General features: G+C 42.7%; 3 protein-coding genes and 2 long non-coding RNA genes across 20 annotated transcripts in view; 2 read left to right on the top strand and 3 right to left on the bottom strand.

The window, feature by feature from the left end:
* The window catches only part of LOC149919990 (uncharacterized), an 8,970-nt gene extending 2,608 nt beyond the window's left edge, over positions 1-6,362 (bottom strand). For both annotated transcript variants that reach the window (XR_016460310.1, XR_016460243.1), the window contains exons 1-3: positions 5,953-6,362; positions 699-875; positions 54-149 (exon numbers count right to left, since the gene is read on the bottom strand). This is a non-coding gene — a long non-coding RNA (uncharacterized LOC149919990). The remainder of the gene's footprint in view (positions 1-53; positions 150-698; positions 876-5,952) is intronic.
* Positions 6,363-18,050: 11,688 nt separating this feature from the next.
* Positions 18,051-27,387, top strand: PRDX4 (peroxiredoxin 4). Of its 3 annotated transcripts, XM_031599316.2 has the most exons (8): positions 18,052-18,323; positions 20,326-20,443; positions 21,191-21,307; positions 21,867-21,989; positions 22,973-23,103; positions 24,538-24,572; positions 25,619-25,665; positions 27,263-27,387. In XM_031599316.2, exons 1-8 carry the CDS (start codon positions 18,101-18,103, stop codon positions 27,264-27,266), a joined length of 798 nt encoding a protein of 265 aa, XP_031455176.1. In that variant the 5' UTR covers positions 18,052-18,100; the 3' UTR covers positions 27,267-27,387. The 3 variants fall into 3 exon arrangements, with proteins under 3 accessions (XP_089980669.1, XP_031455176.1, XP_031455175.1); XM_031599315.2 differs by lacking the exon at positions 25,619-25,665 and having other exon boundaries at positions 18,053-18,323; XM_090124543.1 differs by lacking the exons at positions 25,619-25,665; positions 27,263-27,387 and having other exon boundaries at positions 18,051-18,323; positions 24,538-24,650.
* Positions 27,388-31,160: 3,773 nt separating this feature from the next.
* On the bottom strand, positions 31,161-52,056 carry ACOT9 (acyl-CoA thioesterase 9). 11 transcript variants are annotated; one of them, XM_090124493.1, is made up of 17 exons: positions 51,334-52,053; positions 49,905-49,996; positions 47,134-47,198; positions 45,683-45,728; positions 43,061-43,204; positions 42,198-42,368; positions 42,066-42,103; positions 40,797-40,880; positions 40,116-40,219; positions 39,431-39,504; positions 37,515-37,582; positions 36,615-36,726; positions 35,441-35,531; positions 34,840-34,925; positions 33,921-34,008; positions 33,590-33,740; positions 31,161-33,350 (listed from the first exon to the last, which is right to left on the bottom strand). In XM_090124493.1, exons 5-17 carry the CDS (start codon positions 43,192-43,194, stop codon positions 33,292-33,294), a joined length of 1,260 nt encoding a protein of 419 aa, XP_089980619.1. In that variant the 5' UTR covers positions 43,195-43,204; positions 45,683-45,728; positions 47,134-47,198; positions 49,905-49,996; positions 51,334-52,053; the 3' UTR covers positions 31,161-33,291. The 11 variants fall into 11 exon arrangements, with proteins under 11 accessions (XP_089980619.1, XP_089980618.1, XP_089980602.1 ...); XM_090124492.1 differs by lacking the exon at positions 51,334-52,053 and adding an exon at positions 48,665-48,691; XM_090124476.1 differs by lacking the exons at positions 43,061-43,204; positions 47,134-47,198 and adding an exon at positions 48,665-48,691 and having other exon boundaries at positions 49,905-50,031.
* A 3,414-nt stretch (positions 52,057-55,470) lies between these two features.
* On the top strand, positions 55,471-58,347 carry SAT1 (spermidine/spermine N1-acetyltransferase 1). Of its 2 annotated transcripts, XM_031599308.2 has the most exons (6): positions 55,474-55,750; positions 55,921-55,972; positions 56,060-56,143; positions 57,292-57,393; positions 57,498-57,538; positions 57,854-58,347. In XM_031599308.2, the coding sequence occupies exons 1-6, from the start codon at positions 55,685-55,687 to the stop codon at positions 58,022-58,024; spliced, it is 516 nt and encodes a 171-aa protein (XP_031455168.1). In that variant the 5' UTR covers positions 55,474-55,684; the 3' UTR covers positions 58,025-58,347. The 2 variants fall into 2 exon arrangements, with proteins under 2 accessions (XP_089980574.1, XP_031455168.1); XM_090124448.1 differs by having other exon boundaries at positions 55,471-55,750; positions 55,921-56,143.
* A 126-nt stretch (positions 58,348-58,473) lies between these two features.
* On the bottom strand, positions 58,474-65,245 carry LOC116232743 (uncharacterized). 2 transcript variants are annotated; one of them, XR_016459843.1, is made up of 4 exons: positions 64,898-65,245; positions 62,449-62,526; positions 61,203-61,820; positions 58,474-60,895 (listed from the first exon to the last, which is right to left on the bottom strand). It is a non-coding gene; the product is annotated as an uncharacterized LOC116232743 (long non-coding RNA). The 2 variants fall into 2 exon arrangements; XR_004167750.2 differs by lacking the exon at positions 58,474-60,895 and having other exon boundaries at positions 60,920-61,820.
* Positions 65,246-65,448: the final 203 nt, after the last annotated feature.

Raw genomic sequence — 65,448 nt, 5'->3', positions numbered from 1 at the left:
AACCTGAATAGAAGTAAAGAAAAAGCAGATACTTTCAGAGAAATTATACTTACCTAGCAACAGCATTCCTGCTTCCCCAGCACTGAGGACGTTTTTAAAGCATCTAACTAGAAGTGTCACTCAGGTATTCCTTCCCACGGAATTGAGTCCTTAATTGAAGAGTACATCGAGCATAAAATACAGCAGTGAATCACAACAGTCCTACACCCCATCCCCTCCTTCTTATCTCCCTAGACACCTCCACTTTTGCTTTCAGTAACTAGTTTCCAAACTTTTCTGACAAATGAGTTATCATCTATCCACCCATGGCAGAAAAGAAGCCTCATGCAATTTTTAGGTGCTGAGAAAGGCTCACCCATTGCTACTGAGTGACTGGGAGCAGCCACAACATACAGCCCAAGGTGTGGGAGAGCTGGCCTCAGCAACGTGACCAAATCATAGAAGCATAGAATGGGTTGGATTAGAAGGGACTTTAAAGATCATCAAGCTCCAACCCTCTGTTGTGGGCAGGGCTGCCACTTACTAGATCAGCTGCTTAGGGCCCCATCCAACCTGGCCTCATGTCCCCCATTACAGTGCAGATCCTCTCCAAAAATGGCTGAGGGCTCCAGTTAATGTATTATTACCATTAACAATTTGGATATTCCTCAGAAATGGTGATTTTTATTTAACTATTTGAAAGACCACCTCCTACTTACCACTTTCCCTCTGAATCTCCAAGTTTACCCAAACGTTTCACTCCGTGCCTATCTCACCCTGTATGGCTGCTTTTTCCACCTTCATTTCCTTCTCCACTTGTTCTCTCTATTACCAGTAAGCTTCTGTTTAATATTGTTTCAAAATTACAGTTTTAGATTAGTCCATCTAAACTTATTCTGTCAAAAAAAGAAAGTAAATGGCATTAAGCATATTTGAAATTTGTGCTAAGCATAATCTGAAATGAAATACATATCTAAAGGCTTCTGCAGCTCTTTGCCATGTTATACTGATATTAGCACTATTAGCTAGCTAATTTCTTAAAGTATGAGCCCTTTTTTTGCTTTGTATTTTCTCAGACACAAAATTCTTATTGTTTTATTAGCCATCTGTTTTTTTTTTTTTTTCTGGAGGATGTCTCTTTCCAATAGAATCACATAATCATAGAATGGTTTGGGTTGGAAAGGACCTGTAAGATCATTAGTTCCAATCCTCCTGCTACAGGCAGGGACACCTCCCTCTAGACCAGGTTGCTCAAAGCCCCATCCAGCCTGGCCTTGAATGCTTCCAGGGAAGGGGCATTCACAACCTCACTGGGCAACCTGTTCCAGTGTCTCACCACCCTCACAGTAAAGAATTTCTTCCTAATATCTAGTCTAAATATACCCTCTTCCAGTTTAAAACCATTTCCCCTTGTCCTGTTGCACTTACAGATATTCTGAAAACACCAGCAATAATTTCTGATCTATTATAGGCAAATCAGCAGTATTAAATTATCTCCAAAGCACTTCTGTGGATGGTACAAAATGTATATAAACTATTACAGACAGTTACTGACAGAATTATCTACCTTCTGGTGCCATTACACTGAGCAGACTAATATACATAATTACAGTGATTATGCGGAGTACAGTAAAAACAAAACCGAAATGATACGCTGCTTCACGCTGGCACTCTTTCAATCAAATTCATTTTCACATTTACAGTATTTCAAACACGGACAACATTATTAAAACATTATTATGAGTGCAACTGCACACTAAATTTGTTTTTTCCATCTTCATTAAGTTGTAGGTTGCTGCTTTGATGTCTTCTCGACGGGACATTAAACCAGTGTATATCCAAAAACCTGCAAGTCTCTCTCTGCTTTTCTATTAACCTATCACTGAAAGTTAAGCATTCCGGTATAGGTAATCATCTCCTGTGTTCCCTGCTTTACACGGCACAAAGAGCTGGTTGCAATTATCAGATAAAAAGTCTTAGCATCGTGCCCAAAACACTGGTCCAAAAATCACATCTACAGGTACGTGGTTATTTAAAAGAAGATGGGAAGCATGGGGAAGACTTTGACAACAGCAGCCTGGCTCCTTCAGCCACTGCCATGGAGTTCCCCAGTCTGAAAGGACTACTTGAACAGAAAACCATAGATTGTTTCCAGACATTCCTTTAACCAGCTTCAGTTCTTACTTTAAGAGTGAAAGCTAAAACGCAAACATTTAAGGAAACAAGGCTATGCAACAATGCTCTCTTTTTGCCTTCTTGTCATTTGGTTCAGCCTGTTGGCCAGTTTTCTTCTAATACAACAGGCAGGAAGTCTCAAAGACTACAATCTTCCAGAAAATATGGTGTGGGTAGAAGACCTCCTTGATGCTGTCTGTGAGGGAAAGAATAGCGGGCAAATTCCCACCTCTTTAGGAACCAGACTGCAACCAAGAGAGAAAGCAAGAAGTAATGAGTATCTCAAGTATGTGAAAAGCTTCACACAGCTGCAAATGATACAGACAAAAAACTCAAGTTATAGAAATCCAAACTCCCTTTTTAATCTGTTTTTGACATTTGGTCTCATCATTTGGGATAATTCTACATTTTTAGTGTCATTACCTAAAATTAGAAAGGGACTGGGTATGTCTGTGTGTGGGGCCAACTGTGCACATCTCTGAGCTCACAGAAGTTTGATATAGGAAAGAAACAAACCTCAGATAAAAAAAAAAAAAAAATTACTCATCAACTGCCCCGAGCCTGGGAAACTGCTGTCTGTAACTGCTGATAATTGATGGCCATTGATGCTCTGGCTGCTGGGTGAGTCACATTAAAGATGGCATTATATGGGCAGGGCAACTGCTTACAGGAAAGGAAAAAAAAATGTTTGATTTCCACAAAACAGCTTAAAACTAAGATGAAAGCTTAATAATCAGAATTGAGGCTGTGGTTCACATGTTAGATAAATATTCTGCTTCTCTGTGGAGATGTTATCCAGCTGACCAGAGCAGCTTTGACTCTTTGATAATATTCTCTATTTATGGTTTAGAGTCAAATAGCAGCCAGTTCCTCACAGTTCCTCCCCTAACTTGCTAGCCTCAGTTCTTGCACTCCTACCACGTTCTGGCAACAAAATGGCCTTCAGCAGTCTTCATCTCGAAGCTACAGCAACTGCTTACAGACAACAGACTATAAGAGTTTTTCAAACATCTTTTTTTAATCTTAAATTGATTTTAATCTCAATTTCTAGAGGGAAAAAAAAAAAAAAAAAAAGATTAAAAGGTCTTAAGTAGGGAGTGTGATGTTTTTATTTAACTTTTTTTTTAACCATAGCATTTTCAAATATTTGTCCTTTTCAAAAGAAAAACTTCCACTATAGGTACTTGGTAAAGAAAATTTATTACATAGAACATTTTCAGCTTCTGCCTTAGCATCATGATTTTTAATTTCTGCATCCAATTTATTTTATGGGAGCGTTATGTCCATTTTACTTCATTCCATGATGTTGCTAGTATGAATTAATGTTATGCTTCGATCAAACCACCTCCCTGATACGCTTACTTATTCTTTTGGCCATGCTGCCAGAGTTCAATGAAGCGCAACGCTGAAACTGCTGAGACAGCACATCCAAACCTGCACAATACCAATGAGAGATCAGTTCTACTTCAAAAAAAAATCATACAACCACAACAGTATTACAGCTAAAAGCCTGGCTTCTAAGCAGGTATATTCAGGTTAGGTGAAATATGGTGCTCACACTACTGTGACTGCTCCCTGTCTGCAGCAAATGTGATGGATGATCACTACTAGCTCAGGTATTTCTGCACATTGAACAGGGCAGATATTACCCATTAGAGGGAAAAAAAAAAAAAAAGGCAATGGGATTGGACGGAAATTAGCTATCTACTGACCCTTGTAGGTACCCCTGTAGTAGGTACCCTTGTAGTCCAGTACAGAAACCCTCAAAATAGGGAATGAAGGTCTCTCTCATAACCTATGTAGGCACCTGCATTTTTAGCCATAGTGTTCCTCTGGTGCCCAAAGTTCAGCCCTTGAGCACATCCAGGCATTGGTGGGCAGATCAGGATGTGCCTCAAGCACAGGATTCCCCCAGGATATACAAACCCCAGCATTCATCCACTCATGCACCTCACTGCTTCTGCCAGCTGCAGTCCCAGAACCACTTGAGCATACAACAGACCACACAGGATAGGGACATAGGCAAAGAAGATTACGCCCAGGGAAAAGGATGGCTGCAGGCATTTGGGATGAGTGGTCCCAACTGTGTTTGGGGAACAGCCCTCTCATTCATTTGTGCCCCACGAGCACCAGCACTCCATAAAGGAAGCAGCCATTCTCCTCTAGGTCTAGCATATGTCTGCTTGAGCTTCCCCCCCAGTGCCAAGGAAGCAGTGACAGCAGGTGACAGAGGCACTACCAATGGACTATCACTGAATTTCACATTATCCAAGAAGGAATTTTCTTAATGAGTGCTAATTATGAGAGGCTCTTTTCTTGCCTTTCTTGGAACATCTTAAAAGATACAAAAAGCTAGCGTCAGTATTTACAAATTCTGTCACGAATTAAGATTACACTGAGTACAGCCACTAATGGCCAATGGGCAATCTTTCATAGTTTTCATGGGCAGCAGGAGGATAAATCTAGAATTAGAGCCAGTCCCCAGGAAGATGGCTGTCTGCAAGCTTTTAGTTTTCAGAAAAAGAGGCAAAAAGCTAAGGATTTCAAGGAGCCCAGGGTGACTCAGTAGAAATCCTTTTTGGAGTTATCTTAAACTATCTTTACTGGACATAAGGGCTCTGTTCTTTGCTCCTTTCCTCATTAGAAGGTCCTAACCAAAACGTAAAAATGTATTCATGATTCACAAAATTGCAGATTGGTTGAGGCTGGAAGTCATCTGGTCCAACCCCCTACTCAAAGCAGGGTCAACAAGAAGGGCTGCTACATCCAGTTGCATTTTGAAAATCTCAAGCTCTCCAAGGAGGGAGATTCCACAGTCTCTCTGGGAACCTGTGCCAGTGCTTGGTCATTCTCACAAAGAAAGGGAAAAAAAGTTTTCCAGACAGTGTACTGGTACATGCGCCTGCTCCTCCTCAGAGGCAGAGATCAGCATTTTCCTTTGGTGAATTTCTTGAGGCACCCATCAGAATACTTCCCCAACTGGTTGAGGTCCCTCTGAGCAGCAGCACAACTAGCCAGTACATCAACCACTCTTCCCAGTTTTGTACTATCAACAAATTTGCTACGCTCAGATGTGGCTACCCCCTTCCTGAAGTAACTCCAGTTTTATTAGTCAATCCCCTGAAAGCAGCAAGAACATCTCTCTCTGCATAGACTTTATTCATGTATTTAGCTATCTTCTGGCAGGAAGGTATGAGTTTTTTTTCCTATAGAGCTCAACATTAAATGAAGCAATGTTTCTATAAAAACCTTTATCTATAGTTTAATAAAAGATCTTTCTCCCTAAAACTTCACATCTCTTACAGACCAAAATGGTTCCTGCCAGTACTGCTGCTATTGCTACTATAAAATTTCAATTTTCTTATATGGCTTTAAGAGCAGGTTTTATGGATTCTTCACCAGTAGACTATTACTGACTCACTTCCGACTGTATCATAGGCTTTTTTGTTAAATTGTTATTAATCACACTTATTACTTGAAGATTTAGGCCTTCACTTAAGAGGTCCATACAGAGAGTAAGGAAGCACACGGTACTGGAGGGGTACATTGCAGAGCTGCCTACTTCTTCCAAGACACCAAAAGCAGCATCTCCACCACTACAGCCACCCTACTTTACATCAAGTACTGCTTTCCCTTTAATATCTGAAAACTATTCCTTATTTAACAATGGCAGACAATTAAATAATCAGAGATGCATCTGCCTGTGGAGACCACTCAGTCCCAGACACAAGTGCGAGAATGTTTTTTTCCTCTCTAATTAGCACGGAGGCCGATTTCCTCTTTAACTCTTTATCTTACCACACATTTGAATTTCTCAGAGCATTCACTTTGACTCGAAGAAAAGCAGTGTTTAAAATGCTTCCACCTCTGCTGATGTCCGGATTAGCACTCCTCCTTTAGCAAAGCATTCCACAGAATGGCTCTGATTAGCAGGACTTGGCACCCTGTGTGCAAATCAATCCAGGCAATTTCAGGGTCACTTTTAGCAAAGGAAAGCCTGCCTGTTAAGACCAGATAAGAATGAGGTCATTGATTTATTTTTTCCTCATTATCTGGCAAGGTTTCAGTTGAAGCCTAAACCCATTATCTTGGAAATACAAACATGAGTTGGTCCCTTGAAGCAAGTTAATTTAGTTTGAAAACAGGGAGTTACCGTCTGAATTCAATTAGCTAATAACTCCTGGTGGGTATGGGTCATAGCAGATCAAGGCATCGTGCTGGTTCAAGCTGAATGCAATTGCAGGTGATATCAAAAAGGTGTGTTTCCCTTTCATACGGAACCACAGCTGCAGCTTTCAGCCACTGTCTCCAAAATCTCCATCAATAAGAGAGAGAAATTCAAGTTGGGGGGGAATGCCTTGGGGATGAGGACAGCGGCAGCACCTTAGAGCCACAGAAACTTCCCTTTTGCAGGAAGGAAACTAGTGGGGGAAGGCTCGTTCCTTGCAGCCAGGCTAAACACGGCCCCTCTACTCCCCCTTGGTGATCAGTGTCAATACCCAAGGCCCTCCATGCAACAAGGCCGCAGCACAGCGTGGGATCCATTTTCTATTCCCAGGCAGTGAGCAGTGCCTGTTTTCCTACGTTTCTAAAGAAGTGACACTTCTGCATCATTCATGGGCCAGCATCCCAGGGGCTGATTCAGGTTGGGCTGGGAAAATATCTCCAGCTTAACAGCCAGATTAGAAAACAACAGCCCAAGAGAAGCACTGGCAGGTCAGACTGGAGCACACTTGCTGCTATTGCTGTAATGAAGGGGAAGCCAGCAGCACATGGTGATGTCTCCCTCAAGGGTATGTGGGACTACAGCAAGCTATGTGCAGCTGCCTCCTACAGACACTACAGACACTATTCCTCATGTTGCATGAAAGCCCTTTTCTTTCCAGTATTACCTCAGGACGTTAGTGGGATTATAATTCTTGTGTTTTTCCAAACTGCTTTCTACCTTAATTTGATTTTGAGCACCTGATTAAATTTAGCCTCCCTAAAGAAACAGACATTCAATTTAATTCCAGCTCGACATTATACTTGCACCGAAAATGCAGTGCTCACGGTTGCACTTTTAGTTAAAGAGCAATTTTGTCACTGTTTGGAAGTGGCACTCCCTAACCAGGGACAATATATTTGCTCCCTTCTGCATGCCTGCTGCTCTACACAAGCTCAGAAAGCAACCAGTGCAATGCAATGTGCAGTGCAGAAAGAGGAGCCGGGCCTCCAGAGAACTACCACATGCCAGGTTACAGGACAAGGCCATGCATCACACCTGCTCAGTATACTGTGTGTGCCCTTCCCAAGTGATTCCTTCCATCCCACAAGATGCACTATGGGACCATGCACAAGGTGCAGTATCAGTGTTCATCCTATGTATCATCCTGCAGGGAAGTGAGTCCAGCACCCAAAAGCACAGCGCTCTTTGGTTCGTTACAACAGCCCTCGGGGCCCTCCCATTTTCACGTGGCTGGAATAGGACCTTCTCCTTTGAGATTCTGAGAGGATATCCGAACTACATCTAAATTATGTCAGTGAAGAGAAAGCCTCAGGAGCTTGTGAGTCTCTGGTGTATTTCACATGCCTTTCTCCCGGGCTGACTCCTCATAAAAACATTACACAAAATAATTAGATCAGATCAGATCAAAAGTCCATTTGGTCCAGTATTCTGCTGCTGACAAGAGCCAGTAGCAGATGCTAATGGAAATAATTTTTAAAAGGAGTCATCATGCAGGCTTTTTCTCCTCCTTTACACCCAACATCCAGCAGCTTGTCACCCTGGAGACTCCTGCAGCAGGGTCATCAACTCTGTGATTATTTTTCCCACTACTTTGTATGACTGGTTTTGAGCCCATTCAAGCCCTTGACACCCACAAGATGCTCTGGGGCTGATTCCAGTGTAATCATAGAATCATCAAGGTTGGAAAAGATCTCCAAGGTCATCCAGTCCAACCATCCGCCAACCATCAATACTGAGCACTAACCACATCCTTCAGTGCCACATCTCCACATTTCTTGAATACCTCTAGGTAACTCCACCACCTCCCTGGGCAGCCCGTTCCAATCTCTCACCTCTCTTTCTGAGAAGAAGTATTTCCTAATATCCAACCTGAACCTCCCTGGCACAACTTGAGGCCATTCCCTCTCATCTTATTGCCGTTATGTGGGAGAAGAGGCCAACACCCATCTCACCACAACCTCCTTTCAGGCAGTTTTAGAGAGCAGTAAGTTCTCTCCTGAGCTTCCTCTTCTCAGACTGTACAATCCCAGCTCCTTCAGCCACTTATAAGACTTGAGCTCCAGACCCTTCACTGTGAGGAAAAAGCTGTTCACTGTTTTTTACTTAAACTGCATCCTGTCAGTTCCACATGAGATCCTACATTCTTGTTTTGTGAGAAACACTGTCATCTGCTACATATGTCCTCCATGCCTCTCATGCTTTTCTACCTCCTCTTTTCCCCTCTGAGGAGTCCATTTAATCAGTCTAAATCCAGAAGCCATTCCATTCCAAGCAAACCTTGTTAGGTTCCTCTGCTCCTTTCCAGCTCAACTCTACTTTTTCTCAGACAGGAAGATCAGAAGTGCTCATAGTAATCAAGAGGTAACTGCACAACAAGATAATTATTTCGTTTACTGTGTCTTCCCTAGTAATTTCTGACAATCCGTTTGCTGTTTTGAACATTGCTCTGTCAGAGCCAACATTTCTTAGAACTACTCACAGCCACTCGGAGCTCCATTTCTGGAGAAGAAATGGGTAACTTAAAGCTCATCTTCAGCAATGTTGGGTTGATTTCATCCCATGTGCATTATTTTGCACGTGTTAGCTCTGAATGGAGGTTGCCATTTTACTGCAGTGCCACTTGGTGTGAGATTCTTCCACATTTTGAAAGGCAGATTTTTATTTTTTCTACCTTGAATAATTTAGTTTAACAACCATCTAGCTCTTTGATGTTCAGCACACTTTCCAAGCCAGACGTCACAGAAGCTAGCACAGACCCTTAAGGGATTCAGGATGTTACCTCGTCCTCCCATAGTACTCCATTCACAGCACCATAGGGCTCTTGGATTTGGAGAGGACTTTAAAGACCATCAAGCTCCAACCCCATGCCATGGGCAGGGCTGCCCCCCACCAGTTCAGGTTGTCCAGAGCCCCATCCAACCTGGCCTTGAGCACCTCCAGGGGTGGGGCACCACAGCACCTCTGAGTAAACAGCAATCACCCACACTGTTTAGAATTGCAGCTTCTTTCTCACTACCCATGACAACATTCTTCCAACCTCTCCAGAGAAGTGGCCTACAGATGCTGCTGGATGTTTCCCACAGCTGCTGGGTTCTGGGCATTTCTTCCACCCTGCTCATGCCCTCCACACCACCTGCAGAACAGCAGATATTAAATAAGTGAATGCCCATGACAGAATTCTTCTAATAGCATCCAGCTATTTGGCTGTAGATATGGTAGTTATTCCAATTTAGTCTGGTTACTCAAAATATGATTTAACTACATGAACATATTTAGGTTCTTTCTAACATTGCTTATTTTTGTGTTAACAGACTTATTTTTGTCATTGTGTTTTTTAGACTTTTCCCTCAATGCCTTGAAATACAAAAATGTACAAGACAACTCACCTTCTCAGATTATGACACAACTCCTTAGAGCTTTATAAATGCAATACATAAAAAAGATCTTAGGCACTGTTTTGCATGTATGAAGTGCTATCTGTAAAAGAAATCAATCAGAAAATTCATTACCAAATGTGAGAAATGGCCCAGAACCTGCAGTCCTAGCTGCAGCTGCAGCGTTCTGTACACAGAATTTTATAAGTGGTATGAAGAGAAAATTGTTTCCAGAAGGTACCAGACAGATAAGACAGTAAAGATAAAGACTTCCAGACAAGAAAACAGACCATGCAGTGATGCCCAAAAAGGCATCAGTATAATTCAGATTACAAACATTCCAGTTAACTCTGAGCAAGTAAATATGTATCCACTCACATGAAGTAAGGATTAAAAGTGTTCCTGTCCCTGAAAGCAGATATTATGAAGTACGTTAATATTAATGGGGCATCCTCTACTGAAGAGGCAAAAGAAAAAAAACAAGTTCATTTGAGTTTTCTCACCAACACGTGTCTGAGTGTGTAATGCACATAAGGAGCTCACAGAACACTGTGGAAGTACATGCAGCAATCTTTGCACTGCCCAGCACACACATCCTTTCAAAACTTCAATAGGAAACAGGTGAGGTGGTGCTACTTTCCCCTTGAAAAACATTCAGACATTTCATTTCAGAAGGAATGCTCTTTGGATGGCCAGATGGGGCCATTTGTGTCGCTGTGCTACGGTAAGTACCACTAGTCAATAACCAATATTATTTACTGCAAAGTGTAGTGTACAAAAAGCCTCCTTCTGCAGCACTCGAGCAGGCAGGACAACACATATAAGGGATGTTTCAGTGCTTAGCACTCATAAAGAAAGGAAAATCCAGCAGCATTAGATATCAGACCCAACCATATTAGGACAATCACTGCACAGAAGCACAGTGTGAATGACGGCTTTTGGCTAATTAAAACCCAACAGCCACAGCAATGTTTCCAGCTCAGCACGTCTCACTATTTTTTTTTCATTAATGTTCATTTCAAGTAATATTTTAGCAGTGTTTGTGCCTCCTGAGTCTCCTGATTGTAAGTCCTGATACACAGTGCTGGTCCAGCTTCTTTGCATCTTTCTTCTAAGCTAAGCGCTGCACCCATCTTCTTGCACAGCACCACAGACCAAGCCTGACTTGTGGCAGAAAGGACTCTTCAGTCCATCACTGTCACTATCTCAAACCTCCTGACTTTTTAGCATTTGGATTTGGCAATGCTGCATCGAAGCTGAAGGGATGTGACTCATCATGGCTTCTTCTAGGTAGCTTTTGCAGCTGAGGAGGGTTTTTTATATAGGAAATTTGTCGTTGTGACAGGACAGAGATATACCCGCAAAATTCTAGGAAACTGGTTGCCTGACAGGTCTGGGGCTTTTCTGTGACATTTCAGTCCAGCTATTTCTTCTGCTTCTGTGCTGAGAAGTGCATTGCTGCTTCTCAGCAGCGAGCAAACCTCATACTGCTTTACTTGTGAGAGTAACACCGACAGCAGGCTTCAAACCAGAGACTTTTGGGCTAAAAGCAGACATCTTCATAGCTTTTGAAAAGCAGACATCCTCCATGGCTGCAGACAGAGCAGATCTGCATTTTTTTGAGAGGTGCAGATGGATTTAGCACACTTACTGTGCGGACTATGCATCCCATCTCCCAGAGCCTTCTGTTGGCTTCTTATTCACGATTTTTTCAAAAATCACAGCATTAAAACAGGGCTGGCAACCCTGTTAGGTAAGGTGTGGAGAAGGCCGTGCACTGTGCTGCTGGGGACAGTCCTTTGCCATCACCTCCTCCCTGTTCACTGCCTTGCAGCTCTCCCAGTGTTATCAAAGTGCCAGGAGATGAGAAACGTGGATGCACTGAAGCACAAAGCAAAGTGGGACTGCAATGAGCTACTGATCCTTAACAAATAATTTGGTAAGTGCAAACAGCTGTCACCTATGGTGACCTATTCCAATACACCCAGCTGATCTGCATGCCAGCAGGTAACTTGCATGGCACGCTGCTGCTGCCTGCAGAGGAAGGGAGAATGAAACCCATGGCATGGCGAAACTGCTCACCGCAGTTGATTCCGAGAGCATCCAGAGTGCTCCCGTAAATAAACTGGCCTTGCAGGGAACTAAAGTGAAATCACCAAAGAGACGACCTGGGGCATTTTTCATGGAGCAATTCTGAGTTATGCCTTGCTAACCAGCTATGTGTTCCATTCTGCTCATAACGCTGCTACAGACTCACCAGGACTAAAAGTGTTGAATCAGCCCTCTGTCAAATGGCAGCAAATGCTGCAAATGACCTTGAAGACTGCTTCCTTACAGGAAGATCAAGAGATATGGAACTTGACTTTTCAGAGGTCTGTTTTCTTTTTGTAAGTGTTGCTTGCTTCACTTCCATTAAAAATACCATCTGGCAGAAATCTTATCTCAGAAATCAACACTCAGGTCTAAGAGAGGAACTCTGCCCCAAAAACCATTCTGTGTTATCAACGTTTTTAACTGGGAACTTCAGCTCACTCAGCCAACTTTTAAGGAGTATTTCAAAGCATACGCCTGCAAAGTACTTCCATTTAACAGGGAGCTGTGTAGTATAGATCAAAACATTATCTTATTTATCCCATCAATACCTACCACCTCAACCACATGATCCACTTTTTTACTGCATTAACACTCTAGATTCCACAATGAAGAAAGTTGTGGTAGTATTTTGGGTTTTACTCTTCTAATTTCAGTACTTAAATTGCATACTGTGCTTTACCACTGGCTTTGAAAAAGAGAGCAGCAGATACAACAAAATTAGCTGCATACAACGTAGCAAAGATTAGTCTTTTCTAAATATTTTCCTCTATTTTTTGATTCTGTAATGGTGAGATCATAGAACATAGGCACACAAGTAGTATACTTTAAGTGTAGCATCCTGAACACACTTAGTATCTTGAAATCTCTATACTTTCACTTAAGAGATCATCAATAAAGTGTGAATAATCCTCTTCTGAAGAAGAAGTAAGAAAGAAATAATAAATAAAACTCTTAGATGGTAAGTCTTTTTTTTTTTTTTTTTTTTTTTTTTTCCATTAAACTATGGGAAAACAACAGCACTTTTCAAGGTTTAGTTGTGGTAGGTCAAATATTGGCTCTCGCACAGAGGCATGGCTTCTCAAGGTCCCATGGAAGCTGACAGTCCAAAGCAGAGAAGGAGCTTTGACCCAACAAGGTATTATGTTAGGATGTGATGAAATTACTGTACAGCTTGCAGCTTATACTGTACTGATGCAGCTTATATACTAAATCAAACTGTGCACAACACACAAGGAGATACAAGATCTTGAGATACCTACAGTATATTATATCATCTCCAATAATAAAGACATTTTCTTTAGCAAGACAACTTCTCACATTTAACAGGACAAGAGGTAATGGCCTTAAATTGCACCAGGGGAGGTTCAGGTTGGATATGAGGAAATAATTCTCAGAGAGTGGTGAGGCAGTGGCACAGGCTGCCCCGGGAGGTGGTGGAGTCACTGGCCCTGGAGTGCTCAAGTAATAGGCAGATGTGGCACTGAGGGACATGGTTAGTGGGCATGGTGGGGATGGACTGACGGTGGGGCTAGATGGTCTTAGTGGTCTTCCAACCTCAGCAATTCTATGATTCTGTGATTACACTAAGAATTTTTAGGCAGCTGAATTTCTGAAATGTATGCAAGACTGAATTGGAACAGATGAGAATATTACCATTAGAATGGTAATAGAATACCATAAGAATTTATAGTAATTGTAAATGGAGCAAAGACACTTTAGACCCCTAGTATTTTCCTCTCAAAGATGTTAGAAACACCTATAGATTTCATAGTCTAGAAAAGATAAAAAAAGATTTGAGGACTACATAGGCAATTGCAGAATGCCCAACACTTCCTCTGTTTCAATTGGAAGTACAATATTTTACTGCCACCTAGTGAGCAATGTAAAACAGACCAACACATTAAGCTGTGGGTTTCTGGTCAGTTTTTCACTTTCATGTGTCCAAATAAACCAGAAAGGCAAAACTAGATATTGAACAAGTAGGAAGCTAATAATACAAAAAGGCTTTTTTTTTCAACCAGGAGAGAGGAGGAGCAGGTAGGCAGGATTTAGGAGAGGAGCTGGGAATTATTTAAGACCATATAATCACAGAATCACAGAATTGTAGGGGTTGGAAGGGACCTCCAGAGATCATCAAGAGCAACCCCCCTGCCCAAGCACTATCCCTGTCTCAAGGAAACGTCACATCCTCTTCTCTGCATGCCTTGAAGGGCTTCATGTTGTGGGCTTGACTACAGGCCCGAGGAGGCAGAACCAAGATCAGGACCCCAAAAGGGCAGATGAGCCACTGCAAAGGACACCGACAGGGATCACTGAACTTGACACAGCTGTGCTTATCACTCTGTGGTGACGTGATAACCTCCCTTCTGCGGGCTCAGCACAGGTAGTTGGGCCTTGCTCACAGGCTCCCAGCTGTGCTGGTCTTGGGTTAGGTCTTGATGTCTGCATTGCTATTGAGGTGAGGTGCAAATATAGTTCATGATGATGATAGTAGATGATGAACATTTAACAGCTACTGTTCAGTGCTGATATTCTCTGTTCTCACTGTCCGAACATTGCACTAATTCTCAGAGAAACGGGGGGCACTTTAATACTTGCTTTTTAACACAACGAGAATTGAAATACAGAGTGAACACATCAGTGCTCACCTGCAAGGTGACAGCCAAAGCAGAACTGACAGGGCCCTGCAAGGACAACATTATTTGTTAGGTCAAGGAGACAGTTTTGCAGGACTTGTTTGTATCCACCACTTTGTAGATCCTGTCAGCCCTTACACAGGTAAAAGAAAGCTTTGACCGGATGGTGCTTTAGCAACTGTATTCCCATGACTAGAAATATCGAGTGCTCTTTTTTGTCATGCTCAGTCAAACACATTAATAACACACTCAGTGCTGTCTCTATCACACAAGCCCCTCAGGGTTCCTGACACTGATGCCGCAAGGAAACAGAGCTGCCTGCAGTACACTCACAAGGAGGAGAAAGGGAAATAAATTAAGCACAGCTTTCCTTGGCAGCTGTGTTTGCAGAGGAAAAACACCACTTCATCCCCAAACATCAGTGCGTTCCCCAAAGGTAGGCTACAGGAATAAGTACAGCTTTTATGCCACTCCACCACCTAGCGACGGACTTTACAAAGTTGCTGTTTGCATTTAACCAACCCTGTTGCTTCAGCAGTGCCACTTAGAGCTGCAGTTAGGAGCCAGAATGACCTTCTTGTCAGCAGACAAACGCCTGGTCCCACCAGCCTTTCCTTATCAGGAGCCAACAAAGAAAACATTTCTCTAATTGATGATTTTAACAGTGATCACTTACAAAACAGTTATTTTCCACCATCCTTTCTCCAGCAAAGTTTTCTACACTATAAATTTTTGGCAAGCAAGACAATGTATTTATTAAAATGTCCATGTAAGCTATGACAAGGGCAAAACCAACTCCTAGTTTCACCAGCACGATGTTGAACATCTGGTGCATCTGTTCCAGGAAGTGCTGATTGGCATCTCACTGCAGTATACTCTGCTATATTTTCCATTATATATTTCCTTTCTTTTCTTTTCTTGCAAGGTGGGTTTTTTTGTTTTGCTTTGTTTTGTTTTAACAACAAATGAGCAGACAGAACATATGCAACCATTTTTAGGCTACTTGTAGCAGTGACACCCTGACACAACAAGCACTTGCCCAAAGAGGGCAGGGGAATGGGCAGCCCAGAGAAGCTGTGGATGCCCCATCCCTGGAAGCATTCAAAGCCAGGTCGGATGGGGCCCTGCCTGGGCAGCCTGATCTAGGCTAGGGGGTTGGAATTAGATGGGCTTTAAGGTCCCTTCCATCCCCAGCCATTTCTTGATTCTATAACTCAAACTGAATCATAACTGAGGGCCCAGTTGTGGCATGGCTTGCAGTAACGTAGCCTTTCATGCATCTGATAAAAGGAAGGATTTATAAGCAAGCTTTCACTTCACACATGATAAACCCTACCTACTTCAGAAGAGCTGTACAAATGGATGATATTCAGCACAGTGATCAATGTAGCACAGTATTTCCACTGTTTTAAATTAACAATATAACTAATTTCAGCAATTCAAACACAAAAATCAATCTTTGGGCCCATCATTGGACAAAGAGAGAAGGGTGCCTGTGTTATCATAGTATCACAGAATGGTCTGGGTTGAAAAGGACCACAATGATCATCTAGTTTCAACCTCCCTGCTACGTGCAGGGTTGCCAACCACTAGACCAGGCTGCCCAGAGCCACAAGCAGCCTGCCTTGAATGCCTCCTTGGGCAACCTGTTCCACCCTCAATTCAGTGTTCTCCATTTGAACACTGGATGATGTATATTTGGATTTCATCACGGATTTAATCTACAAATTTTTTCCTGTTTTAATGACATCCAGAAATCATCATAGTACAACAAGAGCCAGTCAGTCTTTCCTTCTGATATTTTGAACTCTGAAAATGTCTACAAATACATAATTACGCATGACTCTCAAATTAGTGTTAATATTATAACCTGCAGATAAAACCTGCTGTCTTCCATCATTTTCTCCATTCATAAGCGGTTCAATTCCTTTTTAATTTAGAGCATTATTTTTACTGATTTTCTCTCTCATTTATTGGTGTTTGGGAAGTTCTATTGACTGCGGGATGACAACACTAAGCAAAGCATATACCCCTCAACCTCTCTGTTCTTTTCAACCTTACTTTATGACTGTTCTTCCAATGACCATTCTTTCTTATTGTTCAAAATCACCAGCAAAACGAGAAGAGTAGCACAACTAAAATAACTTTCTGTGCATGCATGGAGGCCATAGCTGTCACCTTCCTTACAAGCAGGGAGATTTAGGAAGACTTGGTGTTAAATCCAGTACTACTAGAACTGGATCATGTAAGACAGTACTCTATCAATCATCATATTTTAGCAACATTAACCATAAGGTACAACTGAACTCAAGATAGATGGGAGTACAAAGACTCTTTAAGTGCTTTTTTCCACTGGGGCCAGAGTGCCTAACACTTTGCATGAGCAAATGGGTTTTGTCCATCTTCCCTTTAATGACTTATTCTTCATAGAGGAGGAAAGTGAAACTTAAATAGCAGCATTAAGCTGAAGATCAGATTTTATCCTACTTCCAACATTTTAGGAGATATCATCAGATGCTGGACACCACCAACTCACTGTGAAAAAACAGGATGAGAGAACATCAAACCTATCCACTCTGTTGTGGGTGTTGCAGCATCCTGGAGGTGCATCTATCACAGATCATAGGTAGAGACAGGATGTGATGCAGATGCTCCCCTGCAAAAGCCTGAACTGCCAGTTTCTCCAGAGGATGGCATCCGTGGTGCTTCAAGAGCAAAAGGTTACTGATGTGCCCACTTTGGAGGAGGCATAGCTTCAGCTCCTTTACATCTTCATTTCCAAGGGCCCCAGTTACAAGCTAACTGACCCACTTGAACCATGGCACATTGATAGGCCCAGCATAGCCCAGAGCAGCCAGACACTGTGCTGCCGTGACCTACTGCTTGTCATGGAGCCATAGCACACCCCAAGTTGGAAGAGACCCACGAGGATCACTGAGTCCAGCTCCTGGTTCCACACAGCACCACCCAAAATCCAAACCCTATGCCTGAGAGTGCTGTCCAAATGCTTCCTGGACTCCAGCAGCTTGGTGCCATGCCCACTGCACTGGGCAGCCTGGAGTTATAGACCTATAGGATCATAGGGGTTGGAAGGAACCTCTGAGGATCACCAAGCCCATCCCCAGCTAAAGCAGGCTCGCTGATCACAGCGCTCATTCACGAATCCACCATGGATTGCTGCACACGCGGCACCTACTCCAGAATCTGAACCAAGAGCATGCTGTTCTAAACTACAGTACATCTATTAGGGCAGAACACAAAAGCTCCAAGCCAATACAGATTGCTAAAACTGCACACGACGAAATGCCCACGCAGATGAGAGCTATCGGATGGGAAATCCGACACAGCGGTACAGTTCCCTTCCGCAATCACGCACCGCACGCACGCTCTCCCTCCGCAAATACCGCTCGATTCTTTCTCTCCACAGAAGCCCACAGCGTCCCACCCCCTGCGTGGGTCAAACAGCCGCCACTTCGGGGCGGAGCCGCTCCCCCTGGCGGCGCAGCGCCGCGAGGCGATGCCGGAGCCCTGCCCGCGCCGGAGGGCGGCCAAGCTCCTCCCAGCCACCGCCCCTCCGCGCGGCGCGGCGGGGACGTGCACTCGCTCTGCGGGCCATGGAGGCGGCTCGGCGGGGGCCGCGGGCGGGGGTCGGGAGCCGCGCGCTGCTGCTGGCCTTGCTGCTGCACGGGGCGGTGGGGGCGGAGGCGGAGGAGCCGCGGCCGCCGCGACAGCGCGGGGACGAGCAGTGCCACTACTACGCGGGGGGACAGGTCTACCCCGGGGAGGCGGCCAGAGTGCCCGTCACCGACCACTCGCTGCACCTCAGCCAGGCCAAGAGTAGGTGCGGGGCGGACGGGCGGGGAGGAGATGCTCCGGGTGCGGGGCTGGGGGCGGTGGGGACGGGGGGTTGGGGCGGCGGCGGCGCGGCCACGTCAGGACGAGCGCTCGGCGCGGGGCGGGACGGGACGGGACGGGTGGGGGAATCTTTTGTGCTCTCGTTTGGATTAGAAATACCGAAAGGCCGCCTCGCTCGCTCGCTCTGCCCGTGTCGCTCCACGTCAACCCTGCCGCAGCGAAGCGGGCGGTGATTGGAGTGCCCGCGCTCGCTGCGGGGTTTGGTTGGCCGCCTGCCTCTGCGCTTCTGCCCGTCGTTCCGCGGCCGCGAGCTCTCGGAGCGGCACGTGGGCTGGGAGAGCCTCCTTCGGTGGAGCAGAGAGCGCGGAGACATCCGTTGGAACGATCTTTGCCGTGAGAGCTCACGCTGTTCAGTCGTTCCCCTGCAGCGAGGCAGGACGCGGCTTCCATTTTAAACGTCCCTCAGCAGATGGAACGGGAATGGACAACCGGTCGAGATGCGCGAGGATTGTTTGTGTTTTTCTCCCTTTGTAATGCTACTCTGCAGCGTCTAAAGACGAGTATTTCGAAAGGAAAAACAAAAACGCCTGAATTTAAAAGCAGGTCAAAATACAGCCTGTTTAATTTCTCTTCCATCTCCTCCCTAATGGGAAGGCTGGCTGGAGGCAGTGCTTTCCTACAGAGAGGTGATTAGGATTGGTTTTGTGAAGAGTGGCATTTGGAAGGCTTTGGGACAGCTCTGAGGCATTAATCTCAGCTTTCACTTGAGAACAGTCCCTTGCCTACAGTAAAAAAGCATTAGAAGTTCTGAGCTTGAGATCCGATCAGAAATAATTCTATAGAAGATGTAGGAGGAAGAGCATTTCTTAAAAGTAGGCTGAAATCAGTTGTGGCTGCTGGTTCTCTCTGCTTGCATTGCTGCATCCCTGTATCTCACACAAGGTGAAACAGGCAGAGGCCATTCCCACTTACAGGCCCTATGTCTGGGACAATCCCTGTTACATCTCCTCACCAGCTGAATTCTGTAGCTGTGGGTCATTCTATGAAAACAAGCTTAACAGCACAGTCATCATCTGGATAATAATTAAGATTCTATATATTTTTCTCAACAGCATAATAATCTCCTGGGGCAGTGTGTCAACATCCTGGACATCACAGGTGTATTCACATCAGCTGGATTCTACCTTTTCTATCTGACATACTCTACCCTTTGTCTCAGAATTCACATTGTTACAAAAATGGTATCCGTCAGAATAATTCCTAATATTTTTAAATTCCAGGCTCATCCTTTTCAATAGGAATAGTCAATACATTTCATGTGTTCAAAAAAGCGCAACTGTCTTCAAGTTACAGTTTGCTTAGGAGCTGTAATTTGGCTAATATATACTCCGTTTTTAGGCATTTGCTTCTGAACATGCTGTAGTATGCATTTTCACATGAATTTGAATTGCAAATAGTTTTTCATGCCTACAGGATGAATTTGAACCATCTTACACTTCTTTTTCCTAACAGTTATTCAAAACAAATAGTGTGATTCCCTGAAATCTAAAACAGTTTCTCCTTCAGTCTAACAGATGTTCTCTTATGAGCTGATAGTAGGCTTGTAGTTTGTTAACTATGAAGAGATAATGCTTGTGCAGCCTTGATTACCAGTGATTTGAGAAGCTCATGCATAAGCACAAATTGGTTGCGTTAGGGGAGGTTGGACTCGATGACCTCTTGACATCCCTTGCAAAGCCCTGCAGTTCTGTGATTCTATCATTAGCTGCTTTCCATGCATACTAAAATACACTTTCCTTCACTGTTATGTTACCTCTGCCAGCTTTGACCTCTGCAAAGTAGTAAGAAAGGTTGATTTTGTGTGCAGTAGGTTGTTTTTCAAGCAAAAGGACAACAGTTGTCCTTGTACATGAGCTAATGAGCAGCTTGCTTTGAACATGTGCTTCATACTCTGACTTTAATTTGAATGTCCTTCATATTTCAGTCTCGAAGCCAGCGCCTTACTGGGAAGGAACAGCAGTCATTAATGGAGAGTTTAAAGAGCTGAAATTAACAGATTATGAAGGAAAATATCTTGTCTTCTTCTTCTATCCTCTTGACTTGTAAGTATGACATGAGTAGACAAAGCAACACTGAGATCACCTACATAGAACACCTAATCCCTTCATTTTTCTCTTTTATTTCTGTTTTGTTTTATTTGGAAAGGGTTTGAGGTAGAAAAAGAGAGCAGCAGGAGAAAATGCTCTTTTTGCCATTGTGTTATCATTGTGCACTGGTAAAATTAAAAGATGATACTTGTTGTACTAGGTGTGTCTGCTGATTTGTGTTTCAATTTAAAAGATTAATCTTCAGTGTCTTATACCCAGTTGGGCAACCTCAGCATTCCATATTATGCTGTACATCACTGCTGCAGCATCCCATTTGTATTTTCCAGAGTATATGTAGGACACTGAGGGATGGTGTTTTCCATTGAACAAGAAATTACCAGTATGATCTTGTGAAAAACTTGGCATATTGTGCTTAAATGCAACCAGTTAATATTCAGAAAGTCTGTAAAAACCTTTGTATCCAGACTGCAAACTAACTGTAGGTTTATAACTTTCAGTAATAAATGCATTTGGAATCAAGCTAGGATCAGACTGCGAGACTTGCAGGCAGCATTTTGCTAAATACTTGAAGAAGCAGGAAAAATATGTGGAAGCTGAACTAATTTCTGATAAACCCACTACTTTCCATTATTTTATGCAGAAATGTAAGTGCTTTGATGAGGCTGCTTATTGGTATGTTAAACAGAGAACTTACTGAACGTATCATGAAAATGTGACTTTATTTTGTTTAAAATTACTTAGCACATTTGTATGTCCAACCGAGATAATCGCCTTCAGTGACAGAATTGAGGAATTCAGAGCAATAAATACCGAAGTGGTAGCATGTTCCGTGGACTCCAAGTTCACACACTTAGCATGGTATGTATCTTATCCTTGTCTTTTGCTAAAAGTTATTCATGGTCCATCTGAGCTGAGGAACCATGTCCCCAGATTTATAGATTGTATATATGTGTAACAGCATGATGTTATTGATACAAATGTTAGAATTGTTTTTCAGTGATAAAAAAGTGTTCGCTCTCTTGTGTGAAGATATCTTTATCTTTGAAGCTTGCTAATGTACATTGTTTGAAATGTATCCTGTCCCAGTCCAAAACTCTTCAAATACTAAAAATGAGATACAGATGCTAAAATCTATAAAAATGAGGTATGCTCTTCCAGTTGTGGGTATATTAGTATAAAGCAAATATGAGTGACAAGAAAGAGGTCACTGTTAATCGATATGGCCAAACACTGCAGAAGAGCTACTGTACACGTTGCTGAAACCAGAGATAGCATTCACTTTCCTGGTGTGCAGAACAAAAAAATGTCACTTGCACTGAATTCTTCTGTCAGTACTATAATGGCTTTTGGCTTCTAATTTTGTGTACAGAACATAAATCATTATGAATAATACATTTGTATCTCATTACTTTCAAAGGATTAATACTCCTCGAAAACAAGGAGGTCTCGGACCAATGAAGATTCCACTTCTTTCAGATTTAACACACCAGATTTCCAAGGACTATGGTGTATATCTGGAAGATCAAGGACACACACTTAGGTATTCCACTTGGTTACTGTTCATTTTGTCTTGATCAACCATGCTTGCTACTTCATATCTAAAGATACACTGACATCTCTCTTTTATGCTATCCATTGAGCTGTATACATTAATATTGAAGTGGCTCATATTTTTTTTGTAGCATGTCTCATCTAACACTGCTAGCACTCTGAGTTCTTCCTTATGGCATGTTAGCAAGCCTGCAGTATGTACACACAAAAGGTCTTACCTTCTCACGTAAACAGTCTAAATGTTCTAACAACACATCATGCTGCTTATTGATCCTTAAAAAATGTAATATATGCTAAGGAACTTTTGTATGAAGTCTTCCTTTACTACTTGAAAACACATAAGTACTAAGCAGTCTGAGTGAGGTCATAGTAATCCCCCATAGATGTTGGCATACTCCTGTGACAGACTACGCAGAACCAAAATGTGGTACTGTTGCAAAGCAAGAGCTGTTTTGCTTTACACTTCATACCCAGAGCCAAAATAAGAACGCACAAAAACAAGCTGTAATGAGTCAGAACAGAGAGCATGGTTGATAACCCTGCATTACAGCTAGCAGATGCAAGGGCAAGGCAAGCACATGATGAGAATTCCCCCAAATTGTTGTTTCTCAGGGACTTCCCAAGTTCAACTGGAGTCAAGAATACTGGTAAATAATAGCCCCAAGAGGCAGGTCTTTTGTAAACCTCTGGGATCCACTTGACACCATAGCATCATCCCCTGGTTGAACTTACTGTTGCTTACTTGCATGTTCTGCATAGAAGTGTATTTTCTTTGTTGTTTTTAACTTGTCCTCATCTCATCCCATAGCCCAGATAGCCCAGTGGGTTAGTAGTATCCTAAGGAGGTGGGTATCATGTAGTCCTTGCAGAGATGAAATTTCTCCCCATCCAGCAGACATAAGATAGTGTGTGAATACATTGAGGCAATTAGTTTTGTTTCATTAAAAAAAAAAAAGAACTTGTTTGTTACAGAGGCCTTTTCATAATTGACGATAAGAGAATCCTTCGACAGATCACCATGAACGACCTTCCTGTGGGGAGATCAGTGGATGAAACTCTTCGTTTGGTACAAGCATTCCAGTACACAGACAAACATGGAGAAGGTGCTCTTTTAAATATTTTCATGTTGAAGATTGTTTTACTTAGACTGGAAGTTGTATTTATAGATTTTTTTTGGGGGGGGGAAAGAAAAGTACTCAGTAGCATTAGAGATTAGCCTTATCAAGTGAATTAAGTGGTTTGATGGTTCTGATACAATAATCTCTGGTTGGACAGGGCTCTGAGCACCTCATGTAGCTGTAGGTGTCCCTGTTCATGGCAGGGGAGTTGGACTAAGTGAGTTTCCAACTCAAAACGATTCTGATTCTAAAGCATCAGGGGAAGAATCAGGGCAAATATTTCAGTATGTTTTGATGTCCTGAAAGAATCAAGGTGCAGGTAGTCCTTGTCCTGTGTCATCTGTAGATGATATGTGACAAATAACTGTCAAGAAACACAGTTATGCTGTGAAGGTTATGCTGCCACTGCTGTATTCCTTATAAGCGCTATGTGATAATTTTCCACTGACAAATAATGTTTCACTGGCTTGTTATAACTTTGTCTCAAGTATGGCTATATTCCCTCACTGCATTTTATGCATACGATGAACTTGTCATGTTGCTGGGTTTTTTTTAAATATTCAAGTTAATGTATCTGTTTAAACATGTTTATTTAACTATTAGTGTATGTGTTCAGCACTTTAACCTCCATTTCAACTCAGGTGTGGGATTTTTTTTTAGTATTTAAAAGTACCTTTATCCAAAGGTACAAATCATCGTTATGTTTTGGTATACAGAATTCATAAAGCTAAATGCTGGTACTTAGGATATTTGTATCTGAGTGAGGAAGTTAATCTCCTTTTCTTAGTTACAAAGTCTCCATGGTGCTTCTATTGGATCTGTTACACAGAACAGGAGGAAAAGTTCTTCACAATTCCTGAATTGCATGGGATGTATTTTATCTGACAGAGCACCTCAAAGCAGTGTAGTAAGGCATAATGACAGTGGCTGAAGCATCACAACAGATGAGAGTTTCAATGTGGAATGTACAACTGTTCAGATGGCCATCGAGCTTTTAGTCACGTTGCATATTAACTGTGTGCTGTCATCCCATTGTTCCATTTTAAAGAAAGGTAGATAGGTGTGTAGTCACCTGAACTTTATCATGAAACTTCTGTGTTTAAACAGAATGGGTGTTTATCTTCAGATGCTGTGCTTTGCCTGAAACAGCACGAAGATTAAATCAAGCTGCAGGCATCCATCCAGAGAGATACAGTTTTCAGTTAACAGAAGTGCAACATGGTACCAATTATGAACTGTGTAACTGACACCATCCCATGTATAAAGAAGGCTGCATATCAGTTATTTGTAGATCCTATTTCTGACACTTAAGTGGTGTTCTACTTCAAGTTCAGGAAGAGAACATGAAGGAAATTCAGAAAAGGAAGTGTGTGTCAAAATACTTGTACAAACTTTGTCTTTTTTTTCTTTTTCCTCCAGTTTGCCCTGCTGGTTGGAAACCTGGCAGTGAAACAGTAAGTCGCTGTTCATATTTAAATGCATATCCTATTAGAAAACACCAAGATAATTTCCTCTAAAGTCGAATCCAGAATCTTTGCAACTCTGAAGAAGATGATAGGAGTCAGTTCATTGTAGTTAAAGCTTGAGTGGAAATTGAAAGGTTAAGATTAGGTTGATTTTGTCCTGTCTTCTCAGTTATACAGCCATATAAATTCTTGGTTCTGTGGATCCTAGGCACTGCCATGAAAAAGGATGCAAGTGTTCACAGTCTGCTTTAGAATCTGGTAGAGACAGTGTGCCACTATCACGTCTCCAGCAGAGAGCACTGCTTTGCCTTTCAAAAGCTCTTGTGCGTTTGTTGATACTCACCCACATGTCAACACAAGCAGAAGAGCTGGGGTTCAGATAAACACCCATTGAACTTGTTTGTTTTCTCTGGGCTTGGATCAAGCTTCAGCAGGATAATGAAGCTTTTAGTAGAGGTCTGAGCTGCTTAGGTCAGATGAGATCACTGTCGTTAATTTGAGAATGTGGCTTTCTTTTAAACCATTTGGTGATGACCAAGCATTGTTGTTTAAGAGCTGTCTCAACTGAAAGCAGATCCCAGTAGCCTGTAAATACGGAGAGTAGTGAGCATTTTTAACTGATAATAAAAACAGAGGAATGTTTCTTTACTGTATGTGAAAATTTTCCTTGACGACTGCAGTCTATGAGTCAGCTCTTTGCAGCTAGCAGAGGAGAGTCTTAGTGGGCGCAACTAATTGGATTTTAAAATTGTAAGGTGAAAAGAGGGCTGGCTGATCTAACAGAAAGACACATTCTGACACTGCAGAGTTCTGCCTGCCCTAGCCACAGGTTTCCTAAATAATACAACATTAACGTATTTTCTAAAAACACATCAAAATGCTGAGAAGAGGTCCAATAGTACTATTTTAAAACTGCCACATAAGCAGCTGTCTTTCTCCTCTCTGCAAAACATGCAGGAACTTAAATAGCAGGGTAGTTCAGATACTTTCTCAAAGATGTAGCCATGCCTTGTAAATGTGTTTGATTTAATTAGATCAAACCAGAGGAAACCATGAGAGTGTGGTGGCCAAGGGAAGAACTGTAAGTAAATTCTTTAAGGCATTTGATTATAGAAACTAATTTATTAAAATATCTTGCTTCTGGGGCAAGGAGCATAAAGGTATTTGCTTTCAACTGCCAAAATGCTTCCATTGGTAGGCTGCACTCTCTCTTTCCCAGTTAATTAACTAGTTTTGCTACTCCCATTAAGTATATTTAGTGATGAACAGTAATCTATTATCAGGTCAAATGATAAATTACTCTCCAGCGGTTGTTGTGTGTTGGCTTTGCATCCTGATGAGATGCATTTGCAGGTTTTAAAGGAACTGGCTGATGAAGTTGCTAAGCCACTATGCATCATATCTGAGATGATGTGGCAATCCAGTGAAGTACTCACTGTCTGAAAAAGAGGAAACATATCTCCCATCTTTAAGAAGGGAAAAGAAGGAAGACAGGGAAGCACAGAGTAGTCAGTCTCCCCTCTATGGCCAGCAAGATCATGGAGCAGATCTCCCTGGAAGCTGTGATAAAATGCATGGAAAACAAGGAGGTGATTAGTGACAATCAGCATGGCATCACTAAGGGCAAATAATGCCTGAAAAATTTGGCTTTCTGTGGTGGGGTTACAGTATTGGTGGATAGGGGAAGAGAAGCCGATGTCATCTACCTGAGCTCATGCAGAGCGTTTGATACTGTCTCATACAACGTCCTTGTCTCTGAATTTGAGATAAATGGGTTTGATGGATAAGGAACTGCCTGGATGGTCACACTTGTAGAGTTGCAGTCAGTGGCTCAATGGATATGGGACTGAGTGCACCCTCAGCAAGTTTGCTGATGACATCAACCTGCATGGTGTGGTCATGACACTGGATGGGAGGGCTGCCAGCCAGAGGGACCTTAATAAGTTTGAGAGCTGGGCCCGCGTGAACCTCATGCTGTTCAGCAAGACCAAGTGCAATGCTTGGGCAATCTCAAGCACAGATACAGTCTGGACAGAGAATGGATTAAGAGCAGCCCTGAGGAAGATTTGGTGTTTATTGGTTGATGAAAAACATGAACTGGCACTGTGCATTTGTAGCCCAGAAAGGCAACATAGCCTGGGCTGTATCAACAGCAAGTCCAGAGGAGGTCACAAGGATGATCAAAAGGTTGGAGCATGTCTCCTAGAAAGATGGATTGAGGGAGCTAGGCTTGTTCAGCCTGAAGAAGAGAAAGCTCCAGGGAAACCCCATTGTGGCCTTCCAGTCCAGAAGAAGGCTTACAGGAAAGCTAGAGAAGCTCCTTACAAAAGGATGTAGTGACAGGGCAAGGGGGAATGGTTTTAAACTCAAAGAGGGGAGATTTAGATTAGACTTTAGGAAGAAATTTACTCAGAGGGTGATGAGGCACTGGAACAGGCTGCACAGAAATGTCCCTTGGAGGCACTTCATGGCCAGTCTGGGTGGGGTTTTGGACAACCTGATCTAGTGGAAAATGTCCTTACCCAAACCACAGGTCTCTGATCTGAGTAGTCTTTAAGGTCCCTTTCAAACAACCATTCTATGATATTTTGAAGTATTGTACTGTCCTGGATTCACAAGTTCTTGCATTTGCATAGTTTTGTTTTTAGACTAACGTTTTCATTTTCTTTCTTGTGCAGATAATTCCAGATCCAGCTGGAAAACTGAAGTATTTTGATAAACTAAACTGAGGCTGACTTCCATTTAATTACTTAGGTCACGTTCAACTTGATTTTTGCCAATAAAATTTCGTTAATTTTCTTAACTTTCATGAGTGTGACTAATATATATCTGCAGCAGACAACTAAAGCTCTGGTAGCTCAAATACCTGTTAGATATTAGATATATACTAATATAGTATTTATACTATATTATCAGAGAATGCTTGTGAAATACACGTTTACCCTTTAAGTTTTGTTTAGGTGCTTGGTTTTCCTGAAGCACATTTTTCGTAGCACCTTGGGCTTAGATTCACAAGTTTTGCTATTGATAGATAGCTTAATTTCTGCAAATATCATTTGCTTAGTCATGCTGTTAGAACTACAGAACAGGCATTTGGTTGTGGTATGACCATAGTGAGGTGGGAATGGCAGCTAACCCTGAAGCCAGAAATACAGTTGCTGAATTAAATTTTCAGTTTTCCAAAGCTAGAAGATATTTTTCATTAAGCTCCTCTGCACATATACTGAGTAATGAAGCCTAGGCTAACTGCATGAAATAAAACACTGCTATTCTAGTTCATCAAATTCAAGAGATGAACCAGGATTTTTTCTTCCATGCTTGTATTTGTAGCTGATATGCTGATAAGATCAGTTCCATTACAGATGATCTGCATTTTCCCAGGTCTCACACTGGTACTGAGGTTCATACTGGTTAGCGTTCTGCTCTGCCTCTCTCATTAGCCATAGCTCCTAGCTGTAAGGGAGCAACCCCAAGGTGAGTGTTGACATGCCTAGTGGCCTTCAGAAACTCCTGTGGGTCACGTACACACGTTTCTTCTTTCAAGGGGAAAAAAAAACAATGACCTTGTAAGACACACTTAATCCTTTTGTGCATTGGAGATCCCTTCCATAAGCATGTCTTATTGCTTGTTCCTACTTCACCCTCATTTTAATGTGACATTCTAGTGTTTGTGCAGCTGGATAAGATCACCTGAGAGCAAAGACGACCTTCACCAAGATCATCCTTGCAAAGAAGGCAGAAAAGTCTTCTCCACAGCTCTAATCCAGTAACACTGCAATTCTAGCCTTGGACCCCACACTCCTGAGACCTCAGTTCCTCTTCCCCCACCAGACCATACAATACCTGTCCCTGTGCACACACGTCACTAAGGTTCTGCAGAACTAGCCCAGCAGCTTTGTTTTCACCATGAAGTTACTGGCTTTGTAAACTTTGGTGAGTACTGCCCAGCTGTGTCACTGCAGACAGGGAGCACATGCAGCTGCTGGACCTTAGCTTCAGTTCTGATAGAGGTAGAAGCTAAGTGCATGCTTCACTCAGGCAGAGGGACGCTGAGCACCACCACCCCATCCTCAAGAAGCCTGTGGAAAGGAGGAGCTTGTGGCAGAGGCACAGCTGTATGAAGAAAAGTGCCAAGGGCTGCTGACATGCTGCTGCAGCCCCTGCCATCTCCAAGACTGGAGGGTGGCATGTAAAGAGCAGGTTTCTCATGTAACTGTGTTGTTGTGTTGTTAGTCAGCCATTTGATTTTACTCAGGGTTTTGCCTAAAGCCTTCGACAAGCCTGAAGCACCTAAAATATTATCAACATTTTCCTGGCCACAGCAGCGTGACTAATGCAGGTGCAGTCATTCATGGCTGGTCATAAGCAGCCAAAGACATAAAACAAGCTTCAGCTATGTGCCTGCTTGTAGCAGCTGTGCCCTGCTCTCCAGCAACGCCTGCCTCCAGCCAGGTCACTCACACCGAGTGCTAGCAGCAAGAGTCTCTGTTACACTAAGGCAGCTAATGAGATGTTACAAAACAGCAATAAGCTATCACCCGTGTTTTGAATGCGTGCCCACCTACACGCTCCTTGCTGAGCCAGGTGAGTAGCAAGTCAGAAAACAAAACCACAGGCTTTATTGCTGTAGCAGATCACAGTGACAGCGTCAAACAAAAAGCAAACATGGAAAGCTGGACAAAGCCCAAGCTGAGAAAACAGGATCAAGAATGTTTACTGAAAAAAAAAAAAAAAAAAAAGCTCTGCCACAGGTTGCCACAGGTTGTCCAGAGAGGTGGTGGATGCCCCATTCCTGGAGATACTCAAGGTCAGGATGGACAGGGATCTGAGTACCCTGATCAAGTGTAGGTGTCCCTGTTCATTGCAGGGGAGAGTAGGACCAGATGGCACTTCAAGGGTCCCTTCCAACAATTCTATGAAATAGCCCTTAAGCAAAGGTTTGACTCCCCATATTACATTACAGGCTTGAAATGCTATTTCCATGGAAAGAGAATGGGGTTCTACAAAGAGATCTGGGTATGCTGGCAGGGAAGCTGAGGAAAGACAAGCCTGAATAAAAAAAACACAGACACATTGGTGTTTGAGGGGAGAGAGGTGATAGCTGGCAGCTGGCAGAAAGAAAGAAGTTCCAGGAACAAGACGGACAACAAAGGAGGAAAAATAGTTCCATGAATGAAAGAATATTGGAAACTTGAGGAAAAAAAAACACTGAAGAACATTTTGGGATTCTTAGGATTTGCAGAGATTTAAAATGAAAGGTAAGCTGAGAGTCTTGCTTATTGTTGCCTACTAAAGCCACTGCCCTTCTAATGAATCTATTGAGAACTTTATTTCAGAGCACTCTGGGCCACCACATGCCATTTAATGGCATCAGTTGATTTCTGTATCGCCCTCCATCGTACAATAACATGAGAAACAACTCAGAGCACTCCAGGCAACGGTTCCCCTATCTCCAGGGAAACATCAAGGAAGCAGTGACAGAAAGCAGAATATAAACTAACAGCATGTGAACAGAGTGATAAAGCTCTTGAAAGTGTACAGCTCTACTCTGCACTGACATTTGCTGGAAGGATTATGTTCTTCATGTTACATACCTGCCTGATAAATGCAGTAAAATAGCAATAAATCAATCATGTAACTAAGGATGATGCTGTGATAGCTGCTACTTCAGAGTCTGGGGTGACTGCTTAACACTTAGCATGATACAGCCAGCATGTGGAGGTTTGGAGATCTTCCAGCAAAACCAAGAAAAATAAGTAGAGTTTGCATATATCAGTGTCAATGTGGTCTGCAGTTGACAAAGGCAGAGCAGAGGCAGTTGCAGTTAAACATTTGAAGTTCATTCTGACTCATTCATACTAAAGAAATGCTGAGGCAGTATGGAAACCCACTTGCCTCTTCTACATGCAAGGCTGGTTCCTGCCCTTAGTTAGGGGTGCCCACGGTCCTGTTAGCATACCTGGGAACGTGTCATGCCCAGATGCAGGGCCAAGACCTCCACTCCCTTCTTTTCCTGTTAGCTGGTGAAGCAGTACTGTCTCACACACCAACTTTAAAATGCATTCAGAGGAGGACCAACAAACCAATCTGTCACTAAAGGCTGAACATACAGCAAAAGCAATCAGACATGCAGTGATTTTAGAGGTAGTTTCTGAACTAAATCCCTCACTCACTGGTCAGTGCTTTAAGAGCTGCAGCAGGTTTACATTATAACTTAGCTGCCACAGTATCACAAATATTTGAAGAGGTGCTACCAGAAGCTGTTACTGGAAGGTTGTTTTTTAAACACAGAAAAATAGAGGCACTGAAAACAAAGTGCTTTTTGGGCATTCAGCCAATCACAGAGTTCTCCTTTTACAACAACATTAACTGAGAAGGGCAGAGAGGAGGCCATCCAGCTCCCACAGCCCCCCTCCTCTCTGTACTCCATGGCACAACAGCACTGAAACATCTATTTCCTGCTACAGAGCTCCAGCCAGATATGTTAGCTATCAGTACAAAGATTTTCAATTAATAACTCTAGACCAAGTCCAGCAAGGGGTTGCTCATTAGGCTCCAATACAAACTTAGCATTAATTACTATGGTAAAATGTTTTTATTCTCAATGCAAGATCTAAAAACAAATAATTTTCATCTCATATACACAGGTACACAGAGACATGCATAAATAATGTTCCTTGAACCAAGATTCATTTACCTATTTTCAAAGAGGGTGACAGTGTGGAGTTACTGCCGCAGACTAAAAACATGCAAGAACAAATTATATTTCTATATAGTAAACGATGCATTTTACATGTTTTACATATGTATATATAAACACACAAGGTCTGCATAGCTGTAAATACATCTTTATAACTACTGTGATTGCAGTAAATGGTTATCATGAACTATTACACACCCATCCTGCTTCACTTCAGACTCTGCCATCTCCTTTTCTTCTCTCCCACCCCCCCCAGAAGCTGAATTTAGAAATGATGATAACTTCATATTTAAATAAAACAGAAAAGGCAAAGGAACAATTTGGTGCCCCCTTAACTTACAATTGCTATGCAGATGCAAGCCATGTAGGACCACTGGATCAATGATAAAAACTTGCAGATAGTCAGAAGCAATAACATCTGGTTCTGAAAGCTCTCTCTCCATATCCTGCATTCCTGCTTATTTCTGAATACAGAGCAGTGACATAGGCAGCGTGGAAGAAAGAAGCTGGGATAGAATTTCAGTTCTCTACTTGTGTGGTCAGTCAAGTATATTCAGTTTTCAAAGAGTTTTAGAAATAAGGAAAACAGAAAATATAATACATACCCACAGTGGCATTAACCGTTAAAGAAAATAACTGATATATGAATCAGCAACCAAAGAGAAAAATTTAAGGAGCCAGGAATTTGTTATCTCTGCAGCGCATTAATTCCAACCAGACGAAATAACAGCCCTGGTTCCGCCAATGGAAAGCTGCCTAGCCTATAAATACAGGCAACAAATTCTTAGAAAGAAAAGGCAGATGTGTAACATCATTATTGTAGTAGTCTCATTACAGAAAAAGCAATCAGTTTTAAGAGCCATTAACTTCACACTATCCCTCTAGGATCAAGGAAAGCTGCTCCTAAATCTTTAAATCTTTTTTACACTGAAATAAAAATCACGACCCTCTGATTTAGTTTGTCAACTTGTTTCATCCATCTGTGTTGTCACATCATTTTCACTCATCTGCTAGCACAGATCCTCTGCACATATAATTCTTACATCAATCAAACACAGCCATTCCTATTTTTGAGGGGGGGAATACAGCCCAAAGTGGGTGGCAAATTCCATCTGAGGCTAAATACCAGCACAAGACTGATAGCCAACAAGTAAGTGCAAGTGGAAAAGCCCTTTAAAGAACTTCTCTGCCTCCAAGCCCTAAGAATCCAAAGCATTCTGCTTTACAATACCATTTCCCAGCCTTATCCAATCTCACCAATCAGAACTCTACAGGCAGTAAGAAATCGTTCATTCAAGAACTAGCATGCAGTTACAGCAAAGGAAAAAAAAAAGTTTTTCAAAGAGGCTGACAGGACCAGCTGTATGAAACTAGAACATCAGAACAGACCTTCCAGCTACCTCATCACAGAAGAACTCTTCCCATGAGGACAGGAAACCATCCAAACCAGAAGCTGCAACAGTCTTGTAAAATCCCAACTGATTGAAAACACCTGCTTGGACACCGTGCACACTTAGAACTTCTGAGCTTCTGCTGCTGCCCAGACGCCTGTGTCCTTCCTCAAAAAGAATACCTTAAACCTAATTTACATGCAAATACAAGTCAGCTGTGTGTATCTACTGATGGCAGATATTTTTCTGAAACAAATTCCATCCCCTCTCAGAGAAACACAAAAGGGAGCTACCAAGGGAAAGAAGGTAGATGGGGACAAGCAAGGGGGGGGGTAACGAGATCTTTCAAAGCAGTCAACAGAAGCCATCTACCTAAAGTTTTTCAGTCTTGTTTCCTAACAGAACTGATGTGCCAAAGTAGATTGTAACAAATCCTAAGAGCAGAGAATAAAACAAAAGCCATTTATGTGCAAATATATAAACAGCACTGAAAAGGAGCGGGGAGTTGCTTTGCTTGTTTTTGGAACTGCAAGCACATGTCCCCAGAAATGGCTCACAGACAGTTCCTTCCAAGCCATTATGCTGCTTACACAGCTGACACAGCACTCGGTGCCTCTCAGATTTCTTTCATGATTGCAGCAAAGTGTCGCTTCCCATCTAAGTACAACATGGACTCTGAAACAAGGTGAAGAAAAGAGAATGACATGAGGAACTTAGTATTGACACTGGGCAACTACGCAGAAAGGCAAGCTTAAGAGGCAATCCATATTGTCATCAAAGCATAAAATAAGCATCCTTTGTCAAGAAATAATTATATTACTCAAATGCCAATTGTTCATCTAATGAGATGATCAGTGCTACAACAGAAAGTCTTTGCCACAGTTCTCATGACAATGCATTATTTGAATACTTGCCTCCATACGTTTTGGGGACAATACGTGGGACCTCGTTCTCTGACATAAATGTGAAATGGAAGATGTTGGTTGTGTGGTGCTCTCTGGTATCTGCATCATAAACCTCACTGTGGACTCGAACCTGGATGTAGTTTTTTTCTGTGTAGCAGACCTAAACAGTTCAGACAGGAGTTATAGTTCATAGTATATCACTGACACCGAAAAACTGTAGTAGACTTCATTTTACTAGAGAAAAATCATACTCTCTTTTAATGTGCTGTTTGTGATCAGTGAGTAACAGAGCTAACAAGAGGCCTAAGCTTTTCTGCACTTAAGAGAAATTAGCTCCTACCTGTCCAGAAAGCAGTAATAAGGATCCAACCTCAACTGGCCTCTGAAACATGATATCATCAACAGAGACAATAAAAGGTCTGGAACACCTGAGCAAGAAAAGGGGTAAATTTTCTTTTTAATAGCTGGTATGCTAGCAGAAATCAAAACTATTTCTTTGACAGCATTTTCATAAATGGCCACTAGAAAACAAGGCTTTTATTTAAATGCTGACCATAGGATGTGTTAAAGAATTATGCTATCACCCAAGACAAAATTAAGTGGACAAAAGCTCTTGCAAGCATAAAAATACACATCCTTTAAGGATATAATACTGCATTATTGTTGTACCTTATGACTTGCTAGACAATCTTCATACCATCTGCCTTGGTTATGACCTCATTCATACTTTCTAAGCACAACTTGCTTCTAGAAATTGTTCAGAAACTATTCCTCTTGTGTGCAGATGCAGTACTTATTTAACAGAACGTTTATTTAAACATTCAGAAAGAAAATTTCAGAAGTCCATCCCAGTACCTTAGCAAGATAAAGCAAAACAGAAAAAAGATGTATTTTCTATCTTCACATGTTTAAAAACCAAGCTCCAAGGAACAAGATATAAATCTCTTCGCAAACATGACCGGCACTCTAAGAAAAACAGTGCTGCACACAAATGGTGGAATATCCTATAAGACATGAAGGTCTCTTCTATTCATGTCAATAGGTTGGTTAGAATGGTTTCCCAATCAATCTACTGTGCACAATGTTCTGGATTTCATCCCTGGAGGTGCTCAAGGCCAGGTTGGATAGGGCCCTGGGCAGCCTGAGCTGGTGGGGGGCAGCCCTGCCCATGGCAGGAGGTTTGAAATGAGTGGGTTTTAAGGTCCCTTCCAAGCTAAGCCATTCTATGATCGTATACATACTGCAAGTCTGCAACTCACCCATAGCTGCAAGCAGTTGCCCAACCCAGTTCAAATGCCTTTCTCATTAGGAAGCCCCCAAAGATCCTGTTGAAGATGTTCCGCTCCTGCACACAGAAAAAAGAAAAAAATCAAACTGCTATATCACATCTGTTTTTCCTCAAAGTGCTGTGTTGAAGACTGCATCTCAATTCAACTCTGAGTTTCTGAATGCATGAGGAACACTACTGAAATACATACACAGAAGTCCAAATATCCTAGGCAACTTTACTCATATGACTGATAACATAAGACAAAAACTCAAAACTGTCATCAACTGGAAGTCCAACTTAAGTAATTTCCAAATGATTTTCTTTAGACAAAATGAACAGTCTGGTAGGAAAAAAAAAGGCAATGAAAAATCTTCTATTTTGCAGTGGGAATCCATATAAATATTTTCTATTCTATTCTAAATTATGGATTTTCTTCTCTATTAGTAGAAAAATGGCAAAAGAAACTAAAATCTAAATACACTGGAAGGACTGCAGAACCTAAACAAAATAATGGATTGAGTAGTCTTAAAAGACAAATCATAATTCAGTAAGTAAATGTTTTTGTAAATTATTCATATTTTTCAAAATACCTGAGGATGGCAAATCTGTAGGCCCTTTAGCTTTGCATCTTCCATCCACACTGAATTGGGTGGCAATATACGACTCCGAAAACTTACTGTCCTATGGATGAGACAATACACTTTATAACCTACATTAACAGAATGCAGAAAGTCAGAAATGCACAAGAAGCAAATGCACATGCACACACACACAAAAAAAAACCACAACCACCAAGAAATGCTGTCACTGAAAGCAGCTCCAACTGATCCTGAAGCCTTATCTAAAACGATACTCTTGATTTGTTATGGCATCATAAAGCCTACACTTCTCATCTTGCAGAAATGTCTGCTCATGTCCAAGCCCATGTGAACCATCAATCTCAACAAGAAAAATGTACATGAAAGAAAAGATAGTCACAAAGCATACACTTCTCCACAAAAGCTCTACATTGCTCATTAAGTCACACCATGAATTAAAAGCACATAATAAGATCAGAGAGAAATTCAGCATCAAGTATATAGAGAGTTGGAGCTGTTCAAATTCAGGCAGAATGTGTACAAAGCACAGCTGTTCGTTTTAATGGAAGGTATGTCTCACTGTGGTAAACAGCTCAAAACGTAACAATTGTATAATGCTAGTAAGGTAAAGAAATTATCCACAAATACAACAGTGCACTGGTGTTATTGCACATTTTTCTACAACCACGTGCACTGGACAATTTCACAGAAATCTCATTCCAAAAGTGTTGGCAGGTATTATACCTTAATTGCATCATGAGGTTACCTGATTTAAATATGGTCAAGTCCTGCCCTGAAAGAGGTTTTTCTGTCAATGCAGAAAACTCCTGCATTGTGCAAGTCACACAGCTGTAAAACCATCCAATTCCCTTATTTGGATAAACATCATTAACCTCTTTCCTTGAGATTATTCGTAACAGCTTGCTCAAAAGTTCTTTGTGCTAACACTTCCATCAGCTTAGCACAGCTAACACTCCTGGATGATGAAGGACTCTTTCAAGAAGTGTAGATTGGATATGAAAGTTTGTGCCTGCATTTCCAAGTAAAATGCCCCAGAGTTAAAATGGTGAAATGGGAAAGCAAAATGTATGACTTCATACCAGACTACCCACAAACAGCCCACTCAAAACATGCATTACTTTTCTTTCTTGAGACTTTCTTTCTCCTCCACCCTTCCCTTCCTTACTTTGTGTCCAGTGTATTAAGGAATATGTCATGAATGACATTTCTTTCTTCTGCAGTGGGAGCCATTTTCAGTAAGGAAGCAGTGCTGAAATCAATCCTCTTCAACTTGTTCACTAAGCAGAAAATACATTGGTATATTAGAATTCAAAGGAAAAAGAAAACAAGCTACTTGATTTGGCTCTGGAGATTTTAATCTGAATCAATTGACTTTCCTCTCTTTTTTTCCTCCGTTAAATTAAAAGCTAGAGATTCACATTACTAGACTCAAAATAGAAATTTAGCTTTTAGAACTGACTGCAACTAAGAAAAAATAAAGACCTCTTGAATAATATCCACACCTCTTACAGGGAATTTAAGTACTCTACCTGAAGAACAGAAAGACATATCAAGCAAGGAACACTACAGAAAAAAACAACTTTCCTCAGGTTTTGCCAATGGTACACAAATGGAAATTTGTGATTAAAAAAAAAAAAAAGATGCAGCTACACTACTTCTACTCTTCCCTCTATTTTCTTAGTGCCTTTCCTAAAGGTTCACGGGCACCCAGACAGAAAAGGAGCTGTGATGTACTCCAGCAGACCCACCATGGGGACAACCAACTAACCACTAAGCCCACGTTCCTCTCAGTGCTGACATCAAGGTAGCAGCCTGGAAATAGAAGCGTGGGGGGCAGTGTACACCAGGAGCATCCTTGCCCATCAGTTTAGCTAAAGAGCTTCCAAAAATGAGACAGCAGGCTTTGAAACTCTCAGCAATATTGACACAAGAGACATGACAAAAAAAATTGGTTTTAAACAAATTAGGACCATTTGTAAGAAGCAGAACTTCTGCAGCTTATTTCCTTCCAGCTACTAAACTGGAGCTGAGGCAAAATTGCATTCTGATAAGAAATACAACATACATTCTCCTTGCTTGAAGATTTCTTCTTCCTCAGGGCTCTCAGGAACAAGTGGATTAACAAAGGCTGGCCTGTGGACAGAGACTTATTTGGTAAGTTACAGACTATAAAAGAGTTTGTCCCATGAAAACATTTTAAGTGTAAACACATTTGTGTTTACAAACATGCTATAAGATTAAAAGATGTACTTCAGATTATATCACAGAAGTAAACTCTATTATTTCATAGTATGGCAGCTGCTCACAGTACATCACATTCACCTCAGTCCTGAAGAGGCAGTGAAGTGAGCCAACCACAATCAAGCATAATTAAGAAAAAATAACTAATGCAGCAATGCTTCTTAAGGAGCTAAACCTGTATCCACAGATTATGTGGAAGATCAAAGTATTTGCTGAGTTTCTCAACAGTTTTCTGAAGAAGTTGTGATCTAGCACAGTCTAAAACAGGTGCACAAAACTTAACAGTAACATTCCTTTTGGAATAGAAACAACATAGTGCTGTAGCTAGCAAAATTTCTTATAATCTACACATTCCATGACAGCCTTATCAACAGCCAAAAGCTGTTTACATGTGCACTGCTTATCAAAGAAGATGATGTGAGGCTGCCTTGAGTCCTAATTCCTATGTCTGTTTAACTGAACAAATAAATATACTTTAACGTAGTTGTAAAAAGCTTAATTATTCCTTTTCACAAGGCAAGGCAAAAGCTTATTTTCAAGACCCATTCATCCCTGTAATTTCCACAGATTATTTTTTTGTATTTTAAACATATATATAAACAAATGCTCAGAATATATGTTTAGACACACACACTCATATACATACACATACATACACACAGAAACATGCAAATCTGCCAAGTAATTCATCTCTACCCTCAGTCTTTATCTTTTGGTAACAAAAAGCCTGCAGGAGACTTCTCACTTGGAACTGCCTGCTCTTTTCCCCTGGTTTGTTGTAATGTTGGATCGTTGGGACACACCAGCCCCTGCATCTATTGCACAGCTCATTCTCTCTCTTTCCAGCTCAGGACCCCTCTCCATCAGTTCTCTTGTCAAAGCCCCAACATGCTGAGAGGCAAGTTTGGTATGGTCCAAAAGCCACACAGCCATGCTTCTGTGGCACTATACCCAACCTAGCACACTCTGTACCTCTTTGAAGGGCTTTTATCTCACACTGAATACTTTCTGAACACAGTTGGCTTGTGGCCAGCTGGCCTGAAGAACAGCCACTGAAGTCTGTAAGAAGACTTAAGCTACCTGCATAAACCCATGCACATTTCTCCTTAGTTGTTCTCAACCCATTTCTAAAGCAGGTGCCCATTGCGACAACCAGAGGCATAAATAGGAGCACAGGAGGTTCCTGCTGAACACCAGGCAGCACTTTTGTGCTGTGCAGCGGATGGAGCACTGGCACAGGCTGCCCAGAGGCTGTGCAGTCTTCTCCCTGGAGATATTCAAAAGCTGCCTGGATGTGGGCCTGGCACCTTGTTGTGGTGTCCCTGCTGGGGCACAGGTTGGGTCAGTTGGAGCCAGATGGCCCTGTCAGCCTCAACTACTCTGAGGCTCTGAACCACTGAGACTCAATCTTTCAGTTTTTAGGCAAGAAAGCAATTAATTCTATCACTGCATAACACATGGGAGTTTCTGTTTTCATGAGGACAGTCATTCAAACAGAGGAAAATTGACACTAAAAAGGGACAGACCACATGGCTAGGAGCAATTCCTAGTGTCATCTGATTCCTAAATTCAATGCTCTGAAGCTTGCTCTAGCAAAGTAGCATTTGCCAAGAGGATATATCAACTATACAATTCATTTATAGCCCACTCTGCACAGCTTCACACATACACAGCTGCCATGTTTCACACTTTCACCACAATAGCAGTCTGTTAAGACTGTTTCTTTGTCCTACAAATTACCGTTTGTTTTCTGGATCCCTGGCCACCATGACAAAGGTTGCATCTAACACAGGGCTGTAATCACCATCGTGTAGCTGAGAGAGACAGGAAACAATTATATCTTAAATTCTTAAATTACAAAAGGTTTCTAGCAAGCTATTCAGCTGACATCACCTATGCAACTGCACTTAACTTTCAGTTTGTCATCTAAAACCTCTCACAAAAAGTCAAACAGAAAAGAACACAAAACTCCAGCCTCAGGAATTCTGCAACAAAAACATTAAGCAGAAGAATGCTAATTATCTACTATTTGCATCTGGGAAAAATATAAAATAAATAAAATAGAACAAAATCAACATAGGCACTGTAAAATGACTTACCTTTTATTCTGAGAAACGCCAATACAACAATTTGTTATCAATGCCAAACTGGCACCACTCTAAGCACTGGGATGCAGTGTGTAACATTATTTTCTACATTAGAGCCACCCATTTTGTCTTTATGAATATACCGTTCTCAAAGTTAATTAGAAAATGCTGCTTAAGAAAAATTAATGTACTGAAGAGTACCTTGCCGCACCTAGACCAATGGAAATCATCTTGGTCATTTTAGAAAATGTAATTAAGACTGCTAATGTAATCACCCAGAACTCACTCTGCAGCAACTTGTGACTGTCATAGCAGAGAGAGAAGGCACAGGAACTAACCTGCAACATGTGCATCTTCACTTCCATTGAGGTCTTCCCAACCCAAGAAACATTGCCTGTAAATTTGATGTCACAGTCCGGATATATGACTTTCTTGCACAAATCTACAAGACAAACATTGGACATTGCTGGGGACAACTCACTCATATCTAATATTAGAAAGAATGTTTTTTCTAGGATGCGTGTTTCTGTGTTACGTAAGCAGCACATGAAGTCAGAAAAGACAGGAGCTGCAAAGGACAACACTGCAGTTTCTGCTTTACCTGTTTTTACTAAAACAAAAAGAGGAAACAAGCATGCATCTGTCAGACAGATGGCTGACCCACAGAGGGGTTCAGCAGAACGTGACAGGAGTGAGGCCCAGCTCCACCAGAACAAACACTGTTTAATAACAAAGCTAAGAAATGCACATGCTAATACGAAACCAAACACAGAAGCGCAGGAGACAATAAAGTTGTGTTTTTAAAGGTAGGGAAATATGAAATTCTGACAAGCATCCTCTTCTGTTCCTCCCTTCAAGAAAACCCTAAGCATTCCAGAATTCAAAGCCAAACCAGAATAAAGTGAATTCAGTAGGAGAGGGAAGAAGTTATCCTCAGTAACAATCATGGCAACACAGTAGCTGCTGAGCAACTAAGATAAACAGATGAAAATGTTTCTACTGAACGAATTGCCACTTACTGATTTTATCTACCAGGGCTGTAACTATGGATAAGGGAGACCTCGGCTGCATTTCCTGCTTGGTGTGAGTGTAGCAAATAAGAACTGTGAAGAGACCAAAATGGAGTCAGATCTTAGTTTTCTTGAGTTTTGTTGTTGTTTGTTTGTTCTTTGTTTTGTTTTGTTTTTTAAACAAGAACTTTAGCAAAAGAGATCAAAACCATCTTTGTGAAGCATAAGCAGCACCTACAAAACACAAACTGAAGTATCATATTACAGGAGTGCACAACATCCACATTTTCATGTGTATAATTCATGGGATTGCTATTAAAAAAAAAAAGGCAGTAATTTAGCAGCTGTGTCAGTTATATACATATTTACTTACTATAAAGAGAAATTTAAATCAACCTGTTACTCCACTCCTTCCATTCCCACCTCATCTGTTCCCTTATCCCTGCAGCTGTCTGCCACAGATCCTTCATAACCTTCTCACTGCCTATTTTGATTTCACGCAGGTTGTTCAGGGAAACATACTACCTGAGGACTTGTTTTCAAATATTGATTCTTTTAAAGATGTACAGATTAGATAAACTACGCTTCACAGGCATAAAGTCATACTTGGAAGTATTTATCACACTGTAATATCTGCCACCAAATGACTATTTAACTCAATTAACTTTGCTCAGAAGAGTACATGCAAGTAAACAGACTCAGAGTAACAATGTTGCAAAGATATTTTTCTTAATATTCAATTGATTCTCATTCAGTACAGTTTTCAAAATTATTTCTTCGTACTTAATGAGATAAAAGATCTCTGTCCAGGAGATATCCAGGAAATGCAAGGTTTTCTTTTCCTAGAATTCCCTAATTCTAACAACTTTTATGCCTATCAGTCATGGCATCAATTCAGTTAATAAGAGTCTGAATGGGATTTATCAGAATCCCATTGCCAAAGACAAAATCTTATGAGTTGATCAGAATAAGCTGCCCAGAGAGGTGGTGAAGTCTCCTTCTCTGCAGGTGGTCCAATGCCCCTATGCCTTCATGTGCTTAGGGAACCTGCTTTAGCAGGAGGTTGGGCTAGGTGATCTCCAGAGGTCCCTTCCAAACCCTATGATTCTGGGATTTCCATCTCTTTCAGTATTGGTATCTTTTTTTTCTTCTCCCTAGAGAAGGACATCATATTGATGTGATCCCCTCTCCATGGACATATAGTATTATAGCAAGCAGTACTCAAACTTACTCTCTTTGCATTATTACCATATTCTTTTCACAGGCTCACATACACACCTCCTAAACTGTCAAGATCTTCAAGTATTCTTCCAAACCTGTAAGATACATTTTTTTTATAATTAAATAAATGAATCCATACTACATCAAAGTTAACACTTTATTGTAGGTGTAATATACTTGCTTTGTTACCTTACACTGTTGTGTACATTCAGATACTTCTCTCGTATTTCAGGTTGGCTTCCTAGAGGCAGAAGAACTTCCAAGTAGCTATCTTTCATTCTTCTAGGAGGGAGATCTTCTTGCCGTTTTGCCAGTAATGTGTGAAGAGCTTTTCTTTCTTGCATTGCTTGCACATGATCTCTGGCAAGGAAACATACACTCTCTGGATTATGACAACAGTATACTCGATAGCTGAAACCCTAGCTAACAGATCTCACATAACCAAAAGAAAAACAAAAAATAATTGAACATTCTAAGGCAAAACAAGTGTGTCTTTAGAAGAAAGCAAAAGGCACATAAATTAATTTACAAAGCAAGATTACTGAAGGAAAGGTTTAAGCAGTCTCATCTATCAGTGGCAAGCATATACTTTACAATAAAGAGATGAACAAAACACATCCAATTCTGAGTGCTACAAAACTGATTCTCCTTGAGAACAACTTAGTTTAAAAAAAACAAAAAACAAAAAACATAGCTTACATATAATTGAAGCTGTAATGTTTTGTGCCTATCATGTCTTCCATAGCTACTGTACTACAACTCTTCCTACCCCATCAGTTTTAGAGGACTGTCAACTTAGAATCTCACCCAAGAAGTAAAGGAGACGTACTGGTTAGTACTAAGAACTAAGAGAACTAATCTGCTAAGAATTGCTGTTATCTACAGATGATTTCTTCCCTCTCAGCATCAATTCATGCAGCACAAACTTAACCAGCACACAAAAAAATTGAGAATTAATCTAGGTATTTCCCTTTCTATTCAGTTATCTTACAGCTAAACTGGAAAGTTGTAAAAAAGAAATAATACAGAAAAGGGAGCAATAATTCAGTTACTTTTCCAACCCCTCCGTGTCCAAAGGAGCTGCAAGTCTCACAAGGCAGCGCAGCCAACTTACTGTCATTTCCTTCAAATCTTCCAGGCTGATTCCTTGCACAATCATCTGTGATGCAACAACCTTGCCCATCATATTCTCTTACCTGTTCATCCAAAACATCCTCACCTTAATAGTGCAGCCTAACTGCATAAAGCAAGTAGTTCACAACATCCTTTGAATCAGCAATAAAACATTAGAAAACTCAGGGTTAAGCACACGATATTTCAGATGTAAAGCAAGACATGTATGCACAACTATTAACTTATTTCACTTCACGGTACATGAGAAGGCATAAAACACTAACCAAACTTAATTGTAAACTTGTAGTGGATATGTGCCATTCATTCAGTAGTGCATGCTGCATTGCTGTGATTTGAGTGTCATTCCCTTTAGCAAAGTCAATTAAAAATATATAAATTAAAAAAATAAAAATAAATAAAAATAAAAAAGGAAGAACTTTTTCACCAAAAAAAAAAAGTTTTTCTTAAGTTTTGGCTTTGAACTAATTTTCAGTACTAATCATACTGTGAGATAATGACTTTTTTGGCTTGGGTTTTTACGTTTGAGGAGAGGAAGAAAGCAGTAATACTACATAATCAAAAACAGTAGAAGTTTAGTAAAAAGTGTCTTTTTTCTTTTTAGTGTTTAAAAAAAATGAAATGTTTTACCTCATTTGGGCAACATGACTACCACAGACTTCAGAAAAAGAGAGAAGATAACAACCCACTCTAAATCTACTATTTTCTAAGTTATACCACATTTCTACACACCATTGTGTAGAAATGGAATATTCCAGTTGACCAAGAAAAGGTGCAGTATCCAAGATCATACACCTTTACGTTAGCTTTTTTTAAAAAAAAATATTTGTATTCTTTCAATTTCAGTGAAAGGTTTAAGAGAAATTAATCAGAAGCAATCAAAAATTTGCCCACAAGCACATGAAAAACAAAATTCCAACTACATTCCGTTTTCACCAGTGCCTTCCAGGCTCCTTTGAGTCAGCAGCAGAACTTCAGCTTCAGAATGTACTCTTCAATATACAGAACTATTGAGCTCAAGGCAATAATATTTTTCAACTGATAATACTTCTACCTACTGCAGTATCAGTCATACAGCAATAATAATCAATTTAAGTAGTAGCTAATAACTGCCCAAAACATTCTGCAAAATGACACTATTTGTTTCTGAAATGGCTACAATTTTACATTAGACCTCATTACAGTTCATGTAGTCATCCCATTAATCTGACATTAGCCTGTATTCCAGACCAATTTTACAGGCCTTCTTACATACAAACCTTCCCACACAGCAAGCCTGTCATTCTCCAGCACTCCCAACTATGGGCCCCACGACCTTACTTCTGCATGACAGCTGAAGTGTACAGTGCCCTGCAAACCACTTATGTTGTATTTTAGACAGCACAAGAAATGTGCCTATATAAGAAAAACACTGCTGTGGTGATCCTGGCTTCAGCCAGCTCTCCTTTCAGACTGGGTGTCAGTGGGGGGAAAAGAAACGATAGAGAATTAGATCTGTCCAGAGCCTCGTAAGGCTTTGACCCTCAGACAGTATTTATATAGCACATTTCCTCCTTAGCCATTCTGGGCTGAGGGGAAGACTTCTATCAACTTCTCAACGCATTATCAGGTGACCTACCACAAATTTTAAGCCCCACCATACTTGGTTATCAGTTCTACCAACTAAAAACCAGCCCCACAGGTATTTTCTTCAGTGTGCCTATAATACTGCTCAGATAAAACTAGCTGAGTGCGAGGATATATCAGTTACTCCACCGAGGCAAGCCTCTCCACATTTCCTTATCAGTGCACTAAGTGTGAAATGAGCTCAGCAAATATAGTCATAAGAAAATCAGTGATCAGGAAAATAAACATGGAACCAACCAATCAGCAACAAAATCTCCCCTGATTGCTACACTGATTTATTCAGAACTCTTCAGAGCTACAGGATTATAATAAACTCTGGCTTATCCAAGATAGTAGAGGGGGAGGCAGGTAGCCTGGATAAAGGCAAAACTTAAGATGACGCAAATGAAATGTAAATTAATCTACAGTTAAGTTACAGCAGAGAGAGAGAAAATGCCCCAGATACTCCCAAATGGAGAGCACAGGCCCCAAGGTTACACTCTTATGGCTGCATGGATGCAGCCAGGCCATTCACAGCACAGCCTGCTCCAAGCAGAACCAACTCAGTTGCCTACAAATCCAGTACAGCATAAATCCACCATGGGGATAATCCACCAAGAGATAAGAGAAAATTGCAACATAACGTTTCTAGTACAGCTCTAACGCTTTTAAATTTCCATCAGATTCCAAGTTAACAGGAGAATCTTGTAAGCATCAAGCTCATGTATTTTGTTCCCTTGGTGCGGAAGATTTGCCAGAGAAATCCAAGAAGTTTGTGATTCACAAAGTAACAATTTGAAACTTTGTTTGCATTACTTTTTAGTTTCAATCTTGTTTTCTTCCCATCACCTCACGATTATTATTATTTCTAATACCACAACTTTGTGCTCCCTCAGGGTTTAAGAAATAAAGTAAAATATGTTCAATATACACTGTACCTCCAGTTGGTAGATGCTCCCACTATATCCCTCAATCTGCTTCTCACTGAAACAAAACAAACAAAAGAAAATCAAAGCAAACCAAGCTTGGTTCTGCACGTAATGAATGTGAGGTTACTTGGTGCTAAAAAGCACAATCCTCATCCCAGAATAAGAAAATTAAGCAAATTCATGCAAGTAGTAGCCTGAAAAAAAGAACGTTTGGCCAAATCCACCAATGCTGTTAGTAGGTGTATTACAATAATAGGTTGAGTAACACGATTCTGTAGCTTATTTTATACAGCCAACAAAGAATGCATTTTGAGAATGCATTCTTAATGCAATCGAATGCCCGCAGTGCTAATTAACAGCTGAATGAAAGAAAGAGCAGATCAAGACCAGATCACTGAATTCTCACGTGAAAATATTTTAGCCTAAACATAAACAGAAAACAAAGATAACACAGATCAGAAAGTCATAAAAGGACCATAAAAAGAATAGTGCAGCTGGGAGACAGTGAAAAAAGATCATTTTAAGCTAGATCTACCCATGAAGGGCAGGCATTGCCAGCACACTGGCTATTACCAGGAAGACTCTATAGCTTAAATTTCTAGCAGCCTTAAAGAAAAGCACTGAAGAGAGCTCTGTAAAATTGCTTACCACATTATCTACACTATCTGTGTTAATATTAGCTCTGCCTAAGACTTTCCTAAATTTCAAGAATAATCCACTTAGAGAGTTATTCTACCCTTTCATTAGATAGGACTATTAAGTGAGCTAGGGTCTCATCACATCTATGACAATTCTCCATCACTGTTAGGCAGGTGAATGTATGCTACTTGGAAACATCTAAAACAAGTAGCAAAAATTCCCAAATTCAGAAGAAAAAAAAAGAAATTTAAGAATTGGATAGCACAGATGCTTACAGAAGAGGGTTGAAATACTATGACAAAATAGTTGCTGACACATCAGGGAGGGGCTATCAAAAAAAGAAAAAAAAACATTCCCAAGGAAACAGAAAGCAGGCTGCTAATGACTCATGAGCTGATTATTTTTATGAGACACCATCAGACCTTGCACACTACAAACTGAATGCCTGGGGGCTGGACTAGATGATCTCCAGAAGTTCCTTCCAATCCCTACACTTCTGTGAATATTCACACAGATCAGCTAGCTGTCTACCAAACTCTGGAGTAAGCCTGATTCCCTACAAATTTAAATCACAGAGCCCTTCATTCATTCCTTACCTGCAGCACCCTCAGCTCCCCTCTGCATACTCCCTGGATCTGTTTTCTCACCCTCCAATCAAGCACCAGCCCTGTGGTCAGCCCAGAGCTATGCCAGGCTGACAGCCAGCTGCCATACATACAGAGGCCAGGTACTTGCCAACTGTCATCAGGTCACTGAGCCAACCTGCAACACTAGCTCTAGGACCCTCGTGATCCCTGATTCAAAAGGCAATTTCCACAAACCTTCTGGACACACGGTTCGAGATTTGTGCTCATCTACTTTTGCTGGCACCAAGCAACAAAGAGTTCTGGAAGAAGAAGGGGACAAGAAGACAGACAAAAAAAAAACAGATTATTTAGGCCTCATTTATTTGGGAAACCAAGCTAAAAATGTTTTGAAATGAGTCCTACTACTAATTCCAACAACAAACTGTCAATTAAAAAAAAAAAAAGATTGGAAATTGAAGAGTTGATTTTTTTTTCTTTTTTTTGAAGAGGCAGGAAGTTCTGACTTCTTTTCCTCAAGAAGCAGCAGGCTTGCTTACATAATAAGGGCTACTTTCCTGTTACTCACACTCCACCTGTGAAGCTGCCATAGCATGCACTGATTAATCCAATGTTAGCAGAAACACTGTTTTAGCTTCTAGAACACAAAACCTCCAATTTCCAATAGTGTGTGGGCTGTGCAGGGATGAAAAGGGAATAAACAGTACTTTCTCTGTCTTGGTTTAAACTAGGTTCATCTTCCTTGTCAGCTTTAGAGAGGTAAAAAGCTCTGAAATATTGTGGGTCCAAACCTGCAAACATGTATATACACTGTTAGTCTCATTTACTACTTCTGATTTCAATTTTAGGCATACATTTGCCAAGCTGAAACCACATAATTGTTGTTTTAACAATAAGAGGATATATTGTGAAAGGGTTTCTAAGATGTTGCCAATCTATATCTAGTCCATTTTACAGGCTCATAAGCATATATTTCTTCTCTTTTTTCCCTGGGAAAACTACACTGCTTTTCTAGATGTCAATTATTTTATAACAAAGAATTAAGAAATTAAGCATAAAAATCCATACACTTTTTTTTTTTTTTAATTGGCAAATATCTCAGACACACATAACAATTGCAACAAATGGATTGTATCCCTTATTATTGGGATTATATACATTGTGTATTTCACACTAATTCCTCATCTGTGGTCACTAGATCATTAAAGCCAGAGCAGCAGGGCCTGAGTTTGTTTAAGCCGTGCAGTACAGTAACAAAGTACATGAGGGCTGCTGGATAAGCTCACTGCATCCACCTCTGCCATCTCCACTCCCTCATGCAGGAGACTCCCCAGGTTGAGGCACATCACCAGGAGACATTTTACCACCAGATCTGGTGCAGAGCTTGGTCTGGCCTTCTGGGAAAGACGAAGACATCCACTGCGTCTGTATGACTGACAGCCTTCTTCACTCAAACATCTAACATGAAGCTAAGTACTGCAGGAGCTGCTACGTAAGAGATTTTGTATCCCACAAGGCAGTTAAAAATGTGTTATCCAGCATGCCATCAGAAACAACACAGGTCTAGTACAACAGTCACAAAGATGACCAGAGCCACTCACTTGTCATGACCAACAACCTTAAAGAAGGCAAAGGGGGGTTTAAGCAAGTCAACAGAAAAGAAGAGGTTTTCACTTTTCAAGAACGCTGAAAGTAAGGCAAAAACAGTAGCTAAGGAAGTTTAGCATTTTAGCAAATATTAAAATATATACAGGTTACCACAACACACCATTATTCACATGAATGGGTAAGTGTCCTGTGGAGTGGAAAACACAGGTTAGATTAACAACTAAAAGAAACAATGGAAATTACATGTATTAAGGGTTTACTTAATTATTTTACCTGCTTTAACTCCATTTAATTAGATTGGCCTGAAGTTTAGTAAGCAACTGTAAGCAATTTGTCCTTGCACGTGGCCAAAGATTTATAGCTAATACCTTTGTGATTTCAACTGAGTTACCAAATTCAAGGAAACTAGTTAACTTATCAACAGAAGCTTGCATAACATTCTTTAAATGCTACAGTTTTAGATCAGAACCTGAAATATTTACTGTCATTATAGTCCAAAAAATATTAGTATTCCTTAGAGCCAATATGGAGGCAAGGTCAGAATAGCTTTGTTACTTTTACAGGCCTCCTAGGTGATATAATCACAAAACATCCAAATAAAAGAGCATGGCAGTATTTGCAATTATGTGATGTCCTGTATCCTTGCTTCTCTCCTTTAACCTCTCAAATTACTATCTCTAAGAAATACTGAAGAAAAGCTATCTAACAACTGAAAACACTCATCTTCTCTTTAACTGGATAACCTGGGGTTTCTGTTTAGAATAAAGGGGGAAAAAAAGTATCAGAAATAGGCAGAAGTCCACTATGAAATAGTTTGTATCTATTTTCAGTGCTCTTCCTCCTCCCTGTTTCTCAGTACATGGGATAAGAATGCAAGCACACATTTTTAATGCTTCTGAAACAGCAACACTATGGTTTATTAGCAGCAGAGTGTTAAAACAATCTTTCCACACAAAGCTCTATTGAGCTTTGAGTGCATTTCCACAAGGCAATCATGCTAATCAGATTAATGGGTTTCTCTAACTTTATAAAATTAGCAGTACTGACAACTTAAAAGTTCTGCATGACTCGTTTCCACTCAGTTCCTCTGTCTTCTGGCCATTCTACTCAGGTGCTTTGGCACCTTGTTTATTGCACTGACTTTCTATGTAGATTTGTTCCTCCAAATAGAATTGCTTGCTGTTCCAAGACTAAAGATTCAGAAATCTGTAACTTTAGTGACCTACACGTGCTTGTTGCCACATATCTCCAAAAACATGCAGTAATTTTCTGACTCTTTCTAAACATTTGTAACATAAGAATCAATGGCATGCCAGTTCACAGTGTACACAAACCATATAAACAAAGTAAGCTGCTGAGAAACTCTTGTAAATCTTTCAAAATACAGGCAATTACTTTACCTTCAGCCATGTCTGGAAGCAATGGTGAGCCATTGGTCCCAGACACCAGTGTTCTAGACAGAAGAGAAGGAAGTTTCCGCATGGTGTACAACCTACGTGGAGGAATTCAGTGTGATTAGTTTTAAGGCTGCGAGAATAATATAAGATTTACTTTGGAATGGCACCGATTACTTCAGAACCCCCATGTCTTCTTTTAGTCTGATTTTTAGAACCAGATATAATCTATACAGCAATTCAAGCCAGCTGCTGCCGTCTGCAAACAGGAAGGATGAATGATTCACTGAGGTGAATATTGACTGTGACTGTTCAGAAGCAGGAGGGAAATCATTTTGTTTTTACGTGGGTAGACAGGGCAAGAGGGAATGATTTTTAAATAGATGAGAAATTTAAATTAGATATCAGGGGGAAATTTTTCCTTGAGAGGGTGGTGAGGTACTGGCACAGCTGCCCAGAGAAGCTGTGGTGCCCCATCCCTGCAGGAGCTCCAAACCAGGTTGGATGGGGCCCTGGGCAGCTGAGCTGGTGGGGAGCAGCCCTGCCCATGGCAGGGGTTGGGGCTGGGTGGCTTTAGTGTCTCTTCCAACCTAAACCATTCCACGTCTGTATGATTCTCTGATGCCCTAGGACAACCAGCTCAGACTAAACGCAAACTTTTACACCACAGGCATCCTGACACAGACAGGATCTGGAAAATCAGCCACGAGCCTAAACATACGCTTTGCCTGCATGGGGCTGGAATGCACAGCAGTGTAAGGTGGGGTACCCTGAGGTGCCAATCACACAGCCTCCAACTCAGCGCCACTCAGCTAACCCTGCTGCTCCTGCTCGTGGCTCGGTACGGGTGCAACACTGAACAAGCCCAAAGAGCAGGATTATCCCTTAGCTGCTCAGCAGAAAGGGACAACCATGAGACCTTTCACAGAACATAACACACCCTGCAATTCACCGACTGCTCAACCAGGCAGCACAGCAAGCAGAACGGTGACAACACAGCACAGGGATAAAGGAATAAACCCCGGATAGAACTGTGTCCTCCTGGCAAGGCACGGGGGCTGCCAGTGCCTTAAGCCGGGGCCGGGGAGCAAAAAGCTCCGCAGACTCCCACACACAGCGATCGGAGCGGTAGTGACGGCACAGCCCTCCGTAAGGACCCAGCTTCGGGGCTAAGCTCCCCTCCCACAGCCCGGCCAGCAGCCGACCTGTTACCTCTCATCTCACAGCCCGCTGCCCGCTCCCACGTTCCCCCACTACAACCGCAGCCGGCGACCGCGCCCAGCCCTGCCGTTAGGAGCCACGGGACGCATCCCGCTCCACCACAGCCCGTCCCCCACAGCCGGCGAACCGCACGGTAACGGGGGGGAGGTATGGCCCCCCTGCCCTGCCCTGCCCTGCCCTGCCCTGCCCTGCCCGCGCCGCGGGGCAGCCTTACCGCGCGGCCAGCATGGTGCTCCCCACGTCCCCACCGTGGCTAGGCACCGCCGCGGCGCCACGCCTGCCCCAGGCACGCGGTCCTCCAGAACCATAGAGGCGCGGCTGGACGGCGCGCCAGTGCTCTTGCGCGGCCCTTCCGCTGGGGTGCTCCCGCCCCCAGGCAGGGGGGTGGCGGGCGCTCAAGGCAGGGCTGGATGGGGCCCTGGGCAGGCTGAGCTGCTATGGGGCAGCCGTGCCCACGGCTGGGGTTGGAGCTGGGTGGGCTTTGAGCTCCCACCAACCCAAACCGTTCTGTGATTCTCTGATTCTGTGATACGTCTTCAAAAGCAATAGCGCAGAGTAACGCTCCTTGTGTTTCTAGTATATGGATATTCGTTTCTCTTTAATTGCACTTTAATTGCATGGACTTGTTAATTCTGCATTTACCCTATATTCTGAGCAGTACTACCACAATATTTCCGTACCTCTCTGATATAAATGGCCATTTTTGCCAGTGTTGATAAACTGTAGGTTGCTTGAAAAAAATATCTGAAAGCAACTGTGAACTCATAAATATCAATTCTGAGTATTAGCAACAACAACAACAAAATAGCCAAGTGAAATGCTCAGAGAATCCTGAATGCTGCCCTCACACTAGTCAGGAAAAATAACAGATCAACACTGAGTATTATCTGATTATGCATTGTCTGTACTTTGCTCTGGAGATCTGACAAAGAGATATGATTTGGACAGAAATACTTGTAAACAATACTGTAATTAAAAAAAAAAAAATTAACTCACTGCATTTTAGTGCAGCTGAGCTTTTCTTATCCTTCTTTATTTATTATAAACAACAAGTCATAAGAGAGGCACTAATTTAGTAATTTGAGGAAACTTCCAGCAATTGAAAAAATCAAAAATTGAAGAGTTTGATTAGTGGAAAGCAAGAAAAGAAAGCTGGTGCCCACGCTTTGAGCCTTTCCCTCCAGCCTTCAACAGAGGAGAAAATTCAGACAATTAGATGCAACTGAAAAACATGTTGTCAGTGGAAGTGTCAAGCTGAGCTTCCCAACTCTCTGAATCAAATGTTTGATCACATCACCATTGAAGGATCCTGGGGAATCAGCATGACTGTTTCCTGCGGGCTGAGACCAGACTGGGCTTCTGTCTCTGTGTGGAAAACATGCCTTAGAAAAATACATAGCGCCTCATATGCTTGTATTAATACCAGTTAATACCAGGACACTTACACTAATTCCCATCAGAAGTACAAATAAATAGGCTGACTGAGCCCTCAGGAAATCATCTGGAGTTTAGGTATCGATTTCTGCTACATCAAGAGTGACATCAGCAACTGAGAAACGAAACTAGTGGAATGTGTCCCTGCCCACAGCAGGGGAGGGTGGAACTAGATGATCTTTAGGGTCCCTGGTGACTCATTCTGTGATTCTAAGATGACATGAAACATTCTTAAAGGCAAATGGACCTGAGGCAAGTGTTAGAAGCTGCTTCAAAAGTACAAAGCTCAGCAGCCAGATTTACTCACAAAACTGAGTTCTTGTAGAACCTCTTTGTTAAATATGCTTGCTTTTACACTGAAAAAAATACCAGTGGTAACACTACATCATAAGCTCTGAGATCTTGATATCTTAATCATGAGTAGGGTTTTTTTATGAGGTGGAGTAGGGTTGTTGAGTTGTTTTTTTCTGTATTTGCTACTGATTCATAAAACTATTTTTGAGGCTAGGAGTTCTTACAGTATTTTATTCTTGTGCCTTGTGAGTTTGAAATCTAACTCCAATCAACTGGGTTAACACAAAGTCAGCATATTTCTAAGCTACTTAGACCAAGACTCAAAAACGTTCAGGCTGGAAAATGTGGGTTTGTTTGTTTGATTGTTTTGTTTGTTTGTTTGTTTGTTTGTTTGTTTTCTCTGAAACTTCTAAAATCACAACTCTTCTGACTTGAAAATGAAAGAAACCAGGCACTTTCTGCTCTTACACAACAGGAAGAGTGTATTACTTCCTCATTATGAAATAAAAAATAGTTGAGACAATTCATGTGCTGTTTTTGACAGACAGCATTCCCCATTTCTGATCCCAGAGAGATTATGTCTAGGAGTTGAAAAGACATCTATTCATTAAATCCATTGTAGTTAGGCTGGACCTGGTTTTGGTAGCTCATTTTGGTTGTCTCCCTGCCAGATTTTCAGGATTTTCAGATCCATATCTCCTCCTGAACAAATGTCATCTTCTACTGGCTATTGACTGAAAGGCTGAGAGACCTGGAACTGTTCAGCATGGAGAAGGCTGAGAGGGGATCTCATGTGAGAGTCAAGTTGATGGGGCGAACTCTTTTTAGTGGTGAGCAGCAATAGAACAAGGGGCAATGGGCAGAAACTGGGATGCAAAAAGTTCTGTACAAACACAAGGAAAATCTTCTTCACTGTGAGGGTGACAGAGCCCTGGGACAGGCTGCTCAGAGAGCCTGTGGAGCTTCCTTCTCTGGAGACATTTAAGATCCATCTGGACACTTTCCTGCGCGACCTGCTATAGAGAATCTGCCTCAGCAGGGGGTTGGACTCGATGACCTCCAGAGGTCCCTTCTAGCCCCTACAGTTCTGTGATTCTGTGATTTTGTGACTGCCACTTCCTGTTTTGGGTATGCTTCTGCTTTTTGGACATCTCTGTATTTGCTCCAATAGAGGGTAAACTGAATTTAGGGTGAATGTAAGATGCTAGAGCCTCCCAGGACTCTAAGCATATGCCAGATGATTTTCTTGACTGAGCCTGGCCACCAGAATACACTTCTCCATACAGTTCTTTTGCAGTATCATGTTCCATACTGGTCCCTATGTCTAAATGAAGACAAACTTCTTAAGACATTGTGTGCACTGAAAAACAGGGTGTGAGTGTTGTGAAAACGTTCTGAGATCTGTGTTTTAAGAACTGCTATTCTGCATGACTTAATGTCTTCACATACCCCAAATTACTATTGAAACCAGTTAAACCAGATAAAGGATGAGAGGAGAGGAGAGGAGAGGAGAGGAGAGGAGAGGAGAGGAGAGGAGAGGAGAGGAGAGGAGAGGAGAGGAGAGGAGAGGAGAGGAGAGGAGAGGAGAGGAGAGGAGAGGAGAGGAGAGGAGAGGAGAGGAGAGGAGAGGAGAGGAAGCTCATTTACAGTATCTAGGAGTGGATGTGATAGTTGCAAGGTTTATAGAAAAAGATGAAAATAAAACTGTGTGTATTCCAAGTAATTCTCTACTTCTCATCCAAGTGGCGTATCTGGTAGGCCTACAGCTGTGCATATCATTTAGCTAGGATCCAGTGGACATTCACATTATCTGTAGGTTACATTTCATACTCCAAAGCTGCCTTGAAGTGCTCTATTAAGACAGAATTTCTTCAACAAATGTCAGGCTTACGGCCCTGATCTGGTCAGGGAACAACAGCTTGGCTGGGCACTGTGTGAGCCCTCATCAGGGCATGGTGACAGTTTTGGCTGGGAGGGTACCTCAATATTGGGCATTTTTGTTCTCCAAGGAATCTGGTTTCCCCCCCTGCCAGTAAGCACATGCAGGAAGGTCTGTGTGCCTGTGATGGCCAAAGGGCTGTCTGTGTATGTGCACTCTTGTTGGGAGAGTGGATGCCCTGAGGAGGAAGGGGACCATAACCCTCCAATACAGAGTTTGATGTCACAGAATCATAGAATCGCTCAGGTTGGAAAAGACCTTAAAGATCATTGAGTCCAACCACAACCATACTACCCTAACTAACAACCCTGTGCTAAGTCGTGTCCCTGAGCACCACATCCAAACGGTTTTTAGACACATCCAGGGATGGTGACTCAACCACCTCCCTGAGGTGGAGGTGGTTATATGCACTATAGGCAGCTACGGAGGCTTTTATTTCATACAACAAGTGATAAACAAGTGGCAAAGCCCCCCGCACACGAGAGCCCCGAGCCGCTGAGAGAAGGCTCCGCCAGGGGGCGCCGTGGGGGCGGGGAGTCACGAGACATCCGCAGCAGCTGTTGCTGGCAGGGCGAGGCAAGATTCCGGGGAGGGGCGCTGCCATTGGCTGAGGGCGAGCGCTGCGGACGCTCCCATTGGCTCTCGTGCGGGGAGAGGCGGGCGCGGTCGTCTATAAATGGAGGCGGAGGCGCCGGCGCAGGCACATTTGGAGTTCGAAGCGTCACCGCAGCTGGTGGAAAGTCGTCTGCTTGCCGAGCGCCGCCGGGACATGCTCGCAGCCTGACTGACCGCAGGTGGCCGCCGCGCCCGGGACACGAATGAAGAAGCAGCTGCTCCTCCTGTTCACGCACCGGGGACTCGTCAGCCGAGGGGGCCGCAGGGGGAAACGCCGTCGAAAATGGCTTCGTTCAGTATCCGCGCCGCGCGTCCTGAGGACTGCTCCGATCTGCTGCGACTGATCAAGGTGCGGGCGCGCGGGGGGGGGGGGGGGGGGGGGGGGCGGGGGATGGGGGGATGGGGAGGCGGCCGGTCCCGGGGCGGGCAGCGGCTGAGCGCAAACGGGGCGTTGCGCAAGACTGCGGGGGGGGGGGAGAGCGGCCCGGGGGAGGCGGCTGACTTGTTGTGTTGTTCCAGGAACTAGCCAAGTACGAGGACATGGAGGATCAAGTGGTGCTAACCGAGAAAGGTAGGCAGGCAGGCGGCGGCCGCCCGCCCTGCTGCGGCCCGGTGCCAGCGCCTGCGGCTGAGCTGTCCGTTTGTTTTGCTTTCGTAGAGCTGCTTGAGGATGGCTTTGGCGAGCACCCTTTCTACCACTGTCTCGTTGCGGAAGTGCCGAAAGAACAGTGGTCGTCTGAAGGTGAGGCTTTGTGCCGCTCGTTTTTACGCGAGTGATACTTTGTGCTTATCGTGAGCTGTCTGACGTTAGGTTCCAGCGAGGAGCTGGGGTAGCAGGAACAGGCTAAGCTTAAATGCCGTAACATAGAGTGATGCTGTTCTGAAGTAGTTGCTAATCTTGGAGATGTTGGATGATCAGGTGTAACAATGTACTTAATGCCAAGTAATTAAATGGCTTTTCTTGTTTGACCCTAACTTAACCTTATGTAATCCTGTTGAATCACATGTTTTCTTTAATTTGTCCCCAATCTTCAGGTTACAGTCTCTAGCTTCGCCATGTACATGGCCCTTCTGTGTACATGGATGGGCGGGGAGGTAACTAAAAGATCCGTTACACAATAAAGTAGATGATCATAATATGAGGTAAGGTCTACAGGGACAAGTGCTATTCCCAAACCTTTACCAAAGACACAGTAGATCGGAAGTTTATGCACGCTTCCTTTAGAGTATGTGCAGAGTATTATGGTAGATGTTACGATTTCTAAGACTTAGTTTTGAGTATGCTACTGCTGAAAGAGTTAGTTTCTCTTTCCTGTTGAGCAGTGCAGTTGTACTTGAAGCTGCAGCTTTATTTAGCTTGACTTGCTGGTGCTGAAGACAAAACAGTGCAATACTATCAGTGTGCACATAAGTTGAGGTATCAGAAATGCTGCTGAAACAGTTGTCTGTGAGCACACCTTCTCTCACAATACCTACTGATAGATTCATTGGAAGATGAACATTCTGTAGAGTTTCATTCTGTAGAGTTTCTTAGATTGTTGGGGTTGCCAAGAAGCAGAGTTGGGGCGGTTACGTAGGTTTTGAACTGCTCTGTAATGCTTTGTATTCCAGAAAGGAAATACTTATAAATCAGTAGGGTATGTATTTGTAGAGAAAAAGCCTTTGTTCACTGCTTACTGTAACATTGCTCTTGAGCATTTCAGGGTGTGAAGAGGGCAGTCTTCTGTTAGGTTGATGCAAGTTTGTACTTATGTTTTCAGTTGTGCTTAATTCTTATTCTAACCTTATAGCAAATGGCTGCATGTCACAATCTGTATATTTAAACATGCATGTAAGACTTAACTTTGATTAGTAGTTTTAGATCAGCTAAAGATGCATGCTTTGTTTCAGGGCACAGCATTGTGGGCTTTGCTATGTATTACTTCACTTATGATCCATGGATTGGAAAGCTGTTGTATCTTGAAGATTTCTATGTAATGGCTGAGTACAGAGGTAAGTACTACAGATTTAGATGAGTTGCTTCCAATAGGGCTACTTTAAAATTCAAACTTTCTGTTTTTTCTCAACTGTATTTTTTGTTGCTTTTTTTTCTTTAGGACTTGGCATTGGATCAGAAATTCTGAAGAATTTGAGTCAGGTATGCCTGAGTGATAAGTCTAAACAAAGAGCACTGAGGACACATGACAGAGCAGTAGTCTTGCTGGTCTTGCTTTTCTGTTAGCTGCAATCAAGTTTCTCCTTGAGCACTACTCAGTATTAGCATATCTGAGTTACTAAGAGAGATGATAGAGCACCAGACAGCCTTAAACACTGTCTAGAGGCAGTTAAACAGTGGCAAGAGCTGAACTGAGAGATAAACTTCATGACTTGTAGTGATATGCAGCTGGCTGTTGCTTAGTGCAAGACCTGTTGACCTGTGGCTGCTCCTTGAAATGTTGTTGCACTTCTGCAGGTTGCTGTCAAGTGCCGCTGCAGCAGTATGCACTTCCTAGTTGCAGAGTGGAATGAGCCCTCCATCAGGTTCTACAAGAGAAGGGGTGCTTCTGATCTGTCCACTGAAGAGGGCTGGAGGCTCTTCAAAATCGACAAAGAGTATCTCTTGAAGATGGCAGCAGAAGAGTAGTGAGAGAAGATTCCAGCAGTCAAACTCTTCAAATGAATATACGTGCTCTCTGAATAAACTCCTTGCTTTCTGTGTTTGTAGTGGAATAAAGTAGTGTGGATGCTAATACTGTGCAACTGTGGTCATAGAGTAATTGGTACTGTGAGCTGGAGTGGAGGCATCTCAAGTTGAATATGTGCTTGTATCCATCCTTTACCAGTGTGGGCTTGTAATCTTTGTATATGGAAACTTCATTCTTGTAAGTGTCATTCAAATGTGTACAATGTACACACTGGTAGGGTTTGTTTTATTTCCTTTTATAAAAATAAATAGTTTTCATTCTATGGCAGTGGTCTGACTTTAATTCTCATTTGTAGCCTTCATTTGGATAACACCACTTGTGTCACCCAAACATACTTTCACAAGTGAAGCACTGCTTACCACTGTCCCCAGAAGGGAGAGAAGATACTCTTGTTTTGCTTGCAGGACCTAGGGCTGAGATTCTGCAGTGTCTGGACATCTCTGTGTGGGAAAGATCCAATGAGTGTTGGGTGTGCTTAAATACACTTTGTAGGGAATGCATAAAGCTGTACTGCTCATCAACTCTTTAATCTGTTAAAAAGTTGAAAATAAATGTATCAACTTTGCTTTTCAATACAGTGTCTGCCTTCCTTCCAAAAGGCCAGTGAAAGTGGATGCGTGGGATTTTTATATTTCCGTCCTCTTGCTCCACAGGATGCCCACAATGAAAAGCTTCTTTTGACCAGTGCTGCTTTCAAGTTGAGGGAAGGAGATTTAACCTATCTTGTAAAGTGCAGTGGGTTAAAGGAAATGAAGTTTTACACTGACTTTGGTTGTTGTATAAATTGCATCGTCTGAAAGATGTCTCTTTGTTCTAGAGCATTGGGCAGTAAGAGCATCTGGTAAGGCTAACCTAAATTTGAGAATCAGGCACATGTCAGCCCAGAGGGTGATTCCTAGTAGAGCAGTTTAAGAATGTTTTTATTTTCAAATTAACAGCTCATTAGATATCTAGGACAGAACTGCTTCAGTGTCAAGCCCCACTCCTGTAGCACAATCAAGCTATCAAAGCAGCATGACTGAATGCAACAAGCTTACTAATTAGGCACTGTAAATAGGAAAGCAAACACCCTAGACACATTTTTAAGCAATTTAAAAGTGTTTCTCATATCTTGCTCATCTTCTTCTGCCCCTTCAGTCTGGCATTGTTTTTTTCTAAGCAAATTCCATTGAAGTAGACTCTGAAGGCATCACCAAAAACCTCAGCAGGTAGTGGTAATGGAGAAGACAGCCAGCTGCAGTTGTGCTAAACCTTCACATGCAGAGGTAAAGGCAACCTTTCTGATGTGGTTTGTGGTAGGGATTCTAAAATCAGCCCCTAGGAGAGTGATGGCATAGGTCAAGAAAACAGCAGTGCTAAGTTTTGTTTGACGGCAAACCAGTTATTTTCAGTGCAGGAAGCACAAAACCAGCCCTGTACTTGTGTGTGGGCTGAAGGCATCTCGGCCTCCTGCCTTATCTTATTTGCTTGGTATGGTTTTCCTGCCTCTGGGGAAGTTAGAAAAGGGATGTACTGACAGAGATGGTAATGCTTGCACGAAGGTGAAACCCTTGCCCTGCCAGAAACATTGGGAAAAAGGCTCTTTATGCAAAGCAAGCCAGAGAAACCTTCACAACTAAGACCTTCCCATTGGGTGGGGATGGAAAGGTGGCCTCAGGTTGAGGGAAAGGACAAAGGGACAGCTCCCTGCCCCTCCTTCTGGATGGTTTCCTGCTCACAGGCTCCCTCACAACTGTAGCCATAGTGACAGCATAGAGGGAGGATTTTTTTTTTGTCCATTTCACTTAAAACATAAAATGTGCAAGAAAAACAGCCCTGCCCCCTCCCCTCTTCTTCTTGCTGTGGACCTCTCCCAGAGCAACCAGCAGTGCCTGCATGACCACACGTGCTGCCCTGGCACATGGCCTGCTGATCCAGGCTGTGCTGGGAAAACCCCGGGGATGTGTGCAGCCAAGTGCAGAAAGCCATTGCAAAACATAATGCAAATGGACTGGATGCTAGCATAATACTGGTTCTTGCCTCCCTCTGTTGATGAGAAAGGAAGGAAATGCACAAGATCCAAAAGCCCTAAAGGAGGAAACCTTACAAAGCTTCTGAAGGAGCCTGAAACGTTGCAACACGAAGTGCCTGACTTCAGCTGAATGGAACAAGCTACCCTTGCTTGGTGTGCTACCCTGTGCCCCCACGCCCTGTACCACTGCAGTCCCTGACCATGGGTCACTCTGCAGCCTTCCCAGTGGTACAGAAATCTTGTGCCAGCACTTTGCTGCTCCAACAGACTTTAGGAACCCCATTTCAGAGAATAGGATGTAATATTTCAATAAAAGATCAGGTGCTCTAAAACAAAACAAAACAAAACACAGCTAGTACGTTGGCAGCTGGTGTTTAATCTCTCTGCAATCTTAGAGCAGGCTGCAACTCTGCCACCCAGGCACAGCTCCCTCCCCATGCCTGAGGCCCAGCTGATCCAAGCTCTTTGCTGGCAAAAACAGCAGCCACATCTGGTAGCTGAACCGAGCACAGGTACACCTTTTCTCCAAAAATAGGGTGGGGAGATAACATTCATCTTCACACCAGACTCAGTTTCATTTTAAGGATTTAAGATAAAAAAAACCCCAGGGGGTGGTTAACTCATGAGAACATAAAACAAATACTGGCTGCAGAACTGCCTCTAAGTTACACAGATTGTTTATTTGCACTTGGACGTCAACTGGGAGCTGGCTGTGTTTGTTCAGAAGGAAACCACATCTCCATTTCCCAAGGCTCTCTTCCTTCTCCCAAGCAGAGAGGCAAGGTCTGCTGCTCATTCCCTGGCACAAGGCAGTGGTCAGAATTACAGAATTACAGAAGGGACATTTAAAGGCCATCTAGTCCAACTCCCCTGAACAAGGACATCCACAGCTCCATCAAGGTGCTCAGAGCCCTGTCCAGCTTCACCCAGTGTCTCCAAGGACAGGGCACCCACCACCTCTGTGGGCAACCTGTGCCAGTGCCTCACCACTCTTACTGTAAAACACTTCTTCCTTATATCCAATTTAAATTTCCCCTCTTTTAGTTTGAAACCATTTCTCCTTGTCCTATCACAACAGACCCTGCTTATGACTGCTTCATTCTTACCACCCCCTTGTAGATACAGAAGGGCCACTATCAGGTCATCTCACAGCCTTCTCTTCTCCAGGCTTCACAGCTCCAGCTCTCTGCCTGTTCTTGTAGGAGAGCTGTTCCATCCCTTGGATCATTTCTCCTCTGGACACACTCCAACAGGTCTATATCTCTCCTGTACTGGCAATCCCACACCTGGACAAAGTATTGCAGGTGAGACCTCACCAGTGCCAAGCAGGGGGACAGGATGTCCCCAACCCACTGTGGGCAGAAGCAGGTGGCTGGCTGCCTACCAGCAGCAGTGCTCCCAAGGTGCTGAGGTGTTTTCAAAACACATGGGTTAAAGTGCAGGGGGAGGATTTTCAAGGCTGGTTGCTGTCACTTGGCATCCCACTGCCACTACAAAGGTACCTTTGAACTGCCGTCCTCTAGCTTTGCTTATGATGGACTCCACCCTGGGTCTTTGTGATCTCCATGAACCTTTGCATTAGCCTTGTTCCAAATGACTGGCACAGCAACAACAACAAATGGACACGAAGAAACAGAAAAACTTCTCAGTTCTGGTTTATAGACTCCATCTTGGTGCAATCAGTTTAGACAGCTGAATTCCACTTTTTTCCCCAGACCAACTTCCTAGCATGGGCCAACACAGATTTGCAAGAACATTAACCACCACACAGCCAAAATGCATTTTGCTGCATTTACAGAAAAAAACACCCCTTGTCCCTTAAAAAACACCGCCACCACCACGATTTACCCCAAAGGAGCAGCTCCCTCCTTGCCTGGGATGCTAGAGGAACAGCAGAAAATGCTGCAGAAGCCTGCCTGCATTCAAGATGCTCTCAGCAAAGGAAAGCCCAGCCAAACTGGTATCAACCCAAAATATTTGGTAGGGTCACGGTGTTGGTTTTTTTTTTTTTTTTTTTTGGTTTGGTTTTTAATTACTGCAACTTTTTATTGCTTACTAGATTGATCTTAATCAGCACAGGCCAAACTGCAAAGAAACAGAAGAAAAATTTCCAGTGTGGCCAAGGTGATGGCAGGGTGAGCCCACTGGTGTCTGCCCTGGTGTCCCTGAGATGTGGGGTCTGCCAATGCACTGGGAAGGAAGGGCAGGAGGAGGGTCTGCAGCAGTGCGGGGCATCATGTGCAGGGCTGGCTGTGAAACTGGCCCAGAAACAGAAGGCTCTTACTTTGCAAAATGAGATATCTCAAAGACAAATTCTTGGAATACATCAAGTACCCCCTTGATCACTGTTACCTTCCATTGATCTCTTCAGTCACACATCGATGGATTTGCAAGCAGGAGTTATTCAGGTCTGAGCAGCACCAGGCAGGTCTGGCAGAGAGACAGAAACAAGCGCTAGCACCAAAGAAGTAAGACTGTATTAATTCAATTTTAGACCAAACTGGCTGAAGGTTCCAGGGGTAATGGCAGTCAGCATACACTACTCCTCAGCCATACAGGGAAACACACCCATCTTAGGTAACAACATATCTCCAAGAGCTGGCAGACTGTAAACAAGGCTAAGGGAATGAAGTCCACTGCATGACACAGTGCAGCCAGTTCAAATGAGAGTGAAGTGAGGTCAAGGTTATAGAGTCCCAGAGAAGAAAACCTTACCATAAGCAAATATGCAGGATTTATAGGCATCAGGTGATGACCTTCTCAGCACAGGGAAGCAGTAAAATGATTCTGCATTTCCATGCCAAGCTTGCCATCATCAAACTGTCTGAAATCTGACCAGAAGACCTGTGGGAAGCTATGCCCAAGGGAAGCCCTGCATGCGCAAGGAAGCAAAAACCACATTCCCAGCACTGCTTTCCTTGCCATTTGGACTTGGCTGTTGCTTCGGGCTGTGCAAAGCCAAAGAACTTTTCACCCTGCAGTTGGACGCCCTCGTGATCCCTGCTGCACGCCCCAGCAGGACCAGCTTCACCTCCACACATGGCCTGTTCCCCTGCGCAGTGCAGGCAGCCAGAGGCACAGATCCTGTACCACTGCAACCCGCTGCAACTGAGTGCTGCACGTTGTGCACCCTTCCCTGCAGATGCATGCTGTGCTCAGAGGGGCTGAATCACAGAACGACAGGATTGATGAGGCTTTTGGGTCCTCTGGGTCCATCAGGTCCTGTCCAAGCAGCGACACCCAGAGCAGGATGCCCAGGTCCAGGCCCACAGCCAGGCAGCTTTTGGAGATCTCCAAGGAGGAGAGGTCCAAGGAGGAAGCTCCAAGGAGGTGCTCTGACACCTGCACAGAGCAGAAATGCTGCCTGGTGCTCAGAGGAAATCTCCTGTGCCACAGTTTCTGCCTATTACCTCTGGCACTGGGCACCACAGAAAAGAGAATAAAATCCTGCACTGCAGGAATGCCTTCCTCCAGCTCCTCCATAGTGAGACATGATGGGTCAGCACCAGCAATTCCTGCAGTGCCAGGTGCCTTCAAACAAGCCATAAAAATACCCGTCAGGAATCTGAAACTCAACAGTTTCTTTTCAGGCAGAGGCTCCACTGCATGAGGTTTATCTGCTCTTTTCTGCCCCAGAACGACCCACCGCCGAACTGGCTCACCTTGAGGTAAACAACATCCTAGCAGCCCAGCACTCAGCAGGAAATCCTTGCCTTTGCTACATCTGCTATGAAGTTATGAGATGCAGCTGTGACCTTCAAGTATGCACCATAAGAAACATCTGGTGCTCTTTTCAGCAAAGCATTCCACAACATTTACAAATCCAAAACAAGCACCAAGTTGGAATTATCATACAATAAATTACTTCAGGGTGTTGAGTTCTGCTTTCAGGAAACTAACAAATGACTGAAGCTTGTTAAGCAATTAGGGCAGCATAACTAGCTGGAGAGGTCCAGTTAGTTTCTTCTTTGCTATAAGCACAATTTTTCTAATTTGTTGTTGTTTGTTTGTTTCTGTTCTTAACCTTTCCTTAGAACAATAGATTTGATGATTAAACCTATAGGTAAATCTCTATTCCAAGAGAGGTGAGCTGCTCTTCTGTCCACCTTACTACATACAAGTCAGCTGTCCTCCAAAAATGTTTAAAACATCTCATGTTAGCTTCCCTTTCCTGAAGTTAAAACGTTTGAATCTCAAAATGCTTAAAGAATATGTTATCTGGAACAATCAAAGGAAAACTGGGCACAGGTTATGCATTCAAGCATTGCCTTTCTGCAGTTCAAACTTGATCTGATTCTCACGTTTAGTACCAACGTACATTGGAAAAATTGATGTCTCCAGTAAAGAACTCCCCCCTTAAGGAAGGGGAAAGCTCTGTTAGATGCACAAGTGGGCAGGCCTCCTCCAAACAAGTCATGTCCCAGCACACAGCAAGCTCCAGGGGCACATGAGGACGAAGCAGTGACAGCAAGGAATGGGGGCTGCTGAAGCATTGGAGCCCAGTGAGGCCTCAGCCCCAGATTCCCTGCAGAAGCCATGCACCCCTCACTTGGCTGTAAGTCACTCATGAAAATGCCCTCAAGGCTTTAGCTTTGGGAGGAAAATGACCTCACCCCTGCTAGAGAGCTGAAGTCTCCTCCTTGGAGATCTCCAAAAGCTGTCTGAATGTGACCCCAGCTCCTGGTCTGGGTGCCCCTGCTTGGGCAGGGGTTGGAGCAGGTCCCTCAGAGGTCCCCGCCAACCTCAGCCATCCTGTGACATTGTGACTAAGGGAGGAGAAGAGATGGAACCAGGAACCCACCCTTACTGGTGAGGAAAGACCTTAAATGACAGTAGGGACGGATGGGGACACACACACACACACACACACACACACACACACACACACACACACACACACACACACACACACACACACACACACACACACACACACACACACACACACACACGGCACAGCCTCAGGCAGCTGCCTTGGCACAGGGCAATGCAGCAGGGGCTCTGGAGAGCCCAGCCATGCAGCCGGAGGTACAGAGCTGGCACAGAGCCCAGCCCCATGACAGGTCAGTGAGGTCACAGGGCCGCCACAGTGACAAATTAACCCAGCTGAAAAGCTCCGTGTTCCAAATAAATGAACATAAAAGAGTGAACTTACTGTTCTCTGGCTCTCACGGTAATAATTGCCTGCATTTTAAGGAAATGTAGTCATGCAATCAGTGATAAAAGCCATAGCAGTAACTGCACACGAGGAGCCTGAAGGACCTGTTGTAGAGGAACCTAGAAAGCCGAGGGGAGGCCGAGGCGTGACAGCTCTCCCAGGGCCAGAGGCCAGAGCAGCACTGGGAAGGCAGC

This window comes from Phasianus colchicus, chromosome 1 (genome assembly GCF_987193195.1).
Source record: "Phasianus colchicus chromosome 1, bPhaCol1.hap1.1, whole genome shotgun sequence".
Lineage (NCBI taxonomy): Eukaryota > Metazoa > Chordata > Aves > Galliformes > Phasianidae > Phasianus > Phasianus colchicus.
This window is presented reverse-complemented; position numbering and strand designations above follow the sequence as displayed.

What these genes read in the sequence shown, in the direction of transcription:
- PRDX4 (XM_090124543.1), top strand. Translation starts at nt 18,101, where the DNA reads ATGGAGGCGGCTCGGCGGGGGCCGCGGGCGGGGGTCGGGAGCCGCGCG. An exon ending in TTCTTCTATCCTCTTGACTT is followed by an intron (nt 20,444 to 21,190) that starts GTAAGTATGACA and finishes AAAATTACTTAG; the next exon opens with CACATTTGTATGTCCAACCG. An exon ending in AAGTTCACACACTTAGCATG is followed by an intron (nt 21,308 to 21,866) that starts GTATGTATCTTA and finishes TTACTTTCAAAG; the next exon opens with GATTAATACTCCTCGAAAAC.
- ACOT9 (XM_031599309.2), bottom strand. An exon ending in GGAGCATCTACCAACTGGAG is followed by an intron (nt 42,369 to 45,682) that starts GTACAGTGTATA and finishes TTTCCTTGCCAG; the next exon opens with AGATCATGTGCAAGCAATGC. An exon ending in AATCTTCAAGCAAGGAGAAT is followed by an intron (nt 36,727 to 37,514) that starts GTATGTTGTATT and finishes TTTTCTGCTTAG; the next exon opens with TGAACAAGTTGAAGAGGATT.
- SAT1 (XM_090124448.1), top strand. Translation starts at nt 55,685, where the DNA reads ATGGCTTCGTTCAGTATCCGCGCCGCGCGTCCTGAGGACTGCTCCGAT. An exon ending in AGAACAGTGGTCGTCTGAAG is followed by an intron (nt 56,144 to 57,291) that starts GTGAGGCTTTGT and finishes GCTTTGTTTCAG; the next exon opens with GGCACAGCATTGTGGGCTTT. An exon ending in TTCTGAAGAATTTGAGTCAG is followed by an intron (nt 57,539 to 57,853) that starts GTATGCCTGAGT and finishes GCACTTCTGCAG; the next exon opens with GTTGCTGTCAAGTGCCGCTG.